General features: G+C 33.7%; 2 protein-coding genes and 1 pseudogene across 2 annotated transcripts; 2 read left to right on the top strand and 1 right to left on the bottom strand.

Moving 5' to 3' along the window:
• The first annotated feature begins 13,634 nt into the window (after positions 1-13,634).
• LOC142639841 (uncharacterized) lies at positions 13,635-14,420 on the top strand (annotated as a pseudogene).
• A 9,608-nt stretch (positions 14,421-24,028) lies between these two features.
• Positions 24,029-24,421, top strand: LOC142639840 (uncharacterized). Its single transcript, XM_075813978.1, has one exon. The coding sequence runs from the start codon at positions 24,029-24,031 to the stop codon at positions 24,419-24,421; it is 393 nt and encodes a 130-aa protein (XP_075670093.1).
• Positions 24,422-40,508: 16,087 nt separating this feature from the next.
• Positions 40,509-43,399, bottom strand: LOC142641528 (G-type lectin S-receptor-like serine/threonine-protein kinase At2g19130). The gene has a single exon (XM_075815964.1). It carries the CDS (start codon positions 43,206-43,208, stop codon positions 40,725-40,727), a length of 2,484 nt encoding a protein of 827 aa, XP_075672079.1. The 5' UTR covers positions 43,209-43,399; the 3' UTR covers positions 40,509-40,724.
• Positions 43,400-72,089: the final 28,690 nt, after the last annotated feature.

Below are 72,089 nucleotides of genomic sequence, written 5' to 3'. Positions count from 1 at the left end.
TCATCCGGATTACCCTAGTCATCGTCATCTCCCTTCCATCTATAAAGACGAGTTTGCTTTACTCTTCTGTAAGATGGCCATGTTGTGGCAAGGTACCCTTAATTTCTCCATAACCGAGTTTGCTAAGGGTCCACAAATCCTTAATATGGTGATGACCTTAGTACTCACTCCACAGTCTCACTATAACACTATCCCCGAGTCGTGTGCTCGTTTCCTTCTTTCTCTTATGAAGGGTCTTTCTATAGACTTTCCATCACACATGATAGAATTTATCATAGATTGCTATCAAGACACGGTTACACGTGATAAGCTCATCTTTCCTTTGGCTATCACGCGCATCCTCACACACATGCATGTCACTATTCTTCCTTCTCCTCACTTCTATATCATGGGTGCCATAAGTAAGGAGTCTATTTAGAGGATTGCAGTACAGCTTGCTGCAAAGCGACCTCGTGTGGAGCCTACAGATGCAACCCACAGATGCAGCCCCTGCAACCCCCTCGTCTCAACCCTCTTCCTCCTCTACCTCCTCTTCCTTATCTAGGGCAGTTGTCTCCCTTACTCACATCATGGAGCAGCTTCAGCACATGGGTGCTAATTTTGGTAGCCGTCTTGACCATCTATCCAATGAGATGTGTTAGATGAACATTAGAATTGGTCACATCGCTCGCTTCTAGTCTCGCCTTGGTGGTTTTGCACCCTCACCTTCACCTAAGCATGTTGAGGAGTCCTCTTCTTCGGATGGTGGAGATGATGATGATGATGATAATGCTTCTAGCTCTGAGTCGGATGACGAGATGACGACCTCTCAGTGATACACCATTTATCACTCGTGACAAAAAAATGGGAGTAGTTTTGTAGATAAGAGTAGTTTTATTGTTAGGGGGAGAGCTAGTATAAGATACACTAGATAGGGGGAGAGTGTTTTGAGTATTTTGAGGGATGTAGTGAGGTTTTGATGTAGTTTCTCATTACATGTACCATGATCTTGTGACTACTTTTTTACATACATTGTATTCTTTGATATATATATATATATATATATATATATATATATGAGATGATTTTTTTTTCACCTTTGTCTCGCATGTGTTGTTTCTTTTCTATCTTTATACACGTGTTTCTTATTGTATGCAACTTGTCTATATTTTACACTTGATGCATTGATTAATCTTGTTTAAGTGTTTCAGATAAAATAGGTTGCAAGTCTATCATGCCATGATCTCTCTTTTTTGCAAAGTTTTCAAGAGTTCATTGTAGGGTTAGACTTATGTACTTTTGTAAATTATGGGATAGTTATGTTAGAATTCACTCATAATTGCTTTTTGTGGTTTTGTCACAGATTGCCAAAAGATGAGATTGTTAGGGTCATATTTTATTGTAATTAGCTAATCCTTTGATAAAATACACTTTATTTGTAATTGGGTAGATTTAAGATGGGTTTAGTCCTTCAAGAAACATGCGGTCCAAGGCAAGTATTGAAGACAAAAATATTGGTTCAAGAAACAAGTGAAGTAAAACTTTTCATTAAGTCTCGACAGATGCCTGCTATCGAGATTTAATGTGAAACTCGATAGATAGCTCGACAGTAGCACAATCTATCAATATTTACAAGTTTCAGTTTTCCAAATCTGAAATCCGGCCCAGGCTTGAGTATTTGTTTAGGGTTTCTTTTTTTACAACCCTAGATATATATAAAGCTTATTTTAAAAGTCATCACACACGAATACAAAGACGAAGGGACTTATTTTCTCTATATGAAGCTACTACGTTTGTACACTGTAGGGTTTTGTAACCAAGTACTTCCTGATCTTTATTGTTGATGAAGTGAAAAACTTTGTAGCCAACATCTGTTCAAGTTGTTGGAGTTAGACACATACTAGGATCCATGCAAAGGGTTAGTCACAAATTGGAGGTTTGTGCATTAAATGAAAGAAGGCTACTACAAAATCAAGTCCAATTGGGTATTGGCGCAAAGGTTCAACTGTAAGTTTGTATTTCGGGATATGCCAAGGTAGTTGGTAAGATTTCTCATACTTGTAACCGTTTAATTGTTGTTTAGTGGATTTTGAGAATGGTGACCTTAAAATCATCCGGTGGGGTTTTTGCAATTTATTTTCCGCTGCACTTATTATTTTGGTGATTTGTTGGTGCCTTCACATTTTGCATGAAAATTGAATTTAGTTAATCAATTTGGGTAATTGAATAATTATCTGGATTCAAGTTATCTTAACCCAACAGAAAATATTTTAACACACACACGGGGAGAGGGAGAGGGAGAGGGAGAAAAGGTCTAAAGAAACTGATACTGGTGTATATCCAAAATGGTCCGACTCTTGAATATGCAACACAAATTTTAAACCTCTTTAACGCTCATTTTTCAATGTGAGATTTATCCATTGTTTTTCCTTTTGAGAAGATACTAAGTATTTTAACACACACACACACGGGGAGAGAGAGAGGGAGAGGGAGCAAGGTCAAAAGAAACTGATAGTAGTGTATATCCAAAAAGGTCTAATTCTTGAATACACAGCATAAACTTTAAACCTCTTTAACTCACACTCCTTTTTCAATGTGGGATTTATCCACTATTTTTCCTTTTGAGAAGATACTGAGTATTTTAACACACACACACGGAGAGATGGAGAGAAGGTTTTAAAGAAACTGACAGTAGTGTATATTCAAAAAGGCTTAGTTATTTTATTTATTTACTTATTTTATAACTTTAATGAACGGTCTATTTATACACATTTTTTTTAAGTATAACATGTTAAGTTTTGTTTTATTTGATAGGAACATGATAGTAAATTTACACAAACTTTATTTTCAACCAAAAAAAAAAAAAAAAAAATTCATCCCTTCTACCCTCCTAAGTCCTAACTAAACACAAAAGAGGGAAAACTAAAATTTTTTATATTCTCTCATTTTCCATCATTCCAATCAAACAAACCCTTAATCTTTTGGATTAATTGAAATTCTCATACTACTTTTTTTTTTTTAAAATTAGTGTATTCCAATATATTATATCAAAATATACCTAGCTAGGAGTCTTTTTATAGTAAGGATTTTGTTAATGTGTGCCTTAAGGGCACACAATAATTTTCATTTTTGAAAATTTTTTTTTTCAGGAATTGAAAAAGTATTGAAAATCTTTTCAATTTTTGTGAAAATATTTTCAAAAATAGATGATTTAATGTGTGCCCTGACGGCATACATTACCCAGACCCTTATAGTAAAAACGATTAAAATCTCCCCAACCGACCATGCCATTACGTACTCCCATAATAATCGTTCGACTATGTGGGACAGCCGGCTGTACTAGAAATTAATCAGCTGCTTTAAAAACCCTGGATATTGATGTCACCGGAGGAAGATTCCTCGAGTCACAAGAAAAAAATTACTACTTACTGACAGTGTGAAACCAGTGTTCATCTTGTTTGACTAAAGCATTGAAAGTTTAACTGATTTCTACTACAATTGGCCAACTAGCCAAAAAATAAAATAATTAAGTTTCTGAAGTGATACCTAACTTATGATAATAAAATGGCAGTAAACCTCCCCAGCTTAATTTCCCCGGATGATACCACCAAATTATAGTAAAAATATTGAACTAATATGGCCAATTTCAATTGGAAATTGTGAACTGGATATGTTATGCATGTGACTTAAAGCTCGCAAGGTCAACCCAATAAAACCTTGTTTGCATTCATTATTCAATCACAAGTGGAATTTTGTAAATATTTGAATTTTGAAATAACTCATATTATATTTGAGCTTGTAATATATTTTCCCAAGTGGGAAACTGACGTGAAATTTCACCCCCGAAGTCCAGATAATTAATCTCTCATTATTCGCATGAGCCCATTAATCAAAGTCTTTTCCTCTCCCATTTTTTTTTTTTTTTTGCAACCCTAGTTCAATAGGATTATCTTATAATAACAAGTACATGTTACATCACCCTCACCATCACCATCACCTGTCTGTGAAGTGTGAGTCTATATACACTATAAGATATCTTTTGTTGTTGAACGCAACAAATTTGTGATTCTAGTGGAAAGCAAAAAACAAAAACAAAAACAAAACAAAAAAAAACTCAACAAAATTTTGAGAAAGGGGGGAAGTATATTAGCCCTAGGTCAAAACCGAGTACGTAATTGACTCTAATTCTTTAAATGCAAAGACTTAATGATTTTAGACTTGTGGTCTACATTCATACTCTTAGTTTGCAGAGTGGGAATAGCAGATGTTGAAACTTGACTAATTAATCATTGATCTTATTTCCTATTACGTTTTCAGCAACGTGAAACACACTTTTCTACACAACAAATTGAACTCACACTCTAATGTGTTATAAACTTATAATGAAGTAAATGAATTACGCTTGCGCGTTTCTGGAGTAGTTTAAATGACGCACCATTAGTAATCACCATCACGATGAGTTTTAAGTCAACCAGTCACAAATTCGAACGCTGTACCGAGTTTTATGGAAAACGACTGTACAAACATCTATTATCACACATAGTCCACATTTTTCAACACAAAAGACGGACCATTTTGGCAACATAACAGAAAATGAGGCAAGAGTTGAAAAAATGCTCAAAGAAAATTATTCGCAGATTATGTAGAGAAGGAGAAAGATTGGTTTCTTGCCTATATTTCTTGAGATGACTGTTATACTAGGAGGGTATGGAAGTGTTAAAGAAATGATTATGGGTCAGATTGGGAATTGGCTCTAGATCTCAACTCAAAAACAGTTTTAATTGCTTTTTTTTTTTTTTTTTTTTTTTTTTTTTTTTTTTTTTTTTTTTTTGAGGGGGATTCTTAGTTTGCTTAATTGACTACTAGTTCAGAATCGTTTCCTTTGGATTTCTGATATAAATTTAGGTTGGTATGCACATTTTGTAGTGGCTGCAATTTGCAATGTTTTAAAAACTAGATGAAGGACAGGAAAATTAAAATATAGATAAATAAAATAAAAAAATTTATACTATAGAAAAATTTGACTTAAAATATCTTAAAGATTTAACAATTTCCAACCATATTTTTACAACTAGTATAAGAAAGTTAGAAAAATATTAAATATTAAATATATACAAATAGATTACTATTAAAATTATGATTAAAGTACACTTTTAACTTTTAAAATTCAGGAATACTTTCATTCTGGTCCTTTTGGAGTATCTGTAGTGGATTCATTTATTTTTTTCTGTTTATGTTTCAAAATTTTCATTAAGATATTTATTTTTTATTATATTTTTATATTGGCTATGTTGTCGGATTTGCTAGTAATTTGATCGTCCATAACATACAACAATGAAATTCTTGCATTACATAACATTTTAGAGCTATTATTTAATGAGATAATTAAATATAAAGGTTACTTAATGATCAGGTTATTAAAGGAAATTCGTTCTCAAAAAAAAAAAAAAAAAAAGGTTATTAAAGGAAATTGACCATAAAGTAACAGATCAGAGAGGCAATTGAGACAAAGCACATCAAGCGTTGGGAGATTCTCCCAAGAATTGGTAGTAGGCATTGGGGTGATCAGGAGGAACGAAAGGGTAATGCCAATTGTTGTTTTGGTAGGAAAGTGGGATTTTTTTTTTTTGGGGGAGTTGTAAGAGGGACTTGATTCTATGTATTTATGTATGTATGTGTAGAAAAGAGGACCGTTTGTAGTGGATCATAGGAAGAAAAAAAAAAAAAGGTAGTAAATAGTAACTAGTAACTAACGTAGGAGCTAATGCGGTATCTAGAGCGCAAAGTTTATACGTGTTAAAGGTCCGTTTTTTCAAGGCATAATTAGGAAGCCCAAGCCTAAAAAATAAGCCCAAATGACACCAGGCCTATTATTTTATTTTCTCTTTATGACCATGTGGTCCAAGTCGACAGGAGGAAAGGTGTGGTTTGAGCCGCAGAGAAAGGTAGCAAAGTGGGCCTGGATGAGCCCAGGAGTGCCACAGTTGCAAGCCGAACACGTTTACAAAGCCTAATTCAAAATATTTGTTCAAGTACCATACAATAGAGTTGTTCTGTTAACGCAATAAATTGCCACAAAATTCTCATAATAACTGAAGGGTCAAAATTAAATTAAGTTAAATATTGAAATATTATACCGAAATCCACCGCAACTGAAAACAATGATATTCTTTAAAGAGAAATGATATGTCCATAATATTTTTATAACAAATTTTAAATGGTAGGTTATTACTAGTTGTTATTGTTGGGAGGCAAAAAAGTAATATTAGTGTTAGGTTCAAATTTGAACCAATAACAACTAACCACCTATGATTTGTTGTGAAATTGTTGTAAAAATGTTGTGAACATAGCATCTCTCTTTTTTAAAAGACAAGTGTTACGTCTACAACATTTTCACAACAAATTATAAATGGTAAGCTGTTATTGGTTATAATTTAAACTCACTACTAAAATTACTTTTTAACCCACCAATAACTGTCAATAACAACCTGCCACTTAAGATTTATTATAAAAGTGTTGTGAAAATATTGTAACATAGTATTTCTCTTTTGAAAATATTGTGACATTTTCTTGTGTCCCTAAACTTTCAATGCCATAAATTTTGCCAAATTACAACTCACCGTTATTGATCGTCTGTCACCATTTAATACCAGCTAACATAATTCCTCAAATTTATTATTATTAAATAGGCAAAAATATAATTTAAACCAGCTAACTTTTTCCAAAAATTATTTTAGTCTTTTAACTATGATGTTAGTCATTTTAATCCAATAACTTTACCCAAAAATCGTTTTAGTAATTTAAGTTTGAAGTTGATCATTTTAGTGTGGTAACTTTGCTCAAAAGTCATTTTAGCCTTTTATTGACTCACTTAGAGCATTAGCATCCGGGGATGCAACCAAAAACAAAAAAAGAAAAAAAAAAAAAAAAAACCTCTTTTGCATCCTCAAACACCACTTTATCTATTTTATCAACCCATTTTACAACTCACCTTACATTCCAGTTTTTATTTTTACATATTACCCAATAAAATAATATAAATTACCTAATAAAATAATAAAAAGTACTCTCCTCCCACTCTCTTTTTCTCTTTACACACAACCATAAGATTAAATTTTTTTTTCTTTACAACCTATGAATAGTAAGGTTGCATATATGCAACCTTTCTATTCATAGGTTGCAATTTTTTTTTTTTTTTTTTAAATTTTACAAACCTGGATGGAGTGGATTTATGACATCTTGGGTTGTAAAATAGCAACTAGAGTGCTAGTGCTCTTAGTCTGGTAACTTTGTCCAATAATCACTCAAAAATATTAATTTGAAGGAATAAAATGATTTTTGGGTAAAGTTACTAGATTAAAATGAACATTTTTAAACTTAAAGGCCTTAAATGATTTTGAGATAAAGTTACTGGATTAAAAAGACTAACTTCTAGAACCAAAATGATTTTTGGTCAAAGTCAAGTTTATATTGGTTTTAAGGGACTTTTTAGTCACCTATAATTTATTAATAAGCAATTCTTGCAATGACTTAGTTGGACCAACAAAAAACTACTATGTCAAATAAAAAGTAAACTCAACTCCAAATTAGCAGATACAACTAACGGAACTCCAAACTCTCTCTCTCTCTCTCTCTCTCTCTCTCTCTTAACCTTTTCTCTCCCTTGATCGTGACCACACCATTTCCATCACCACCACCATGAAAGATCGACATGGTTGACTCTGTGGCCTAACTTCAATGACCACAACTCAAGATTGTATTGGTTATATATAGTTTTCTATATTAAAAATGCTAATTGTGGGTGGACAAAATTCGGCCTGGGTTGGAACTAGCCCAAGACCCACAAACCCATAACTCAACACACAAGTATAGGGGCCAAGCTAGATTATCACATAAGTGACCAAGCTAGGACCCTTGTCGGCCTCTATTACTAACCGAGGAGGGAAAATAGTACCGACAAGGATAATGCGCTAGGGGAGCCCAACATTTGAGCATGATACTTAATGACAAGTTCAAGTTACTAGAGAATCATTGTAGTGGTGGAGTCATGAGGCCCACCTCCTGAAGATTGGACATGATGGAACAATAGCTTAGACCTAAGGGGCCACCTAGATACTGCGAATGGTGAGGCCTACGTATTGTTGAAATATTCTCTCATCATTGTGAACCCATTAACGAAAGAGTATAAAAGAAAAGAGACATGGAAGAAGAAGGGGCTGGAACATTTTTAGGGGAAAGAAACATGAGAGAAAAGACAGAAACTTGTTAGATTCTAAAAGTTTAGAACAATTGGCAAACTGTGAGCACAAACTTGTTTAGGTATAGATCATAGAATCTATAGGATATATTAGACAATGCTCAAGGTGCTGCAAGTCAAAATACAAGAACAAGAAAGATGCAGGTTCAGGAAATTCAAAACATGCCAAGTTCGATTGATTGAGACTATAGTTCGACCAATCGAGACTATGGTTCAACCGATTGAGATGTGTTTCTACATATTTTAATTTCGGCCCAACAACTCATTAAGCCCATTAAGTGATCAAGGTTTCAGATCTAATTTACATAGTATTTAAAGTAAAACCTAAGGCACGTTTTAAATATAAAGAGAAGAGTGTGTCTTGTGCCTCATATTGTAGATTTAGGGTTTTTGTACCCAAAACTCTCTCAAATATTCTACTGGGAGTATTCTTTGAAGAAATTCAAGATTTAGTGTTGTAGAAGTTGTTGCCGTTACTAATCAACCATAGTTGATGATCTAAAGTTTTGAGTGGATCTCTCAAAGTCACGAACATAAGTGTTTGAATGCAACAGATTCATAATAGCAGAGTCTGTGGATTCGTAATTACATGTGGTCACGTGAGTAAGTACTACAAGAGGTAGCAGTAGATTTAGGTTCAGTCTATTGTAAAACTTTCATTCTATTAGCGAATTGTTGCCTTATGGATTGTTTAGGTTAAATCATCCTAGGTTTTTAACCTTGCAACTTGACTATTTCATTGGTTTTTCTAGGTCATCATATCGCTTGTGTTCTTTACAACTTGGCTATTAAGTTAGGTTAAACAAACTATGTTTTCCAAGGGTCTTAAACTTAACAAAACTATCAACTAGTATTTAGGAAAAGTGATTCAGCTCGGGACACTTAAGGTTTACTTCGGCTATCTAAGGTCGTACTTGAGTAGCTAGAATAGCTTTCAAAACCACCTCATAACCGCTGTCAACCACCATTTACCAACCAAATCCTCTTAGGACCTCCCATTGTGAGCTATACCCAAAGCATTACACAAATTAATTTGGGGTTCAGGCCCAACGATCCCTACGTCATTTTGGGTTGTACCACCGCACTGATTAATATAATATTTTTATTATCATTTAAAAAATTAAATATATTATATTAATTAGAAATTTTTTTAATTCCATTAATTAGGAATGATTGTGCTAGCCTTATTCATTTCCGCCTATGTATCTAAAATTAGTTGGAATAATGAAAGGCAAATCTTTTCAAATATATTAGTTCTCTCATTAAGTAAGTGGGAAGATTCATACTTGGGTATTTATGTCCTTGTGATATTGTGAAATATGCAATTTTCCCACATAAGAATTTACAGGTTTCTTCAGAAGATGGATACAAGATGACTCTATATTGTTCAATTTTCTTTGATGACATTTGGAGAATTAGGAATCAAATAATTTTTGAAAACTACAGTTCTAATCCTAAAAAATGTTGATGTAATTAATAGAGCTTATTCAAAACATATTGCAATGTGGACATCTCACCTAGCATGTCCAGCCTTGAAATGGTTTCCTCCCTAACCTGGTTGGATTAAAATAAATTTTGATGTTGCAATTATACCCCATGCCACCCTCTTAGTTGTTGTTGGGAGAAGTGAATTTGGAGATATTTTATTTGCTCATTCAAATCTTTTCCTTCCCTCCAATCTCACCCTTGGAGAAACACAAGCTACATTTAAAGCCCTCAAACTAGTAGTATTCTACAAGTATTCTTATGTTCTCTTTGAAGGAGATTGCAAAGGGGTTATTGATGCTTTGTAGAACATTCACTTGTCTCCTCCTTGGTTTCTTGCCTTTTATTTCCCAGATGTCAAAGCTACTATAAGTTCTCTCTTTTGTTGGAAATTTTATTTTATTTGTAGGGATTAATTTTCTTTGTCACAAGACTCACAATTTGGCATGAAGGACTGCTTTCTGTAATTGTGATGGATCAATTTCCATCTCTTCTTTTCTTCCTTGGGTCCTTTCTTTATTCTCTTTATAATACTATCTGTATCAAGGAATAGGATATTGTACCGTACCGACCAGTACGGTCAGTATGTACTGTACTGGTATGTGCACCGAAACTGAAACTCCAACGTTTCATACCGGTTTAAACATAAGCTAATTTCGGGTGTTTTGGCTGGTACTGAGCTTACTAGCTAGTACAGAAAAAGACCATTTTTTTTTTTTAGTTTTGTAATTTTTGAATTTTTGTAAGGGTAGAATGGTAATATATTTGTATTATTTTTTTTTTAGTATGCAATGAACAATTAAGCATTCTGTTTTTTATATTGTGTTTTTTTTTTTCATTTTTTTTCCTTTTAGTTGATGTTAAAGTCTAAAACCATAATAATTTGATCTGAATTGAGGTAATATTTTATGGTAAACTTTTATTTTTATTTTATTTCTTACCAAAAAAAAACTTTTATTTTTATTATATATATATATATATATATATATATAATATAATATAAAAAATAGCGGTAAACCCAAAACGGTACACCAGCATTGACTGGTACTGAAATATATCGTTCCACTGGTCAAACCGATACAGCATTCGGTACGAGATTAACTCCCTTAGTCTATATTCATAAATAAATAAATTTTTAAAAGAAGAAGAAGAAGAAGAAGAAGAAGAAGAAGAAGAAGATTCATAGTTGGGTTTGGAATTGCAAAATAAAGCTCCTTTTAATAAGATTTTCCAAGAAATAAGTTGGCCCTAGCCGATGAATGGGCCTTAAGAAAAACAAAAGTCCACATCTTCACGGTCCAATCCAACAGTTCTCATTGTTTGGTAAGATCTTACATTCTTTCTCTTTTTTTAAAGGAAGAATTTACATTCTTTTGTTTTTTCCCTTAGAGCATTCTCATCAGCTCTTCTATAAAAAATGTCATTTTGACACATCAAAAGCCTACTTTATTTACCACATCATTTTACAATACACTATATATCAGACCTTCTATTTTAACATTACATTACATTAAAATAATTATAAAAAAACCTAGCTATATTAAAAAATTAAATAAAAGCAAAAACCAAATCTACCCCATCCCACCACCACCGGCCATCACCCCCACAGCCCACCACCACCACTGCCATTGTCACTGCCCATAGCCCACAGCCTACCACCACCCAGATCAACTGAACCACCACGTGCCGCCTACAATTTAAAACCCAAACACAAAACCCATACCACCCCCACAGCCCACCATCACCCACAGCTCACCCATCATATTAGAACCCACCACCACCACCATTACAACCCACCTCTATTGCAAACCAACCACCACAATTAACCCACAACCACCACAATTACTCACCAATATCAGATCAACCCAAATTGCAGCCGAAAAAAAAAAAAAAAAAAAAAAAAAAAAAAAAAAAAACCCCACAACCAGAGAGAGGCAAAGTGAAAGGCGGACAGAAAGGAGAGGGAAGAGGGTGAGATCGACGGTGGCCTCGAGGTGAGATCGGCCGTGACTGGAGAAGGTGAGACTGTGAGTGAGATCGACGAGATCGAGCGTGGCTGAGCAATATTGATGGCGGCTGATGTTATTGACAGCGGCTGGGCGAGATCGGCGGCGGCAGCTTCAGAGGGTGAGAGAGATTGAGAGGAATCGGTGAGAGGAACAGAGGTAAGAGAGAGGGAACTGGTGAAAGAGAATAGACGTGAGAGAGAAGAGAAAAGAAAAAGTGAAGAGAGAGGAGAGAGAAAAGAGAATAAAAAACTATTAAAATTTATACAATTTTTGTCCGTACCGTCTCATATTTGAGACAGTACTGTAGCAATGTGCCAAAAATTTTGGCATTTGAAATACTTGATGAGCATTGGTTTTTGGTGTTTGATGTATCAAATGCAAAATATTTAGCACACCTGATAATAATGCTCTTAGTACTTTACATTATTTTGATTGAATTTGACTAAAATTGCTTATTCATTAAAAAAAATTATCTGTATTTCCAAAAAGTAGAAAGATTATTATATTTCAATTTGATCTATAGATAGCATGATTGAATAAGGGATTCTAGCATTTTACCCTCATTTTTTAAAAAATTTGGCAATATGCTTTTGTTTTGAAACTATTTATGTTCGTACCCCTGTTTTAAAACTCAATTGGCTTAAAATCGAGTTATGCCAAATGAAACTTAAAAAAAAAAAAAAAAAAACTTGCATGGAACTAGAGTTCATCGAGCTCGAGTTCCATACCTATAGTGGCGTTTTTTTAGTGCTATAGCGGCGTTTTTTATGGAACTTGAGTTCCTTTAACTTGAGTTCCTTGAACTCGAGTTCCATGCAAGTAGTGTAATTTTTTTTTTTTTTTTTTTTTTTGTTTTAAGTTTGATCGCCCCATACATATAGTTGCGTTTAGGGAGTCTATAGCGGCATTTTTTTATGGAACTCGAGCTACTTGAACTCGAGTTCCATACAATTATATATATATATATATATATATATATATCTATATATATATATATATTTCTTATAAGTATACATATAGCTGCGTTCAGGGAGTCTATAGCAGTGTTTTTTATGGAACTCGAGCTCCTTGAACTCGAGTTCCATGCAAGTGTTTTTTTTTTTTTTTTTTTTTTTTTTAAGTTTCATTTGGCATAACTCGAGTTCCATGCAATCGAGTTTTTTGATTGAAACTCAATTTTGTTAAAATCGAGTTTCAAAACAGTGGCACGAACATATATAGTTTTGAAACAGAGGCATAATACCAAATATTTTGCTCAATAGGGGCAAAAGGCCAGAATCTCTTGATTGAATCTTATCAAAGTGGTTCTCTCACTTTTGTTCTATTTCCTTTCTTTCTTTTCGTGCTTTCTTTTCTCAAGTGTGAGTAAAAGATAGGCACAAATACTTCGGTGGAGAGTTTCCAAAAATTTATTGGATGGCCATCCAAAGATTCCAAACCCTTCTCAAATCACAATTTACAACTCCACCAACTAATCATTAATAATACCAATCTCTTCCTTTTCACCAACAAAATAAAAATGGAGTTATATCCTCCTGCCTGTCCCTCACGGGCAGCCCCAAAACTTGCCCATCCACTCTCAACCCCACATTCCAAACTCAATAAAAGCAACTCCCAAAACCAATGGCTCACTTTGGTCAGGAAAGAGAAAAGCCACATATATATAAATACAATCCAACTACATATATACATGTCCACTAAACTAAACACTATGTTTTGAGGTGTCTAGCAATCGAAACAAACACAAATATGCTGGCCTTTTCACACACCCAAAACAACAAAACGTACTAACGTGTTCTAGTTTCCATTCTTGCACTTGCCTAGTTAAAACTGAAATATACCATTTGCTGTAACTCTTTAAAACCAAAATTAAAATCCTTAACCCCTTTATGTTACAAAAAGCAATGAAGAGCGTTTCAAGAAACAAATTCTTGCTTTGTTTTCGACCCCTTGTTGATATGGAAGGCGTTCTTCAGGCTAAAAGTCTATCTCGTTGATAGCTCGGCCAGTCAAGGTTTACCGTTTAGCAGTGTGTAAAACAAAGAGGAAACGACGGTTTCAATGTCTCCGAAGCGAACCTTTTCTCGGGTGGTTAAAGCTGTGATGTTTGGAACAATATTGGTTAGTCCTCTAAGCTTCTAACAATATTGATAGTAACATTTTGGTAGTCTTTTGAGTCCATTTTTATTGATGAATGATGTGCATCAATATCATCCTTTTGTTTTCAGAATAAGAGAGTTCGTGATAGAAAAGGTTGTCATCAAGATTCATATCAATCAAAGCGTGGTCTTTCTATGACCTATGAAAGGAATCGGGCATCAGGGGATAATACTAATTCTGGGTTGTCACATTCATCTTCCTACGCTTCATCAGATTCTTCGTCTTGTTCAGGTTCAATATCAGATTCGAAGAATTCTTCCATCATAACAAAAGATACATGCAGCAAAAATCAGGAGCTCGAAGAGAAGCCAGAGAAGGTTGACATGTTGGGTTGCTCTAGTTTCAATTCTGGCATATACTTGCTTGTTATTAGCCTTATTATAACAATACTGTTGGGGAAGCTTTGTGCTATTATTTTCACGTCAATTTTAGTATACTTTGTGCCTCGCCAGCGTTATGACCGACAAGAAGACGTGATCAGATTGGCAAAACCAAAGTCCAGAGACTACAGGAAAGGAGTCATACCCTGAAGAGTTATGGCTACTTGCAAGGAAACACTCAAAAGGCATTAAATTCTTGATGTGAAAATTCTTTGTTTCGTGCTAGATGCATCTTTGTCAAGGGCTCTTTTGGTTTGCAAATGAAATCATTCTCAGAGCACAAGAGACAAACACTTCTGTTTCTCGTGTCCGGCTTTTTTACACTTTTGGGGTGGAGAAGAACAGAACATTCTGTTCTTCATTTACTTCATCTGCTTTAGTTTTTCTTTTTCTTTTTATTGCTTGTATTTTTTTTTTTTCTTGGGGTTATAATATTTGTAAAGGTATAGAAACAATTGTGCCGAGATTTTATTCTTCAATGATTTCATTGTGGTTCATTGTTCTTAATTTGTCTCTACAATTTACAATAGTACTATAATTTTGATCGTTTCGGATGTTTAATTCTCAATTGTGGTGATCATTTTGTATATGTCTTTTATTTTAGCGAGTGATGTTGTGATTTCAGGAGTTATTGATTGATACGTTCTGACTTTGATTGGCATTGACTATTATGAGAAACAAACTCAACTATCACTCCAAAAAAATATGCTAAGATAGAAATGATCTAAAAATTCTTGTGGCAGATTGCGGTTCCCCTATCATATTATTATGCTTGCAACTGAAAATTAAGGGCGGCATTATTTTATATAACCCACACATTTCAAGTTGTTTTGACGTGATTAATGATAAAATTTAGCTATAAAATTTGTTGTAGTATAAGGTAGCATAAGGCTACAACTTTACTCAATATAATAAACATTACTATATATTTTTAAAATCTAACAGTTGAATTACATGCTCTTTATGCTCTTAATACACATGTAAAATTTTGTGTAAATTGAATATTATTTACTATATGATCTATAAGATTTTATGCATAATTTTGAACTACTAAAACTTGCAATTTAAATAATTTATTAATGATGTTAGGTTCTAAGACCTTTAGGTTTAAATGTATTAGAACTCTAATTTGTAATGTTGGCAAACCATGATCAAAACATTTTAGTCTAGGTTTAGACTTACTCAAAGTTTGGTTTAATGTAAGTTTGGAATCGAGTAGTTGCAGGAAATTACTGTTCTATTTCTGTACGGCTCGATCGATCAAAGAGTAGACTTGATCGACCGAGAATCGTACATCAGGAATTTTCTGTAGAATTTTAAGTCGGCCCAAACAACAGTTCAAGCCCATTTAGGATTAGGGTTTCAGATATACTTTTCCCACTATATAAATGAAACCCTAGGCACGTTTTTAAGGGCTTCTGAGAGAGAGAAGAGTGTGCCTCTTTTTATATCTAGGGTTTGTACCCAAAATCTCTCTAGAGTCTTTGTTGCTCATATTGCTGTTTGTGTGAATCTCTTGTGAGATCGGAGAGGTGCTTGCCTTCACACAAGCTTAGGATTATTAAGAAGGAGATTACTTCAAGAGCTTGATGATCATTCAATTGCTGCCATAAGAGCTTAAAGATACACAAGCGGGAGTGCTTGTACTTGTTGGAGAATCCAAGAAAGAAAGAGTCCATGGTCTCGGAGCTTGCACGTGGTCGTGTCAGTAAGTTCTACTGGTGGGTAGCAATAGGATGTTAGTGGTCTAAGTCGCTATTGTACAACTTTGATTCTTTCATAGTGGATTCAGGTTTACCTTGAAGATAGCTAGGTTAAATCCTCCCCAGGTTTTTTACCGGTTTGGTTTTCCTGGGTCATCATATCTTTGTGTTTTTGTATTCCGCACTTTGCATTGATATGATTATATAATTGTGTTAACCTAGATCTGGAATTTGGACTAAGTAATAACTTAGCTTGTTAACTAGGTTAATCTAATTGTGTGTTTAAGGGGTCTAAATAAACTATACAAATGACATAGCTACTAATTTTTAATTTTCTAGAAATTTTGCAAGTATAAAGGATATAAAAAAAAAAAAAAGATGTAATCCAACGGTGGATTTGTCAAAATTCATCTCCAATAAAAAGATATTGAGTAAGGTTGTAGACTAAGGTTACAACCACAACCAATTTTTACAAACCTTTGTTTTAGGTACAATTTAGGAAATGTAAATCGCTTTTATTCCTAGTTATATGCTAAAAAATGTAAAATTATATGAATAAGCACTAGTCTCGAACGATCTAAGTTTGAAGACTCATGTTACAAAAATGGGAAGAGATTAGGCATACACTCCACCCGATCGAAGTCAGTCTTCTATGAGTTAATGTCAACGGATTCATGTCATGCTTACATGAACTCATAGTATAGCTTTCCGACATGTCACAAACAAGAAATTAAACATGTGATCATCAAAAAACAAATTGAGCATGTTAAGCTTTTGCAAAATCATATTTTCATGTAAGTGTATTTGAGTGTCATGTTCGCAAGAGTGAACCCACCTTATAACTAAGCTTGATACTTGTGCTTATGGGGACCTAGCATGAATCTTTGTGTCCGTCCCAAATCTTTTAACTAGATTCCTTTTATACTTAGATTGATGAGACGTAAATATCATAGTTTTCAAACCCAAACTGTTCAAAAAACTGGAGAAGGAAGAGATTCGGATTTTTAAAATCAAACCAAGGTTCAACTAATGTTGAACTGTGATGATGTCAAAACTGATTTAATATTAGTTAAAATACAAATAAATGTATTAAATGTGTAAAAATATAGAAATTTACCTTTATAAAAATATAAAGTAATTAAAACAACTTTCAAAATAATTTTTGTTATTTTTATAAAGTAAGTAGAAAATAATAAATATAAACAAGCTTTAAAAATTTGTGTTTTTTAATCTTTCAAATAAAAACCATTTTAATTTAAAATAAAATCATTTTTAACATAAATTTACAAATTTTATATTCATATTTATTGATGAAAAAGCATAATTCTAGAACAAAAGTAAATTTAGAAAATACTATTAAGCAAATAGTGATAAAATTAAATGCATAACTATTAATCTTTTAAAATTAAAATAAATATAATATAAATTTCAAGTTTGACATAAGGAATCCAACTAGTTCAGTGGTTATTGCGTTGGATAGAGGGCTTAAATGCGTTGGAGGTTGTTAGATCTATGTGCTTTTTAAAAGGAACATATGCACAACAATTTTTATCGTGATTCAAATGTAACTCCATTTATTTTTAATGCTCAAAATTAGCCACGTTAAAATTATGCATAACAATACGGAACAAAATGGTCTCCACCAATTTTTCCCCCCCCGGAAAATATCATGTGCTATAGATAGGCTATAATAGCTTTGTTTTTTGGTTACAAAGAAGAGAAGAAGGATGTAGGGATGTGCTTGTGTGGGTCATCTCATCTACCTCTTCTGAGTGCTGACCTTAAGCTTTAATTTTTTCTGACAGTGGGTTGTGGCTGTCGTCTGCAATGTTAGGGTGACTGAATTTGGATGTATTTGATTGATATTATTTCTGATGGATAGAGAAATTACCCTCGTCTAGGAGAGACAACCTGGATGAGGATAAGACGTCATGAAAGCCACCATTCAATGCCCCGACGGTTATAGATCAACAAGAAGACCGTTGGGACCCTAATAAAGGCCAAGTTAAAGACTCGAGACATTACCTAAGTAGGCTTTAATCCACCATTTAAGAAGAGCAACGACTATTAGAAAAAGCTTATATATTAAAACCTACAAAATCCGTGAGGAGGTACATATACTCATCTTTCTACTCATTCTTGTTCTTAAAACTGAATTCTCTCTTCGAGTTCCTTTCACTAACTTTGTCATCAAAGATTCCGTGGCCAATACCACAATGGTGACCACTCAGAGAGGAGTCTGTTCTTAACCCTGCAGGAACAAGGACAAGCCCATGCTGACTCGTTTGGACGAACTTAATCAACTAACGATTTTAGCATCATCAGTTTGGCGTTGTTTGTGGGAATGACAATTTCATACTTCAATCTGAAAGTGCAGTTCCACTCAATCCTAAAGTCCAAATGGAGTCCAGCACGCCACACAATTCTACAGCACTAGTCCTACAAATGCAAACACTCACAGCCAACGTAGATGAGCTTACAAGACAGAACCAGGAGATGAGGTAGCAACTCCAGTAGGAGGAGAATCGTTTTGGGACTAACCAGAATGATGATGAAGATAGCCATAAATGGAATGATCATTGACGACTGAGTGCCCCTGAAGAAGCAAATTCAGACCTCTTCAGGGAAATGAGGAAAGAGATGGATGAGCTGAGAAGTGCGATAAGGGAGAAGACGGATCAAAACTTGGATGGAATGGTTAGAAGGTTGGACTCGCCCTTCACAGCGAAGGTCTTGGAATGCCCCATGCGCCTGAAGTTTCCTCTTCCGCAGCTTGAGTCGTTTAATGGTCTGAAGGATCCGCTGGATCACATCACCGCCTTTAAAACAACTTTGAGTTTGCAACAGCCCCTGAACGAGATACAATGCCGCTCCTTCCCTACCACTCTCAAGGAAGCAGCATGAGTGTGGTTTAGTAAGCTAGCAATATCGTCCATTGACAACTTCAAACAACTGGGAAACTCTTTTGTTCGCCATTTTGTCGGTGGACAGCGCCTAAAAAGGCCTGTAGACCATCTGCTCACCATCAGGCAAGGACAAAAGGAGACCCTACGGTCGTATGTGAAACGCTTCACCAGAGAAATCTTGGAATTAATGAAGCAAACGATAAGGTGCAATTAACCACCTTCAAAGTCGAATTGAAATCCAGAGAGTTCGTGGTTGCCGTCGCGAAAAGCCCCCTGAAGACGATGGAAGAAGTACTGTTGAAAGCTCAGAAATACATGAATGCCGAAGATGCTCTAGCAGCGATAGGTGACGAGGATAAGCCTACCGAGAGAGAGGGAAAAAGAGAAGACCAGAGAGGACGAAAGAGAGATAGAGGAGATCGTCAGGAGACTAACAGGAACAAACAGAGGGACAACAAAACACTTAGGACAGTAAAATTTAACCCTTTGGTTATGCCCATTGACAAAATTTTGATGCAGATTAAGGATGACCATCACCTCAAATGGCCATAGCCGTTGCACTCATCACCTAGCGTACGAGACAAGAGGAAGTACTGCCACTTCCACAAAGACCATGGCCATTACACTGAGGTCTGCAAAGATCTGAAGGAGCAGATCAAAGAACTTATCCAAAAAGGGAAGTTTCAGAAATTTGTAAAGAAGGGAAATCTAGCCAACCTAGAGAGGACAACAACGAAAGACATAAGGCTATTCCCAGAGACGAGTCTAAGACATTTAATCTTCCATAAAGTGTGATAGGAGAGATAAAAATGATCACAGGAGGACCATCCACAGGTGGGTCTTTCAAGTCCCTCAAGAAGTCACAATAGAGGTAGGTGAACAGAGTCCACTGGTTGCCACCCCTAAAGCAAAGGAGAAAAACATACAAACATCTGGTTTTCAGAAGAAGATGCCAGGGGCGTAAAGCAGCCACATGACAACCCTCTTGCCATCACGTTTATGATAGAAGGGTTCAACACTAGACGGATCCTCATAGATAATGACAGTTCTGCAGACATCATATATCTCTCAACTTTCCAGCAACTGAAAGTAGACCCCAAAAGACTACGACCCTTTGAATCCTCCCTCGTCAGTTTCAGCAGAGACTAGGTGTACCCCAAGGGTATAGTGGCACTAACAGTCATAATAGGGGCTCACCCCCAACAGGTAACTCGTCAGCTAGACTTCCTAGTAGTAAATTACCCTTCCTCGTATAATGTAATTATCGGGAGGCCCACACTCAACCGCTGGAAGGCAGCAACGTCCACATACTGTTTGAAGGTAAAGTTCCCAATAGAACATGGCGTGGGCTAGGTGAAAGGAGACCAAGTACTGGCCAGAGAATGCTACCAAGCAGTATTGGCAGCTAATGAAAACCATATATGGGTGATCAAGGAAAAGGAAGAGGAGAAAGTGGAAGCTTTAGAGACCGTGGAACTAGTGGACGGAGAACCATCAAAGAATACAAAGACAAGGACGAGCTTAAGCGTTCAGATGAAGAAGAAGTTGGTCCAGTTCCTTAAAAGCAACTTGGATGTCTTCACGTGGAGTCACGAGGACATGCCAGGCATAGCAACCGAAGTAATCCAACACCACTTGAATGTGGATCTTGAGAAAAACCTGTCCAACAGAGATAACGGGTATTTACGAAACGTGGCCGTCATGGACAAGGTATGCAAGTTACTATCTACAGGTTTCATCAGAGAAGTCTACTCCTCTAATTGGCTGGCTAATGTCGTACTAGTGAAGAAAGCAGACGGAAGGACAACTTCCCCCTGCCAAGAATAGATCAACTTGTGGACTCCACGGCATGACATAGGCTCCTAACATTCATGGATGCATTCTCAAGGTACAACCAAATCAAGATGTCAGAGGAAGATCAAGAAAAGACTGTCTTCATCACTAGCCAAGTGCTCTACTGTTACAAGATAATGCCCTTCGGACTGAAGAATGCAGCAGCAACATACTAGAGGTTGGTCAATAAGATGTTCAATGAACATATCGGGAGAAACATGGAGGTGTACGTAGATGATATGCTTGTCAAGAGCAAGGAGGAAGCCACACATCTGGATGACCTCGAGGAAACCTTTGTGACCCTTAAATGATAAAAGAATTTGAATCCTAGCAAGTGCACCTTCGGGGTTGCATCCGGAAAGTTCCTGGGATTCATGGTGTCCTAAAAGGGGATAGAACCTAACCCAGAAAAGATACGAGCCATACTAGAAATGGCGTTACCAAGTATAGTGAAGGAAGTTCAAAAGTTAAGTGGAAGGATCGCAACCCTCAACCGGTCCGTCTCTAAAGTGACGGATAAGTGCCTGCTTCTTTAAGACTCTGAAGCAAACATTTGCCTGGATAGAGGAATGTGAGAAAGCCTTCCAAGAACTGAAAGATTATTTGAGCAACCCACCACTCTTAAGCCCATCAAAAGAAGGGGAAAGATTGTTGTTGTATCTAGCAGTATCAGCCATCATCGTAAGTTCATCCTTGATTCAAGAAGAGAATAAATTGCAGCTCCCGGTCTACTATGTCAGCCAAGCCTTCCAAGAAGCTAAGGTGAAAAATCCACTGATTGAAAAGATTGCATTTGCTTTGATCGTAGCCTCCCCCGTAAGCTATGCCTCTACTTCCAAGCGAACCCTATTCTGGTGATGACAAATCAGCCAATAAGGAAGTCAATGAACAAGCCCAAAGCTGAGAGAAGAATGCTCATTGGGCAATCGAACTCAACTAGTTCAACATTGAATACCACCCCAAAACGGTGATTAAGGCAAAGGCGTTAGCAGAATTCGTCGCCGAATTCACAATTCCTAACGAAGAGGAAGCCCAGGACGAGTTGGAGAGATGGATTATCCAAACCGATGGGTTGTCAGCCCAAAAAAGATGGGGAGTAGGGGTTATTATCATCACTCACAAGGCAGATACCCTCAGGTACGAAGTACAACTTTAATTCCCCGCCACCAACAATGAAGCGGAATATGAGGCTATACTGATGAGGTTTAAGGTTAGAAACATTGGGCGTCAGAAACCTACTCCTCCAAAGTGATTCTAAATTGGTGATAGGGCAGATAAAGGAAGAATACGAAGCAAAGGAGGACAGGATGCAGAAATACCTTAGGCTAACGAAGCATCTGGCTCAAGAGTTTTGTTGGGAAATTTAGACTCTAGTTGATAGAATTAACAAGTTTTAAACCCAAGTTGTTAATTAGATTCATTATGTATAAAACTTGTTAAAACAAACAAACATCAATACCATGTCAAAAATAAGTGCAGCGGAAAAGTAAATAAGACAATATATGATGACGTAGGAAAACTAATGAAACAAACTAGTTTCACAGTAAAACACCTGAGGGGAAACCTTCCCGAAAAGTAATTTACTATAGTAAAGAGAAGTTTCAGATCTAGTACAAAACCTTTGTCCCTAGACTCTACAATCCCTGTAGATGAACTTACAGTAGAAGCCTTCTACCGCTTCAGAACCTCTGAGCTCTTTAATATATGAATGCCACCCTTTTAATACACGAATTCTAGTATGTGACTAACTCCTTTGCACGAATCCTAGTACGTGACTCACTCACTAACTTTAGGAAGAAGAATGTTAGGCTACAAAGTTCTTCACTTCATCAACAATGAAGATCAAGAAGCACTTAGTTATAAAACCCTAAGGTGCAAAGACGCAGTAGCTTCTTTCAAAGAGAGAATAAGGCATCGGTCACCTTATGCATGTGTTCTCCTTGTATTCTCTTATGTGACAACCTCTAAAATAAGCCTTATATATGTCTAAGGTTGTGAGAAAAGAAACCCTACACATATACATAAGCATGGGCCGAAAATCAGATCTGAAAAATTAATTTTCATAATTCTCGATAGATAACTCAATAGATAGCTATCTGTTGAGACCTATTGTGAGCTACTAAGAGCTATCGAAAGCTATCAAGCATCCAGAAGGTTTTTTGATCGATTGGAGTAGCTATCGAGAGCCATCGAGATTGCGATAAAGAAAAGTTGAAAAGTCTCGATAGATAGCCTAGCTGTCGAGAGCTATCGAGGAGCTATCGAGATTTAATGAATCAGCAGTTCTTCATTTGTTTATTGGATAGACTTGCATGGCTTTAACACTTGAATTTAAAATATTTTTTCTTGAAGTATTAAACACATCCTAAATCTACCTAAATACAAATAAAGTGCGTTTTGTCAAAGGATTAGTCAATCACATAAAATTGACATATGTTCCTCACATGATTCACATATGTCCTAACAAGTTTGATCAGGTAGAATTCAAGCAGGTCCCAGGAGCCAGAATTTAGAAGTAGACAAAATAGCGAGGCAAGCGTCGTCTAAAGAAGGGTCAATGCCCCCAGGCTTAAAGATGGAAGTCCAAGAGTATCCCAGCATTGAAGAATTCCACACTTTCGTGGTTCAAAGCAAAAACAGTTGGATGAATCCAATCTTGTCTTTCCTCTAAGAGGGATGACTTCTAGCGGACGTCAAGGAGGCCAGAAAAATCAAGAAAAGAGCAGTTAGGTTCACGATACTGAACGACGCCTTGTATAAAGGGGGGTTCTCTATGCCCTACTTAAAGTGCATCAAAGAAAATGAAGCTAAGTATATTTTGGAGGAAGTCCATGAAGGAATATGCAAAGACCACAAAGGCTCGAGGTCCCTCATAAGTAAGATCATCAAAACAGGTTATTTCTGGCCTACCATGCAGAAAGATGCGAGGGAGTTCATCAAACGATGCGACAAGTGTCAAAGGTTCGGGAATGTCCAGCGTATCCCAGGAGAGAAGTTGACGCTCATAACCTCCCCATGGCCATTCGCTCAATGGGGGATTGACATTGTGGGCCCATTACCCCAAGGTAAGAGATAGGTAAAGTTCGCGATTGACTATTTTACTAAATGGGTTGAAGCAGATGCACTATAGATTATCACGGAGGCCAAGATCCAGAGTTTTGTATGTAGAAACATAGTTTGCAGGTTCGGGATACCATGGACGATAATATTGGGCAACAGACGCCAATTTGATAGCCAAAAATTCAAAACTTTTGCTCAAGATTAGGAATCAAGAACCAATTTTCATCTCTTGGGACATTCACAAGCCAACAGACAGATGGAAGTGACAAATCGAAAAATGCTGAAGATCATCAAAGTTCGACTGGAGGAGGCGAAAGGCGCATGGCCAGAAGAATTGCCCAATGTCTTGTGGGCATATAGAACCACCGTGAGGACCCCGACGGGAGAGACACCATTCGGACTTACCTACGGCACCAAGGTAGTAATACCAATCGAAGTAGGAGTTACTAGCATGAGAAGAGAGGTCTTCCACAAAAATAGCAATGACGATCAGTTAAAAATCAACCTGGATTGCCTGGACGAAGTAAGAAAGGAAGCGTCCCAAAAGATGACGAAGTATCAACAGAAGATGGTCGAATACTACAACAAGAGAGTGAAGCGCAAAAGACTTGACATAGGAGATCTTGTCCTAACAAAGTCACACCAGTAACAAAGGATCCAACCCAAGGGAAGCTTAGACTAACCTGGGAGGGACCCTATAGAGTCATCCATTATTCAAGACAAGGTAGCTACCACTTAGACTCCATGGACGGTCGAACATAGAGCATTTGAAAAAGTATTATCAGTAGAAATAAAGCACCATTGTATTCACAAAAGTGACACCTTCATTTGAAATGAAGAAATAAAAGCACTATTCAGCAAATATTCCAACAAATTGTGTATAAAAAAGGTCAAGTGATAAAATTCCTTAAACGGATGTATATCAGTAACAATGCCAAGTGATAAAATCTCTTAAATGGATGTAAATCACTTTAAAAAGGCTAAGTGATAAAATTCCTTAAACAAATGTAAATCACTAACAAAGCCAAGTGATAAAATTCCTTAAATGGATGTAAATCACTTAAAAAAAGGCTAAGTGATAAAATTCCTTAAACGGACATAATTCATTGGCGAAACCAAGTGATAAAATTCCTTAAATGGATGTAAATCACTTAAGAAAAGGCTAAGTAATAAAATTTCTTAGACGGATGTAAATCACTGATGAAGCCAAGTGATAAAATTCCTTAAATGGATGTAAATCACCTAAAAAAAAGGGCTAAGTGATCAAATTCCCTAGAAGGATGTAAATCACTAACAAAGCCTAGTGATAAAATTCCTTGAATGGATGTAAATCACCTAAAAAATGTTAAGTGATAAAATTCTCTAAACAGATGTAAATCACTGACGAAGCCTAGTGATAAAATTCCTTGAATGGATGTAAATCATCTAAAAAATGCTAAGTGATAAATTTCCCTAGATGTAAATCACTAACGAAGCCAAAGGATACCATTTATTCAAATGGATCTCCTAAATAGAAGTTAAATGATAAAATCCCCTCGATAAAAGTGTATCACAGACGAAATTAAGCGGGAATCCTCACAAAAGCACAAATCAAACGCGGATCACCAAGAATGTCAAAATGACGACTATGGGAGAATAAAAGAGAAAAAAAGTAACCATCGAAGGTATGAAAAAAAAACCATACCATAACTATGTAAAGAGATTGGTCCATGATCAACATTTAAAGCCCAAAAACATATTGGCCAAAAGGATTGTCTTGAAAGTAGAAAGCCTAAAAAACATACTGGGCACCCAAAATAAAATAAAAACAAAGAAAAGTGAAAAGAGAAAAACACTAGACAGATTTATAAACAGCTAAGTAGTAGCTTTGTCACCACTGGCCACATTGGGAGGAGCACTCTCAGACTAGTGGCCAACCCCACTTGGCGCGTTATCCTCGAGAGCCACGGCAGTAACTCGGGAAGCCTCATCCATCTTCATCTCTCTATCAACTGCCTCGAAGTCTAGGTCTTCCAAGTCCACTCTTGAAGGATGTTTGACGAGGTACCGACGAAGAAGTTTGAAGCCTTTGTAATACCAACTAAAGAGCACAGTGTTGTACTTCTCAGGTTGTTGAAAGGCTTCGACAGCTTTAGTAGCCACGGTTTTGATGCTCTAGTTTCCTGCCTGGAGTTGCTTGTCCTTCTCCACAGTCAGCTACCTCTCGACCTTCAATTCGTCAGTCAAAACCTTGGCCTTATCCTTGGCGGTGTTGGCTTCATCCATAGCAGAGATTAGATCCCTCCTCAGCTTTGCATTCTCGGCCTCCTGAGCATCCACCTTGGATCCTGCCGATACCACCTTCGCCTCGTGGCACAAGCATTTGGATGTGATGTGAATTGTCTCCCCCAGCACCTAAAAAAGAATGAAACACAGAACCTCAAAAAAAAAAAAGAGAGACTAAAACTGAGGAGGGATACAAGTACAATACCTGGACCAATTTGTGGATGTGGCGGCTCTCGATCTTGTTGGAAGGACTGAATTAAAGCTAGACCAGCATTGTCCCAAACGCTGGATGACTAAGAGCCTGCCTTCTCCTTGCGTTTATCGACCACTCGTTTCCTCTTTGGACGAGGGGTGATCTCCTCCACCGAAGTAGCAAGAGAAGCAGCCCTCGTGGTCTCAAGGACATGAGTGGTAGGGGTGATTAGAGTTCCCTTCTCGACCACCCATACCACCTTCTTCCCGAGGATCGAGAGTGGCTCGTTCTTCTTGGCCTTTATCTTGGCATACATCTCCTGATTAAATTTGGTTGTCATCTCTGCAAAGAAAAAAAAAAGTCTTGTAAAAAAAAAAAAAAAAAGGAAAGGAAGGTCTCATGGAAGAGCCAAAAAGAACACTAACTTTTTTCTTCAATTTCAAAGGCGTGTAGAATGAAGGAGGAAGGCTCTGGACCAAGATAGTGATGAGCCAAGGTTCTCGGATCGACGAGGTTGTCAAAGTCGTCAATTGTTTTCACGTATTCAGTAGCAGCCTGGACATGCACCTTGTATCTACTTTTAAGCTTTAGATGCTTCTTAACTGCACAAACACAACAGATGAAGGGTTAGTAGCAAATCAAATGAAGGAAAGTGCTAGTAAAAGAATAATAAAAAAGACAGCGCACCAGGACTCGGGGTCCTCCAAGGACTTTGGGATGGGTTGATTTTGTTTGTTTTCCCAATTAACATGGACCACAAACATTGTTCTCAATCTTTCCAAACTTTGGCAAGCCAATCACCGCTTCAAGCTTTGAGATCTTTGCTACTTGCTTGTAATTTACATGCCCAAACCGTTGATGCCACAACTCCAAAAGATTTACTCGAGCACTTCGACATGATATGTTTGGCTTGGGAACAACACCATAGCAATTGTCCGTGGTTCTAAGTCCCTTCAAGACTTGAACACCTTCTTCATTGAGAATTAGACATCCCTTCTTTGAGAATTGAACTATGAAGTCTTCATCGCATATTTGGGTTATACTTAGCAAGTTCACTTTTAATCCTTTGATGTAAAGAACATCAGTCAACAAGGGAAGTCCCGGAATATCAACGGTTCCCTTTCTAAGAACTTGTGAATGGCTACGGTCTCCAAAAGTCACAAAGCTGTCTTCCTTCTCCTTAAGAGTTTTGAACAGTGTTTTATCTCCCGTCATGTGCCTTGAACATCCATTGTCAAGATACCACAAACACAAATTAAACACTTTCAATGCGGTATGAACGAAAAGACAAGCATGAGATAAACACTCTTGACCCTTAAAAATACACTCCTCTTCTTTTACTTCATTCATAGATGAGTAAAGCTTTCTTTTCAAACCATCAAGTTTATCACACAAATGTTTATTCCTTCTCTTGTATTCAGCAATTAAGGAATTCGACTCACATAAACTATTATGAATATCATGATTCCTTTATTCTAAGGATTTCAGCATGTGTACAAAAATTCTAGCATGTTTCTTAGATTTGAATAACTCTAAAAGCTCATTTCTAGGACAATATTTATAGAAGTTCATAGAGTCACTATCACAAACACATGAACTACGCTTCATGTTGGCTTTAGCCATAACACTATCCATAGCAAGGCAAGGGGTCTAGGATCACACTTAGGTAATGAAACCACAACAAGTGCACCCGCTCTGATACCAATTGAAAGCTCGGATTGGTATTAAAAACACAAGCGCTATTTAGACCCCAAATTAATAAATTACGGCTTGGTTGATTATACTCTAACTTAAACTAAGTGCAAAATAGAGTAAATGCAAGCGAACAAACAATACAACTACTCTAAGCCATATTCATTAAAACATAGCAGTAAAATGAAAGCTAAAAGAGTAGGGAAGAGAGATGCAAATACAAGATAACACACCAATGTGTTATCGAAGAGGAAACCGAAGAACTCGGTGAAAAACCTCACCACCGCCCACCAAGCGGTAAATCGATCCACTAGACAATAAGTTGGGATACACGAATAGCAAGAGACCCTCCAAGCCTAATTTACACAGTGCACCTAAGCCCTCCAAGCTCCTACTCCAACAAGGCTTCTCAGAACCGTGTCTTGTCTAGCTTTCCAGATCCCGCAATGCGCCTGATTGCATCCACCAAAGTTTGGCTTCTTCCAATACTTCCCAACAGCACCAAAACCTCACTTGACACTCAGTATGGGTGTGGTAAGTGTTTGGGCTATCAACCTCTCAAAGATTTGGAAATTGAGAGGTAGAAGTAGAGGAAAACCACAATGAATGGTGTAGAGCATTATGGGTATGATAATCTCTCACTCTCAAGAGTTTGTGGCTAGGATTTTTTTCTCTAAAAAACTCTCTACTCAATATGTGGGTAATGATGGTATATATAGTGTGTATGAAGATGTAGTGGAGCAGATATGACAAAATAGCAAAACAGACTATTTTATGGGTATCTCGTGGGAAGGCCTTACTCGCAAGACACTCGCGAAAACCAGTTGTCTCCATCCTGTCCTAACTCTTCGCATTCTAGTCATGTGCTGGGCACATGCATCACTTCGTAAGATGGCTAGTCGCGAGCTACTCGAGAAAACTCCTTTTGTCTTCAACAAATGCCTTGAGTCTTCACTCTCTCTCTCTCTCTCACACAACCCTTACAAACAGATCCCACATAAAATACAAGGTACAAAAGATTGAATAAATTACAATCAAATTTGGCACGAAATTAAAGCCAATTCATAATAGTTGCAAATTACAACTTTACACACATTCCTCACCAAGGGCATGGAAAGCTCTGACCTCCCTTCGACCAGAAGCAGCGGTATCAACCTTCATCTTAACAAGGACGTCGCTAGACGACAACCCAATTTCCAATTCACTAGATCTCACCTCAGACATAGCCCCTCGATCACCCACCAACTCCTCGAACCAATTAACTGACAGACGAAGTAAAGGGAGCAAATCGGCTAACACTAAACCTAAGTCGCTGCCCCTAGACACAAATCCTTCAATTGAAGGGCAATAGGTATGGGAAGAACCTAACAACATCCCTAAGCACGCAAAGAGAAATGAAATAGAAGGGAAAATTCGCCTAACTTCAGAGCTCTTAACCATGGAACCGAAAAAGGAAAAAGGGATGAAATTCCTATCCAAAAATGGAAAAGGAAAAACAAGCAGTTTTCGCTACAAAGAACAAAAAGCAAGGGAAAAGAAACAGTACCTCAAAAGAACACACCTAAAAAGGAAAAAGATGATGGAGACCCAAAAAGATCAAAGAAGGAAAACACAGTGCAACAATGAAAAAGTAAGGGAGAAAGAAAAAAAACAAAGTGGTTAAAAAAGCTAGGCTCAGAAAACTGAAAAACGGTGAGAAACCCAAAGGTCCCTTGAGTAAAGCATTAATACCCACCAAACAGAATGTGCCACGTGGCTATGACACATACGACGCCGCCACTCCCCCTTCAATGCAAAAACAACGAAAATACCAAGAGTCACATCCAAGCAGAAAGACCTTTCATATACTCAAGGTCGTTATTACACGTAAGGACGACCTTAGAATAGAGGGGCAGCTGATGGACAAAGAAATTACCCTCGTCCAGGAGAGACAACCTGGACGAGGATAAGATGCCATGAAAGCCACCATTCAATGCCCTGACGGTTACAAATCAGCGAGAAGACTGTTGGGACCCTAATAAAAGCCAAGTTAAAGACCCGAGACGTTGCCTAAGTAGGCTTTAATCCACCATTTAAGAAGAGCAATGGCTATTAGAAAAAGCTTATATATAAAAACCTACAAAATCCGTGAGGAGGTACATATACTCATCTTTTTACTCATTTTTGCTCTTACAACTGAATTCTCTCTTCGAGTTCCTTGCACTGACTTTGTCATTAGAGACTCCATGGCCGACACCACACCGGTGACCACTAAGAGAGGACTCTATTCTTAACCCTGCAGGAAAGAGGACGAGCCCGTGCTGACTCATTTGGACGAACTTAATCGACTGATGATTTTAGCATCATCAATTTTTGTTTATATTTTTCTTTTCTTTTTTTATTATTTTTTTGTACAATTTTTTTTTAAGTTTTAAATAAACCTTTTCTCAAAAAAAAAAATGTTTCAAATAAATTATTTAAATACTTTATTCTCTTAAAAGAGACTGTCATGATAATCAAACCTCATAGAAAACTTTTTTTTGTATACGATAGAAATTTTACTATAATCTAATCTAAGTGTAAATGTGTATGAAACTCCTTTCTAGAGACTTGAATCCTGACCCTTTCCCCCCCAACCCACAAGAACTTTGTATTTGTAGATTGACCATCACACCAAATGTGTAATATGAATAATTTATTTTCTAAATTTTATTTCAAATAATTTTTTCTTCCTAAGAATTAAAAATATTCCAAAAGTAATTTCCATCACTCTATTTTTAAATATATATATATATAATTTTTTTAATGAAATTATTATTCTTTTTTGAAATGGTCCATATTCTTCTAACTATTGTTGTTATGCATTATATTTTCCTAATTTTTTTGGTACAACTAAAATTTTTAAGTTTTAAAGTTCCTATTCAAACTTTTAGGGAAATTATTATGATAACCAAAACGTATCCTATAATTATAATTGATATTACACAAACAATTGATAGTACTTTTAACCGAAGCCTATCTTTTACCATTCTTAAGTATACACCGAATTGGACCAAATGGACTGAAGTGAACTAAAATAGACTGAATTAGACCAAATGAACAGTATTGAATTAGGCACATTCAAATACATATCCAAGATTGTGTTTTGATATATATTCAAATTCTCACTTCTAAAATGACTAAGTATTAACACAAACAAAAATTAAACTACAGCTATAAGAGGGAAAGAGTGGAATTGTGATAGGGAACTCAAAAACACAACTCTAAAAAGTATTAACCCAAAATAAAGTTATAAGAAACGCAACGATTTGTCAACCTAAAGTAGGGTTGCAAGAAACAATGAAAAACAAAACAATACTAATCAAGAACTTAAAAGGTGAAGCATGGAAATATAATTTCCCATATAATATTTATTGACAGAATTTTGTACATAAGCTATGTTAGAAATTTGATGAATTTTCTCTGTATCCAATCTCCCTAATATCAAAAGCATAGAAAACATATATAAAAAAGTATAAGCCAAAAAAAAATGAAACAAATACTTTCAGGACCGAAAATACAACAAAGCCATGTTTCTGGAGAAAAAAAAAAGTTTAACTTTAATACATTAAACAATTTCTAAAATTATTTCATCTTTCTATCTCTACCAATATATCATGCTATTATTTTGGGAGTGTTTGATAGGTATTATTCCTTTATATGGTGGTACATATTCTTCAAATTTATGTTATACTTTTTAAGTTTCAAATAAATTATTCAAATTCCTCATCTGCTTAAAGGAGATTATCATGATAATAAAAAATCATAAAAAAATTCACTTAATATTACACAAATATAGGCACACTCAAATGCATAATCAATATAGTGTTTTGATATAAATTCAATTATCACTTCCAAAATAACTAAGCATTAACTCAAACAAAAATCAAACCAAAGTTATAAGAGGGAGAGATACTACTTGTGATGGGGAACTCAAAAATACAACACCTATATGTATTAACCCAAAATAAAGTTTTAAAAAACACAATGATTTATCAACCTAAAGTAGAGTTGCAAGGAAGAATATAAAATCAAGAGAGAGAATAATCAAATTTTCAAGATAAAATAATAGAGAGTAATAAATTTATAGAAAATAAGATGAGATGAAAAAGAGTACAAATAAAAGATATAATAATAAACACTATATTGTCTAAATCATGTTATATAATAAAATAATATTGTATTTCTTATATACTATCTTTCTAATTCAATAAGATAACATATATGACTATTGTTGACCAAGGTCCCCATCCATACTTAACAATATTGACGCTTTAGTTTATATTCATCTCTAACTTAGTTACCATAATTTGTAGGAAATTTAGTAGTCATTAAGGTTAAAGGGGATTTGCAAAAGAGTTTGGTACAACCATGGTGAAAAATTAGATATAAATTTTCTGCTCAATAAACTATAGTATATTCCTTCTCAAAAAAAAAAAAAAAAACTATAGTATATTCTTGAGAACCTGGGACTAAATTCCATTATAGAGAAGTGTAGGGTGAAATGTGGAGATGAGATTTTTTGCATAACGTACATTTCTCTCTGTCGGTTGTCCATAAGTTGGATCAAGTCATCAAACAACAAAAATAATAAAAACCTGAACAAAAAAAAAAAATCAACCTAAAGTAAAGATGCAAGGGAAATAATTAAATCCACCAAAAAATGAAAAAAAAAAAAAAAAAAAAAAAAAAGAGTGAGAGGGAGAAAGAAATAACATTTTGTGTATAAGAAAATGAAAACTATGCATAAAATGAGAGAGTGAATTGTAAATTTATAGTGAGTGGATAAGAATAAGAAAAGCCAAAAATAAAAGGAAGATAAAAGGATAGATAAAGAGTGATATTAATAAAGTAGATAGTAGTGGAGATATAAAAAGGCAAAAGAGAGGGACAATGTTGAAAAATGTGTAAAAATAAGTTGAGAAATCAATGATGGGAATATGAGGGGCTGAGAAAGAAAAAAGATGATTTTTTTTTTTTTTTTTTTTTTTGAGATTGAGAGAAAAGATGATTGATTATAAAGAATGTGTGAAGTGGAAAACCAAAAAAAAAAAAAAAAAAAAAATTTGTGACACAACGATGATATGGCCCAACTGGTGTATAACAATAATAAATGCTACACTTCAGCTTTTAAATATACTAGTCACGACCCCGTGCGTTACGCATGATAATTTTTTTTAGGTTGGTCTTCTTATTATTAATATTTGTAATGTTACTATGACTCAAGCTGTATTATATACGTATAACTAATATATAGTCAAATTCATGCTGACATGAGGTTGTGCTCATGGAATTGTATTTTTTTTTTTAATTAGAGATTACTATTTGGAACAAAATGAGGATAATTTAATTAGAATTGATTTTTTTTTAAAATATTAATTCTACCATACTTGATTAACTAATTTATACATTTTAAAGTCAATTGAACACATTTTGCATGTTACATGTAATTCATTGTTTTCATAAGAGTAAGGACATTCACAATCCCAACAATCCACTCCAATATTTTTGCATGCTTGGTTTTTTGGGATGCGAAATGTGTTTGTTCTGAAAATTGTATGTCAAAGGATTTGTCGATAGTTTTGGAGCAGTTTTTTCCATTTGGTTGATATAGAATTGATAATAGTAGTTGTATTCTCTCATCATTTGATTCACATAACAGTGCAATTGTTAGTCCATATCTTGCATTTTTGTCCCCTTCTATGTTGGCTTGAAGAAGGATTTCTTTTTCGCTTGTAGTTTGATCTTGTACAAAATATTTGCGATCATGTTGTATGCTCATTTTGTGAGTGTGAAGTTGTATGATGTTTTTAGTTTGTAATTTTCAAGTTGTTTAGGATTGTAATTTGTAGTGTTGTGTTTTATGGATAAGTGATTGCTCTAGTTATTAACAATAATTTTTCATTGTTTATTAAGTGAACAAAAGCTTTTCATATACCATCCACTATAAAGCCCAAGCTTTATAATATTTAATATATTTTTCAATTATAGCTAACGTTTAATGTTTTCCTCAATGAAGCTTAAGCCAAATAGTCTTTCACGCCACAATAACTGTTCAATTGCCACTTTCCTTAAAAAATCTAAAGACTATATATATATATATATATATGTATCTATGTATGTATGTGAACTATCAAAAGTCTCTTATAATTAAATTATTATAATATTGAAATAGTTGAAATAATCATTAATATCCAATTCTTCAGCTCTTCCTCTCTTTATTAAACTGAAGTATTTGTTTCTACCTATTCAATTTACACTTTACTTAAAAAAAAAATAAATAAATAACAAATCAAAAGACAGTATATCTGAATTATCAAAACTCCTATATAAATTAATTATTAATAATTTTGAAGTAAATGAAAAGTTATAAATATCCACATCATTTATTTTACCTTTACATAATTAAAGGTGAAATAAAATGTTGAAAATGGGATTTTTAAACTGGATAACTTTATTTTTTATGCAATTTATATTATTACTAGAGGACATATCCATGGTAGCTATATAATAGATTTGGAGGATATAGTTGAATTTAAATGTTGAATAAAATGAGCCGAGATTATATTTCGATTTTCAAATAATGAAGTTTTTATTTCTACTTAAATGAGTCATGAAATAGTAGTAGTCACAATTGCCGACTGGTTATTTTTCTATATTTTACTATTTATTTTTGTCAATGCTAGTGTTTAATTGGATATCCTTGATTCATGTACCTCGTGGGGTAAAAACTTTTGCTGCTTTATTTATTATTTTAATGATAATCAGAGTAGGTAGAAGTTAAGAATGTAGGTAGTATAACTTGCATAATTTTTTATTTCCAAAAAGGTTTTATTACTAATGGAGCAAAGACTTTTATTTGATTTTTTTGACACAATATGAATTCCTATATTTGAATTCCCTTCCTTCCTTCCAGTTATAGCCATTAATCTTTAGTTAAAACACAAATGTTTTTCCAATAAGCTTTTCTATTTTCATTCAATAGGTTGAAATTTGCATTTATCTGATAAAATATTGAATATGATTTACCATATCCTTGTCAAAGTAAATGAAAGATCATATATGCTAATTGTATGGTCTTACAATTGACCATTTGTTTGATAGTTCTTTTGCTGTTGTTTGAAGCAAGGTTGTTAAAATCGGAATCATACGTAGGATCGTGGGAGATAGGTGGGATCGTAGATGGTATAATCCTACATTATTTGAGGGAAAAAAAAAACAAAAAAAAAACACATGAGTTTGTTAAATAATCATATAAATCATACATTTATTCATAAAAAATCAAAACTTTGCATCCATTTGATATAATTACCATACATCACTACATCCATTTGTAAGCACCATTTAAAGAGGCCAAAAATCTCAAAATGTGATACTCTATTTGGATGTTATCTTTTATTTAACTCCAACTGACACTCTATCTTTCTACATTAGAATAGCAAAAATTGGGATGTTATTTTTCATTTGGGTTCAACTGGGACTTCTGTCAAGTTAAAGAAGATTACAAGAAACTCGGATCGTTTGGAATCGTTAGAACTATATGATCCAAAACAATCACAAAGACCGTTCAAAGATCTAGATTGTTTTGGGCAGGTAAGATTGTAAAATCTTAGGATCCAAATCGGGATTTTGACAACCATGGTTTGAAGTAATTTTTCAGCTTTCTTGTAAAAAAAAAAAAAAAAATACAACTCACTCTATTGCATCATCAACATTGAGTTGAATTTTATAGAGTTACTATTGCAATAGTTGCACCAAAAATCATTTTCAAATTTAACTTTTTTGATGCACTTTGCGCATCTGATATAGTACCATCCAAAGTTTGTTTCAATATTTTTTGTTGTTGCAAGGCATGTGAATACAGTTTCCTTCAATATAAAAGAAAAAAAAAATTACTTTTTTGTTAAGTTTATTGAAAACTAAATATATTATTGGTGTAATGTTATTGAAAAAAAAATTGTAGAGTACCTAATTATCTAACTCCCATTCCAAGGATATTATTTGCTTGATTTTCCTTCTATTTTTTGTGATCTTTTTTCAAGCAGTATTTGCTCCTTGAATTGTAGAGGAATTCCTTCAATTCGAGTATTTTCCACATTTCTTGTTAGAAGATTAAATAAAAATATAGTTAACAATTATTGAATACAGAGGTTGTTATTGTACAAAATTAACGTATTAGGATTATTTTTTAAAAATAATTCATTAGAGTAAATCAAAAATCAAAGAAAACAAAAAATAAACATCCTAAAATACAAAATTTAATTGCATCAACCAAAAGTAGAGTTCTAAAGAACAGAAAAATTTATCAACCTAAAGCAAAGATGCAAGAAAAAAAAAATCAACCAAAATATTGAGAGAGAGAGAGAGAGAGATAATCTTTTTTGTGAGGAAAAACTATGCAAATAATGGAAGAAAGAGACAAATTTATAATAAAATGTGTGAATAAGAAGATACAAGATGAAGGAAGATGAAGAGTGATATTAAAGTAGAGAGTAGTGGGGAGATAAAAAGATAAAGGATGGAGAAAGGTATAGTAAAATGGTATGAATAAGAGAGACAAAATAAGGGGAGATGAAGGGAAAAATGAAGAGTGATATTAAAGTAGTGGGGAGATGAAAAGATAAAGGAGGGAGAAAGGTTGGAGAAAGTGTAAATATTAAAAAAAAAATGTAAATGTTAAAAAAGATTATGGAAAAATTGGAAGAAATTGGATAATGACGTTGACGCTGATATGACTCAACTAGAGCATAGTAATAATAAATGCTACGCTTCGACTTTTAAATATATATATAAAACCGAAGCCTCTGCTGGCACCACAATTTTCCACATCAGCATAACATAATATTTAAAAAATAAAAAATAAAATTATAAACACTATTTTTCTCTCAGCGAAACTCTATATCTCTAACAAGTTCGACTTAAACTCAAACTCAAACTTTGATAATTTAACTCAAGGTTAATTAAGAACACTATAAAAGCAGTGCAAACCCCAATATATGTTTTTTAACCCAAATCTACAATCAACGCAAAATCACACACACAAAAAAAAAAAACAAAAAAAAAACCTATTCCTCCCCATCCTCTCTCTTCTCTAATTTTTCCTCCTTCATCCTTACAAAATTTCTGTGACTTACTTTGGACTGAACTGAAGAAGAGGACTATGTGCAGCAATCTTCAAAGTAATGTAACTTTTCTTTTTATCCTCAAAAAATTACAATATCACCGTCTGCAATCAGCTCTACCCATCTGTGACTCTATTCTCAGTTTCATCCTCTCCCTGCGTTCCAACTTCAAACTCACTCGCTATGTTAAAGTTAAGTTTGATTTACTATTCTTTTTCCCCTTTTCTTTACTCATTAGCCGTTTATGAAGCAAACAACTGCTCTGCATTGCTCCAATTTCCAAGAGAATGTGCACCACGTGTGGTTAAAATTTGATGTTTTCATCAATTGAAGTTGTGCCCAGCTATGACTCCTCTTTCTTCTTTAATTCTTTTTAAAATAACATATATTATACTACAGAACATTATAATATATATATATATATATATATATATATATATATATATATAAAAGAAATATAACAGGATTTTTAGGGCTAAGCAAAACAATTGATCATTATTTTTTTTTTTAGTAATTGATTATTTGATTAGATTTTTCATATATTGAGATTTGTCTACTTTCTAGCAAATCTTTAATTTATTATTATTTTTTTATGAATGAATAATTTGTTATCCCCTTCTTTGTCACTCTTATATTTTCTTCTCCTTTACTTTGATAAATATATATATATATATATATATATATATATATATATATTATGGTTTTTTATGTATTTTTTAAATAGTGATTTTCGTACGTAAACCACCAAACCTTACGTCTGTGACTCTATATGATTTCGTTTAAAGTTTAAACCCGTTAAAATTTAAACTTATTACTTTATGAGTTCGTGTACTTTTTTTTTTCTTATATTTCTCTTTTGAATAGTTAAATATTTTTTGAATTGTTTCAATAATTTATTCTTTAATTATATATCTTTTTTGACATTTTAGAAGTTTTAACATTTGAATTTGTGTTAGTTTTTGCAATATTTGAACATATTTAGCAGATTTCAATGACTATACCAAATATTATTCTTTTGAAGGTAATCAATTTTTCTTTTATATTTCTCTATTGTGTAATTATATACATTTTGTTTTGTTTTAAAATTTATAGGAAGTAAACCTTATGATTCTTTAATAATTTTTGGCATTTAAAAAGATTTAACATCTAAATTATTTTTTTGATGGTAACACACTTTCTCTTATATTTTACTGTTGTGTAGTCGCGCGCGCGCACACACACACACACACACATATTATCTATAATTTGTAGGCTCTAAATCTTATGATTTCTTTCAATAGTTATAGCCATGGATTATTCTTTTGAATGTAACCCATCTTTTTCTTATATTTCTTTATTGTTTAGGATCCGTTTGGATACAACTGTAAACTGAAAACTGAAACTAAAAATTGAAAAATACTATAGCAAAATAATTTTTTAATGTGTAAAAAACACTGTTCACTCTTAAAATCACTGTTCATTGGCCTAAAATCACTGTTTATGGCCAATGAACAATGAGAGTAGCGTGTCTAGCAAAAAAAAAAAAAAATTTGGGGCTGAAACGCAGACGCTGGGCGTTTCAGCCCCATCCAAACGCTCTCTTAGTCATATATATATTTTGTTTTGTTTCAATAATTTCTAAGCCATGAATCATCTGATTTTTTTAATATTTTTTGGTCTTTTAGAATTTTTTATATTTAAAATTTCATCATTCAAAATAGAAAAATCCATGCAAACATTAAAAATAAAAGTTAATGTTATATGAATATTATAAATTTATAAATTAGAATAGTATTCCTTAATACTGATTTACTTTACATGAGTAAAATATAGGATATTTTTTTCCTCTTAATGTTTAAATGTGCATTTTTATACAGATTCCTGAGTAATTAATGTAAATCCATATAATATATTAAAATCTCTATGTTATTTTACAAAATTTTTATAAGTCATTGCACATTCAAGTAATGACTTCTCCAACAAATTGTAACACAAATTAAAGTCATACAAGACCAAATCGTGCAATGATGTAGTTTTTTAATCAATTTAGAATTTTATAAAATCATTTTAGTCTACCTCACAAACAGGTAGGTTCTCGTGCATAGCACGGGTTCGCAACTAGTGTGTGTGTGTGTGTATATATATATATATATATATAGATAATGTTCTACCTATTATACGTCTATTGAACCCATCGTCTATGAGATATTCAATAAGGCATTCATACCAAACTCTAGAAGCTTGCTTTAATCCATTGAGGGCTTTCTTTGAACATTACACATGATGTGGATCAAGTGGATACACAAACCCTTTCAATTGCTTTACATAAACTTTTTAAAGTAATTTTTTTTTTTTTTTTTTGCTAAACACAAAAAAAAATAAATAAATAAATAAAATTCTAGAGTTCATAATAATGGAGTATTTATTATTTTCTACAGTGAAGCAACTAATTCACACTTACCACTCCAAAAAAAAGAAACTAACTAATCATGCACATTTAGGTGCATCCAATTGAAATTAAAGCTTAATTTCAACAAGCTCTTCGGTCAATGACTGGTTACCCTAGTGTAAACAAACATAATGTTGCTGAGAGTCTGCGACTTGATTTATTTAGATTATTCAACTAAGGTATAGCTCTGATAAATTACATAAATGAGAGGTAAAGTTGAGATAGGGATCGAACTCAAAACCATCTGCTCTAATACTATGATAAATTACCAAATGTTTTAAAAGTGTAAGCTATAAGAAATGATGAATTTAATCAATATTCTAACAGGCCTCTTGATTTAATTGGCATGCCTTAGGTTTTTACTTTTTATGGACAAGTTAAGTCACTGAATCTGACCTGGGTGAAAGAGTAATTAAATTAAATTTCTAGTAGCTTGGCAGAAACATTAAGGAATTACTACCATTAACATATATGTACTTCGCATTCAGGTTGGGTTTTATATCTAAAAGTATCTTGCTATTGTCAATTTTTCATGGGCACCAAACATTCTCTTTCAAGAAAAGACGCTTCCTAGCAGAAGCTTACATGTTCTTGTGACTTTCCTAACTCTGCTAATTTTAAGTCAGCTTAGTTACACCTCAAATTAGTTTGAGAGGAAACTTTTCCCTTCTTGAGAGGAATGCGATTATACCTGAAGTCTTGCAAGCAAGCACCCTAATTTAATCCAGTCCCCAAATTTATCCTCTTAGCTGCATATTTTTTTAGGCTTATGACTAGAAAAATATGCACTCAGCATTCTGGTTGGGCTTTATTCTAAGAGTCTTGCTATTGTCAATTTGTTATGGGCTTCAAACATTCTGTTTGTATCAAGGGAAGACGCTTCTTGGCAGACAGCTTATGTGTTTTTGTTACTAACGCTGCAAATTTTATGACGGATTAGTTGCTACTCAAATTTATCCTCTTAGCTGCATATAGTTATTGAGGCTTAGCTTGCTACCAATACCATGAACCATAACAATTAACAAAGTCATAGAGATGATAACTTGAACGATGCTAATAATTACAGTGGAAGCAATAGGTCCACAGCAATTACATTATTTGCGATTTTGAAGCAATGCTTCCATTGAATCTACACAAAGCTACTTTAGGCTAGAAAGTTGATAATAAAAAACAAAAATGCAGAACATATACTCATAACTAAACAAAAAAGAGCTCAATCTCAATTGATTTCTCTTCAAGACTTCGAACCTGTTGATGACACGCTAATTTTGGAATGAGACGAAGCATTTGAGTTGTTGCTCCGTGCCTGTGAACTTTGGCTGGAGGATGATTCAGTGAAGAAAATTATGTGCTCCTGGTCGTCAACAAACACCTGGAGAGATCTTGGAACTGGGGCTAGGTTCACATCTAAAACTCCCTCAAGGATTTGGACTACCTGACCCATTGGTGGCCTATGAGTTTCATCATCTTGGATGCACCAACAAGCAAGTCTACATATTCTTGTGACCTCTTCTTCATCAGCATTTCCCTCCAGCCTGGGGTCTAAAAGGCTAAGGACATCTCCACCTTGCGTTATAAGGCTTGCAGCCCAAGTTGGGAAGAATCTAATTTTCCCATCTGCAGATGGCTCAGAGTTTCTCCTCCCGGAAACAAATTCAAAAAGCATCATTCCATAGCTGTAAACATCGGCTTTGGCTGTAATGGCCACCCCTGAAATCCACTCTGGAGCAAGATAACCTCTTGTACCTCTCATGGTAGTCAGGACTCGGCTGAACTCACGCCCAACAAGCTTTGCCAGACCAAAATCTGCCACTTTCGGACACAACTCGGCATCTAGAAGAATGTTTTCTGGTTTTATGTCACAGTGTATGATGCAGTCTCTGCACTTCTCATGGAGATAAACCAACCCTCTAGCTGTTCCCAGAGCAATCTGATATCTTGTTTTCCATTCCAAAACCCCAGAATTCTTTTCACGGAAAAGCTGAGAATCTAAAGACCCATTCGGCATGTAATCATAGACCAGCAACTTCTTAGTTCCTTCAGAGCAGAAGCCACGAAGCCTAACAAGATTTACATGTTGGATTGTCCCAATTGTGCTGACTTCAGTGCGGAATTGCTTCTCTCCTTGGCTGATGCTTTCAAGTTTCTTGACCGCAATGACCGTTGAATCAGGTAAAATCCCTTTGAAAACAGAACCAAAACCCCCTCCCCCCAATTTCTCCGAGAAATTCTTGGTCACATTTTGCAAGTCTCTGTATCCAAATGCCACCAATGATCCCTCTACTGCCTTTGCTGTTCCAATTGCTCCCCTCCTTCGCCTAAAGATTACAAATGCAATAAGGCCTACAAGAATTGCTATCCCCGCAACTGAACCCAGGACTACACCTATAATAATTGCCTTATTGTTTCTGGAACTGGGTAACTCGGATGCTGCAAGTTTGAGATATAGAGTTCCTCCATTAGTGTCAGAGCTTGTGAGTTGTTGCAGATTTAAGAGATCTCCAATCCAAATTGAACAATGGTCGCCATAAGCATAAGCAGTGCAAGAGCAGTTATTCAAGCAGGCTGATTCACATTCTGATGAACTTCCAACTGCCACAGTTTGTGGATGATCAGGCAATTTCATGTTGGGCATTTCCCAAAACTTGTCCCTCTTACCATTAGCAAGACTATCATTCCCACACTGCAAACTGGTTTTTCTTGCACACCCAGCTGAAAAATCTGACAAATTCCAATTGTTGCTGGAGGTAGCCTGAAAACCCTTCAAACAACTACAAAAAGGCAAGGATTGCTGGTTGCATATACCAAAAGGTCCACAAAAAGCATAAACCTCACATTGTGTCCTTGGTTGAGACCAAAACAAATTCCACTGCTTGGTACTTTCCAACCATGAAAGCTGCTGAATCTGCCCCGATATATCCATCACAAATCGAGATATAATAGAAGGATCATAAAGCGAATAGGTGAAATAGCTCTCATTTTCATTTGAAACATAACTGAAGTTGTAAATATAATTGGCTCTCATCTCAGGAACCCAACTGAAAATTTTTCCATCCCAAGGTCCACTGTTCCAGTATGGTACAGACTTATTCCATCGAATAATATAGGAACTGGTATTTTGCTGTAGCTCAAGAGCGAAGAGTCCTGGTGCAGGATCCTCAGAATTCTTCCATGAAATAAGATGCATGTTTTGTTTGGTTTTATTGTTGTATGCTATCTTAGCACCAGGAAGCCATGTATGGGTTGGATTATCAAAACTCTGCCACAAAAGTTTTGATGAATTAGCAGACCCATCTCTCAGCACAAAATTTCCATTATCTTGAAGCACAGCTTCTAGAGGACCAGAGCTCGAAAAGCTCAAATTTGTTGACCAAATTGGAATTTGAGACTCATTGAACAGAACTAAATTACCATCTGAGATTCTCAATACAGAAGAACTTCTATCAGAGACTGGCGTCTCTCTGTTTGCCACCCAAACTATGGTTCTGAGAGAGACTTTCTTGTACCACATGCCTATATAGTAGTTAGAACGAGAAGAGTTACCTTGTGTGAAGAAACCGAGCTCAAAGTTCCCACCGTTAGAGCTGATAGTTTGGTCACCAGAGAGAGGTTGGTTTGCAGAGATGGTGTCAGCTCCAAGGGAAGGATGATTGTTGAGAGATAGGCAGATGAAGAGAAAAGAAAGCATCATAGGCCATGGATTCCTCTTGTAATCCATGACTGCACAGAATTTTAGCAGACAAGCTATACTAAATATTTCGAGGGACACAATTTTTACTTTGAAAGAGAGAACAAATGAATGGATCTAGAATTCGTTTCTAGATAACTGATGGTCGCCAAGCCATGTTAGTGGAAGTTAAAAGCAGCTGTTATCTGTGACGAAGTCAACCAACCATTCTGAACTGACCACCATGCCCTTCATTCTTAGATTTTTTGTTGTCTTATGTTATATGGTTGCGCCGACTGTTACGTTTTTGATGTTAAACAAAAAGAAAGAAAAGACTATTACCTTTTTCCCCTTTTGGTGAGTTTCATGAGGCACTCTCTTTAACACCATGGATATGGAGGGTTGCACAATTTTTTTTTTCTTTTTTCTTTTATTTTTATTTTAAGAACCATGGAGGGTTGTACAATTAATTTAAAAGTAAGCAGCCGATATAGGAGACTTTTTTTTTTTTTTTTCTTTTTTTTATGAAGAGAAAATGAAACTACCAAAAGAAATAGGAAATGTTTTTAATATAATTAATATAATTAATATATAATGTACAATTGCAAAGCAGCAGGGTAAAAAGGTTTTCACGTGTTATAGCATTTTTTATAGTTTTTCCAAATTTTTATACTATTTTGAGAGTGGACATGGTATTTATTTTTTATCTACCTACTTTTTTAAATATATTTTCTAACAGTTTTTCTATGTTTTTTTCATCTTATTTAAATATTATTTCTTTATTATTTCTTCAATCTTTCTTTATTCTTTTTTAATCTTTTTTTATTTATTTCCAATAACTATATTTTTTGTATTCCTAATAGCTATATTTTTAAATTTTCCAATGGTAACATTTTCAAATGGTAATATTTCTCAATAGTAATATTTTTCAAAAAGACTTAATAATTTTTTTTTTTAACTAAGACGATAGAAACTTTATTCATCTAAGGAAACCAAATATACAAGTAAAGTCAATTTGAGAAGACAAATTGAAGAGAAATTTCAAATTACAATAAATACTAAAGACATAAAAATTAATGCAATCCTATGGACTCACTCTATCTCATAGTCAACAAAGAAGGATATGGAGCATGCATTTGGAGTGCTTCAAGCATGATTTGCAATTGTTTGTGGGCCTGCACATCTTTGGAGAATAGAGGCACTTAATTACATTATGAAGGCATGCATAATATTGCATAACATGATAATTGAAGATGAACGTGATGCCAATAGAGCAGAAGACTTTGATTATGAACAAGTGCCTGAAAGCATCCCTATAACAATGTCTCACGAGCCTATAGAAGAATTTAGTCAATTTACCGCGTTCATTGTAGCCCATGAAAAAATTAGAAATAGAGAAACTCATTATGAACTCCAATCAAATCTCGTTGAGCACTAGTAGCACCAATATAGTGAGTCATAAGATTGCATTAATTTTTATGTCTTTAGTATTTATTGTAATTTGAAATTTCAATATATTGCTTTTGCAAATCGTGTATAATCATATAATATATTACATTTGGAGTGCTCAAGGTGTAATATATATTTCTGATGGTATATATTCTTTTTCTACCTTATGGAGTTGGGATTTTCTTTGCAAAAGTGGACCATGGAGAATATATACCATCAGCAAGATAGTATTTCATTGTATAATCATGATCATTGATTGAGTAATTCGCTAAACGTGCACGACCTTGAGCGAGCTTGGTCCAAAAACGATGTCATTTACGATGTCATTTACCTTTAATCTTTCAACAACACCTACCTGGCTCCAACACTATTGTCTCATTCAATCCTAACCCATCTGAGTTAACTACAACCAAGGAAGGAGGCTTGCATTTTATATTGAGTGAAAATGACAATTAAATTTTGATGTTAAGGTTGGAAGTTATGGACTTGTGGATTTTGTAAATGTTGTGATTGACTGTGAGTATTTGATTGTGTATTTTGTTTTAGAATTAAGAAGAAAGAGATAGACACACTCTATATCAAATTTTATTCTACAATATTCCTCCAAAGTTTTTTTTTTTCTCATTCCTTAAATTGAATAATTATAATGGATATGTGTGTGTATTTTATAATTGTTTCCTCTTATGATAAACTCATTTCTAACAATGTTTTATAACAATTATGCTATAATATATGTACGTTCAACATTCTCCAAAAGCATTTTAAATAAAACACTACAACATTATCCGTGTATCACACGGCCAACTTACTAATTTATTAAAAACCACACATTATAAAACAAAAATCACTAATACCAATCTCTCATTTCTCGTCCCTTTAGTCAAAAACTCATTACTCATAAAATAATGGCCATTAAAAAAAAAGTTACAAGAAATATCAAGACTAACTTTTTTTATATCATTCTATTAGTATATAATGAATATGAGTCATGTTAACGAGTGCCCTTAAGGCAATGGTTAACAATCTATTTTAGGAAAGTTTTAACATCACTTTTATGAGAAATAGAAAAAGCTGTCAAAACATTAATTGTTTTATTTTATTTTCCCATAAAAGTTTTCTTTAAATGGATTATTAATCATTGCCTAAAAGCATCCATTAGCATTTCCCAACAAATATATAAGTTGACTATAAAATTTAGAATTTATAATCCAATTCATCATTGTTAGGGGTGTTCCCTAAACCGCATAACTGCACTTAAACCAATCAAAATTGCTAGTAATATGGAGTAACTATACCATCACATATATATATATATATATATATAATATATTAATAATTTAATATTATATGAAGTAAGTGGCTAGCTCAGCATTAGCGCATTTCAGTTTTACGTTAAAAACAATTTCATTTTGGTTAATTACAAAAGTCTCACTCTTCTCTTTCAATACACATTCACTCTCAGCCTCTCTCAAGTATAACATTGGATAGATGGATCTTTTTTTTGCGTTCATATTTATTTAAATAATTTCTTGTTAGGTTTGTAATTTATTTCATTCTTGCTTTAGACTTGTTTCCATTATGGTTGTGATAATTGAAACTTGAAACTAGTAGGCATGACTAGCAATGTATATGGTACTCTGTTATGGACTCTATGGTTGTTGCCTATTAAGCATTTTTGTGTTACAGATTATATTTGTTTAAATGGTTTACTATCATGGATTTTTTTTTTTTTTTGGTATATATTTATGGTACTTTTTGTTTACATCAGCCTATCATTGATTTTTTTTTTCTTGTATATATTTGTGCTACTTTTTTTGTTACAAGGTTATATATATATATATATATATATATATATATATATATATTGAAACTTATTGTCACATTGTCATGGTTATTAATAGTAAACTATTAATTGGTCATGACATCTTTGAAAAATATACCAAATCAAAAACAACCATACCGCACCTTACACACCACACCACACCGTACCGCACCACACCGCACATATGACTACTAAATTAAAGTGCAGTGCAGTGAAAATTTTGGCCAAACCGCATGGCAAAGTGCTATGTTAAAAATGACTCAAAACCACGCCGAAGCGCATGGCAATGCGCATTGTGAACGCTCCTAATCATCATTAAGCACGATGAACAAGTAATGGGTCCTTGGAACTCGAATTAAACATATGACGTTGAGCATGGTGAAAAACAATTCATCAGCTGTGGCATCCCTCCAAGTTCAATCTCTTACAACAAATTATTCATTCTCTATTTTCAGCTTCTAAAAAAATAAGGTATCTAAAATTGGAAGGCATGGTATCCGTACTAGGCAGCCCTTTTAAAAACTTTAGTCTGTCAAAATAACACTAAAAAAATGTAAAATATACTAAGGGAGAAAGTTTAGCTCCCTATTTTTCTATAACGCACCGTGTGGCTGTTGAAAAGACAATTCACATATAGTTTTAGTCAAATAATTTTTTTAATGAGTCATGTTACTTTTATATATATATATATATATATATATATATATATATATATATATATATGTAAAACTTAAAGAAAATCCAATTAGATTCTATAATTGAAGTCCTATTTTACGTCATATGTCCTAAAATATTTATTTTTAAAGAGAGTTTTATTCTTAATTTTAGAATCAAATGTGAGACCACATCATAAATATCCATCCAAGTGAGTTATTGCAAAGTCTAAAATTAATGAATATAAAAAAAATTAAAAATGGACAATTTTCATTTTCTACATTCTTGTAAAACTTTTTAAAAAGTAAAAAAAAAAATAACTATCAATAATATTTATATTATATATGTAAAATTTATATTATATATCTTAATGTATATCTTTTAAGTATATTTATGTATAGGCATGCGGTTATAAGCTAGTATTTATTAATAGGTAAAACATGAGAAAGTCCAATTAGAATTTCAAATTAGAGTCTAATTTTGCGCCATGTGTCCTAAATTATTTATTTTTAGAGGGATTTTTGTTTCCTAATTTTAGAATCAAATGTAGGACCACATCATAAATATTCATTCAAGTGAGTTATTGAGTACAAAAATCAAAAAGTCTAGAATAAATAAATTGTAAAAAAAAAAGCGCTTCATAAATAACAAAATCAAGAAGTAATAAAAATAAACATAGACAGTTTACATTTCATACCTAATGATATTCTTACAAGACTTTTTAAAGAGTTAACAAAATATAATAATTACTATCAATAATATTTAAATTATATATATAGAAATTATACTATACATCTTTTGTATATCTTTAAGTATATTCATGTATATACATAGTGTTACAAACTAATTTAAATAACACTTTGATAGTTTTATAAATTATCAAGAAGAAGATTAAAAGAGATTCTTTCAACTTGGTACATAGCCATATAAAAAAAAAACTTGGTACATAGCTAAACTTTTTCTAGTAAACTACTAATTACCTCTTAAAAGGAAAAAAAGAAAACTCGATCCCATCAACCTACTCTCTTCGTAATATACTCATCTAAAAGTTGGGGAAAATTGATATTGTTATCAAGCAAGTAGAAAAAAAATAAAAAAAAATAAACTATCATATCCTCAATATTTCCCATTAAAAAAATAAAATAAAAAAATCCTTTGGCATTTTGGTCATTTGGAGAAGATTGGGTCCCTCGTGGTGGCCCTAAGTCAAACTTCGTGTTCACCGTAGCGCATAAAGTCAAAATATTGCTTTCAAATCCCACTGTAAAGGCAACTTTCGAACAAAAAGATTAATATGGCTCGGTCAAACATAGAAATATAAAACCATATAATCCTTCCCCACTGCCTACAAACATATGAACTATTTTCTTCTGTTTTTCTTCTGAGAAGGATTTACATGTGAACAATCAATTTGTTAATGATTACTTGTGGTGCTAAAAATATGTATGACTTTGTCAGCCACGAGTTACAAATTTCATTTTCCATTTTCAGAATTGTCCTATCTTTGGGTCCATATCATATAATATGGAGCTTCATTTGGGTACAAAAACAATAAAAACATACCATATATTCACTTTGACTGAATCAAACAGAGCCAAAACTACACAAATTTCGTTGGGACCCATTAGTTTATGGGTTAGGTTAGCTAGTACGTTTATGATAATGGTTAATAAACTATAATATAAAAATTTTGACATCATTTTTATAAAAGATATAAAAAATTGTTAACAAAATAAATTACTTTATTATTTTCTTATAAAAATATTTTAAAAATAATTTCTAAATTAATATGCCGAGGACATCCATTAACAGATCATTAGCTTATTATGATAGCGGACAAAGCAATATGAGCATGGTGCGCGTCTAGAAAAACACGAACATATCATTTTCACACAGAAATATCAATGAGCTTGTTGGCTGGTTGCTGGGATAAATTAAATTTGGTCCGGTCTATTTTTAGAAATATTGTTTTGGAAAAAAAAAAAAATTGTCAATACATTTTCAATTTAAAAAAAAATATTTTTAAAAATAATTAATTATTGTGTATCCTTATAGTAGACATTATCAAAATTCAATTAAATATATAATTCATATTTAGAAACATTTTTTCAAAAATTGAAAAAATTGTTAATATATTTTTTTGAAAAAATATTTTAATAAATAATTAATTATTGTGTGTCTTAGACACACATTAGCAAAATCTAATTAAATATGTAATCGTGGCAAGTGGCATTGCGTGCCTTTGTACTGTTCAAATCTAAACCAAACTTTTTTATTACTTCAAAGATATTTAAGTCTGAAACTGTAAGGTTTACCCATCACTCATCAATCAGCTCTGCTTATGTTTGAAGGTTATATCTTGACCGTTGACCGAAGTCAATTTTAGGTACTAGCTTTACCAATAACACTGACAAGTCGCATTGATTTTTATTTACAGCCATAGATTTTTGTATTCTATGTAAGACTTGAACTTTCTGTTTTTTTTTTTTTTTTTTTTCAAAGGCTTCAAAGTTTGAAAACTCAACCCAAGATCTGATGTTATTCTTGTTCAGAAAAGTCGATGAGAGAAAATATTTGTGTTTTCTAGCGTGTATGTTTGACAGAGAATATGGAAAAGTGAAATAATAAATAATAAATAATTATTATATTCTTATTATTAAAAATAGAAGATAAAAATGTAAAGACAATTTTGTATTTTCCTTTTTATTAACATTTTATTTCTTCTTTTTCTCAATTTGAGAGGTAAAAGAATGGTGTGCTTAAATGGAAAACTCTATTTACTCTATTTTCCTTCCTCTTCTTTTTTACTCTAAATAGACAATATAAATTTGCATTTTCTCTCTCTTTTCCTTAGATGAGTTTTTTTACATTCAATTATTTTATTTATTGTGTGAAAGTACAATTATACCTTTAAAATATTATAATTCAAAAGCATATTTTCAATTATGACGAAAATATATTGAAAATTACTCTTTAAAACACTTTAGAAACATTACCACCCGTTTAGAAATTTTGTTGAAGAGTTTTAAGGACCCCTTTTTAAAATTGAAAAATGACTTTACGCTGAAGTTGTAATTTCGAGTTTTAACGCCAAAACTAATAGAAACAATGAATTTGCATAGATGTTTATGCTTACTTTTTAAAATGACACTCATGACTAAACTCTACTTTCTATAGTTATACTAAATGAATTATAAATGTTTTTAGTTTCTACTCAAATTATTAAAGGAAAAATTCTGGTTTTGTATCTCATACAAAACACATAGCGGAAGCAACGAACAAGGATCTATTTTATTCATGATTGATAACATGCGCTATGTAAATTTCAGAATTTAAGAACAAGATAGCGTACCTTGGTGTGGAAAAATTCAAAACAAAGATTAGAAGCACTTGGGAACACTTTTAATCTTCACTCCAATTCCACTTTACGCCCAAGATGTGTGGTCTCTCAATCAGTTTTCAAAGGGAGAATGAAAGTGTGTCTCACACTCTCTTATACACCGTTTCTTATTTCTCTTTTTCACTAATAAAAATTATGTATGTTTCTCCCTTTATAACTAACTGATTATCTAATTGGGCTAGCCTATTGGGTCTTTCCAATTGGGTTTTAGTGTGTGGCTTAGAGTGGGACTAAAAGGGACCAATAAGACACTAGCTCCAATGGGTCTTGGACTTTTTCGTCAACTCTTGACAAGTCCAAAGTTACCATTAATTATATTTAATACCACTATATAAATATAACTGCACTTTAGGCCTTATTAATAAATTATATCTCAAGATTTTATTATACATGCAACCCCTTCATAAAATATTTGTAGTAACACAAAGTCATAAATGTAGACTGCCACTTTGTAAATTACTACATCTTATTTTTGAGTACCCGGTTTAATCCTTTAAAGTTATTTATTATATATTTATGAAATCCAATTTCATAAATATATACTTTAGTAATTTCTTACTAAATTGGTTAGGCCTAACTCTCTGAATAACTGAACCTATTAAACTTATCTCAAGGGAATATTTTATATCTCTATCAAGAGACTATGAATTCCATCTTGAGAATATATGTTCCATCAACACTAAAAGTGGCTGCCCAACATACTGAGGTTTTGATCGTCATTTAAGATCTCACTCCTGATATATCAAAGCAAACTACACCTCATAATCAGGTCTATTATTCTCTCAAGATTAAGAGTTCATGCAAATAGAAGTCGTAATATTTATTATTCATTTGACAGTCATTAGGAGAATAATAAATCTCACAGTGGTCCTGTTCAATATGTTTTAACTCTTAAAACATATCAACATATCAACTAGAAGTCTCCACTTCCATAATCAAGACAAATCATCTAAGTTGACACGTTATAGTCTTCGCAGATGAAATGTCCAATTTCATCACCGACTACGAACTATAAATTCTGAGTTTACAAAGAACTTGTGATTTACATCTTCTGTGACTTTTCACATGAATCACATACAATGCATCTCATGGACTATATGATAATGCCCCATATTCATGTTACCATTATTTTAGATAATAATAAAATAACTTTATCAATCACAATATTAAGTCATACATCATGTCATACATAATATCATACATAGCATCATACAATAGGATTTAAGGGCACTAATCCTAACAATTACCACATTCATATCGATCTCACACAAGGAAGGTGATCACAATAATCTTCCATTTTCATTGTTTTTATTGACATGACGGTGGATTATATACTCCTTGCTCAAAAAAAAGAAGACAAGGAGTAGTTATTTTAATCCTCTTATAAATTAGTGGTGGTTTTAAATTAAACCATTAAATTTTGAGAAGTTTCAATTAAAACCATAAATTTTCTTCTTCTTTTTTTGCTGGACCATAAATTTTCTAAATCATTTCTATTTGCCCCCTAAATGATGTATTAATAGCAAAATGTATCGAAAGTTTATATAAACATATCCTATCTATACGTCGCAAATGAATTTATGTTCTTCTCAAAACAAAAGCAAGAAAAACAAATGAATTTATGTGGATCGCTAAAATAATTTTGGTGTTAAAAACAATACTAGGAAACTTAAAAAATCATAATGATAGATTAATTCAATTCAATGAAGATGTGTTCATTTTTGTGAGTTTGTTTTGTAATTAAAAACCACATGATTATCTTGTAACAAATCTTTTGGTGTCCTCCACACAAAAGAAAGAAAAAAATCTTTTGGTGCCTAAATAAATCCCTTGTGCTGATGTATATTTTACTTGATTTTTTGTTACATTGACAATGAAGATGTGAATAGGCGAATTTAAATAATTTAAGATTTTAAAAATTAAGGGTCCGTTTGATAATATTATTTTAGTAATATTATTTGTATTTTTTTAAAATATATATAAAAAAAAATATATAAATACATATAATATTATTTAAAAATTAACAAATATATATTTAAACACATATTTAAAATACAGGTGTTAAACTTAATTTTCCCAAATTTTAAAATTTCGCAGTTAAATGATAAGGAAATAAAATTATAAAATAAGCCAACGTCACAGAGCAAGTTCAACAGTCACATCTGCTTGCCATAGCCCATAAGGCATATTATTTCTGACACGACCCTGAGACATTGCGTGTTTTTGTGTGTCGGCCAGGTCCATGAGATCAGTCTAGGTAACCGTGGAGCACGTAACCTGGATTCCGAAGTATAATGATCTTTAAGAACCAAAAAAAAGAAAAAATCAAGATCAAAAAGTTATTTAAGTTGTGATGTAATCAAGAAAATTTTTTTTTTTTCCCTCTTTTCTTTTTCGTCAAGTCATCATATCAGAATATCTCATCCAAGCCACGTTTGCCATCCAAGAATTTCCACTTTGATTTTTCTCAAGCCTAGGTCAGATTTTGATTGCTTTACATCTAATGGTATTCACATTATTTTATATAATGTGTAAAATGCGTATACATGGACATGGTGTAAACGTAAGGATATTATATGGAACATTTCACATTTTAAAGTGTGAAAAAATAATAATTAGCCATAGCATTTATTAATTGCTGCTCATTTTTCATTCTTAATTTTATCCTTGAAATTTTGGGTTATTTTAATTGTGTCAGCTAATATTTAAAATTTTTGGATTTAAATAATTAATGTTATATAATGACATGCTTTAAAATAAGTGGAGTCCAAATCTTCTGTCCTACTTTTCTTGTTGCACTCTATACACCACCAATAAAAATTTGCCACGTGTCTTCCTAATTAATTAAATACTACTATTAATTAATAACGGTAGCATTAAGAAGTCAATAATGATAGTATTTAATTAATTAGGTGAACACGTGACAAGTTTTTATTGATGAAGTATAGAGTGGAACAGGAAAAGTGAGATAGAAGATTTGGACCCAAATAAGTGTCTGATGTTAAAGTGGCTGTTAAGTACCACATGTGACATAACTGTGTCACAAACTCACATATGCTATGTCGAGTTCTACCTGTAACTCAATTTTTTTTTAAATCATGTTTCAAAACAGGGACATTATGCTAGATATTTTAAAAAATAAAGGCAAAAGCCCATTTTTCCCTAGTTGGCCCAATTAAATAATGTCATGTCAACAATTGTCCCATTATAGTACATACAAAGAAATCAAGGGGGTGTCAATAAAGGCATAAGCTCATTTTTCACTCACATGTATTTCCACAACACTTAAATAACATTACTTGAACAACATTACCAAATGGCCCTCAATCTGCTAAAATTGTTCCAAAGATTTGGAACCTTAAAATAGGAAATGAAATATCATACGTAAGGACTAAATTAAGAATTAAAAGAGGTCAAAATGTTTTTATATAAAAATTATTAAACCCAACAGAAGCCTCTACCAATCAATCCCCCTCTCAAATCATTTTCTAAATCAATCTTTGTACAAAGGTTTCAAAGAATTTCTTAACAATGTGCCCAAAAAAAAAAACATAACAAATAACCAATGTCAAAGACGACTAGGGGCGACTCTACAGCCAATCTAGGGGGTTCAAATGAACCCCCTGAACTAGCCCAAAAATTTGATAATCTTGACCCTAAATTTTGTTTAAACCTATTTGAAATTAACTTAAAATGTGATCATCTTAGTACTATTTTCACAATATTATCACAATAATTTTACAATAAAGGTTAAGTGACAAGTTGTAATTGACTTTTTATCTAAACTCATAACTAACATCACTTTTTTACATACTTTAATGACTTGTCATCTAGATTTTATTGCGAAAATGTTGTGTCAAAAGCACTGCTCTTAAAATTGCTCATTCGTTAATAAATAAACATTCTCTTTGGACTCTGGCTTACTTTACCGTTGATGGTAGAATGAAATTGTTTTTTCCTGCACTTTTCTTCTTTATCAAACAAAAATTACACCATTTTAAACAAAAAATAACACCACCTATACAACCAACTAATTTGTATCTACATTTATGATTCTTTTCTCATTCTCTCTTTCTCCCTTCTATGTTTTCTTTTTGTCTAAACAAGTAGTTTGATGAGTGTTTAACAGTTTTTTTGAGTCCAAGAAGTCTTTTAGTGCTTGCTCCAATTTCAAGGGAATAACCACGTGTGTGGTTAAAAAGCCATACACTTTAAAAGCAAAATCTTATATCAGTTACTATTTTTTCTTAGTTTCACATTTACTCTCAGACCTACTCCTAGGTGTGTTACTATTCTTCTTTATAATATATTTTTATTTAATTGATATTACATATGATTATAATAAATTATTATTAATTTGAAAAAAAAATTATGATTAGCTATTTAATTATATTTATTTATGCTGGTTGTTGTCTTACCAATCTTTAAACTATTAATAATTTTTTTAGACTATTGAACAATATAGTTGTATTGTATACTATTTAGAATACTATGTTAGATTATTGTATATGATATGACAATTGTATATAGAAAAAAATAATTAATCATTTTATTTTTTAATCCCTCACAACAAAATCCTAGCTCAAGACACTATTGACCCCTCTAGAAAAAAATCATGAAGCCACCACTAAAGACGACATCATAAAGGAGAAAGAAGTACCAAAACTCCTATTTCCTCTCGGTCAAAATTCTAGCTTGTAACAACTGTTTGTTTGTTTAGACCCCTTAAAACCAATTGTTTAAACCTAGTGAACTTGTCAATTAGTTACTCAGGTTAATTATGAGATTTAGGTTAAACAGCAAAAATATCATATCATGCACAGCAGAAAAGAAAATAACACATAAATATGATCACCTAGGAAAACCAATGAAATGAACCGTCTCAAGGTAAAAACCTGGAGAGGAATTTACTTAGCTATTCTCAAGGTAAACAAATCCACTAGAAAGAAATGAAGTTTACAAAAGATTTAACTCTAAATCTATTGCTACCTCTAGTAGAATTTACTGACACGACCACGTGCAAGCTCCGACTCCACGTACTCTTCTCTCTTAGATTTTCTAGAACACAAGCTCCCATGCTTATGATTTTGAGATTCCACTCAAAGGTTTAGATCACTAGTTATTGATCTTGTAGCATCAACTAGACTCCACTAGCCCTTGATTGTAGATCTTGTTCCGGTAGACACTTATAGAGTTAGAAGGTTATAGAACCTCTCAGATCTTATAGGAGTAACTCACAAGTATTCCAAGAGTCATCAAAACGTAGTTAGGGTTTTCCTTTTATACTTAGAAGTGTTGGGCAATCCTGGGCTTGATTCAAAATCTACATAATTTGATTTTTTACGATTTTTGATCAGTCGGATCTAATTTTCGATCGGTCAAGCTTCATAGAATTTGAATTCTCTTTTTTGCAGCTTGAATGTTCTTGAAACTTGATTTGTACAATCTTGAGCAATGTCTAACACCTAATCCAAACATGTTTTTGTTCTCGGTTTGCCAACATAAACAAAATAGGAATTTAAACATTTAATCCTAAATCTTTAGAACCTAACAATCTCCCTCTTTGGAAATTCGTGACAAAACACACATACACATGAATTGCTCAACTCAAGAACTAACCCAAATTTATAAAATGTTGCGCTATTACAATTTTATCACAATCTACTAACTATTAGTTGCTAGAATAGACAACAGTTGATGAAAGAATTAACTTATAATTTCCTGAAACATTGAAAATAAACCATAAACACATGTGTGGAAAATATAGTAAAAATCAAACTTAAAAAAAAAATAAAATAAAAACTTAACTTGAATTCACAACACATCAAGGTAGAAAAATATCAAATTAATAACATCATCAATAAACCATCATAGTCAATAACATCATGTTTGTGAAACAAGAACAAAAGATAAATAAGTACAAGAAATAAAAAAAAATACAAATATACTCTCCCCCTAGATACAAAACTCTCCTCATAAGTACAAGAGCTCACAAACTCACTCCCCCTTTTTGTTACAAATTGCCAAAGGCAATCATCAAGGATCAGAAGGTGGAGGAGGTGGAGAAGCACTCATATACTCAGAAAAATCAGCCCTCAAAGCAGCAACCTCTAAAAGAAGCTCTTCAATAAGCCATCCATGAGCTGCCTGAGTAGTCATAAATGTATCCATCATGGTACGAAGTGAGAGAGGAGGAGGAACAATAGGCTTAGCATTAGCAATAGGATCCACAATAGCCATAGGATCAATAGGAATCTCCTCAACAAGCATATCTCCAGTAGCAGGAGCAATAGCATCCACACGAGGTCGCTTTGATGTACCAACACTTGGTTCAACAAGCTTCCTTTATGTAGATCTCTGTCTACAAAAATGGCTCCTATAGGGACAGCGATACGAACTAACTCTAAAGGAGGAAAGTTTTCTAACTTTTGATATTTCAATACCCTATAGATAAAAACTAGAAAGAATAACCTATGTATCCTAGCTGTACTCCTAAAAACCTCAACAATGGTCTGAATGAAAAGAAAAGGAAAACAAATGGGACCATCAATAATGAGAGCATACATAAAGACACATCTCGCTAAAGGAATAGTGTGGATATGAGAGATAGGGAAGATGTTGTGACAAGCAATCCTAAAGAAGATGTAGTTAAGCTCAGTAAACTTACTTTAGTTAATTCGTGGTTTAGATCCAAAGTGACTGATCTTCCACAAAGAAGGGATATCACATCATTTATAGGAGGAGACTCAGTGCGTGGAAAGGTAGGTCTGTGTACTAGAGGTACCTGAAGAGCATCAGATATTACTCTCTTAGTAATATGACTTCACCTCTAATCCAAGTAGTCAAGTAATGACCACATGGATCATCAAGATAAATAGAGAGATTTGAATAGAATTCTCTAATCAAAGCAGTAGGGGGAGAATCAGAAACAATACACAAAGACAACCAATTCCTAGACTCTAGATTCCTATGAATTGAAGGATCTAACTCATCTAGATTTATTTGTCTTTCTCCCCAAATAGACCTATATTTGGTTAAGTTTTCAAAAATTTCTTCATATTTGGCTTCAGGAAACCCAACCCTATCAAATTTAACCAGACTAGAGGAGGATGCAGAGGTTTTCTTAGCTTTGGTTTTATACTTCCTACCAACCTTAGAAGTTATATCTAAGATCTAAAGAAAGATGAACAACAAAATAGATCATAAAAGCAAGGGCAGACTATAGTAGAGAGAAAATCAACACAATATATAAAGAATTTTCAAAAACTATATGATGCATGATGCATAGACACAAGTGATGCATGAACTAAATGCATTAAAAAGTTCAATTGTCTCACAATTTGAAAAATTGACCCATAATTTCAGGTTTTATGAAAATTTTTGAAACCCTAACTCTTCAAAAATACAAAAATTGATTAATTGGACATCACAACAAGTATAAAACAAGTTATAGACAATCAATTAAACAATAGCAAAGGTCAATTTCGGCCAATTTTACCCAATTGAACAAAATCCCCAAATTCCTCAAGAACACATAAACCCTAATTTTGAAATGTTGCACAAATCATGAAAATTTTGAAATTAAAGTAGAGGAAACATGTTTCTATCATGCATGAACAAAAACCCATTAAAAAAATTTGACCAAACACCTAGAATTATCAAAAACCCTAAAAATCCTAAGTTCAAAAATTTTGAAAAATTTGATGATTATGCATGTGTAAATTGAAATAATCAGTAAGAATGGGAAAAAGAGTCTTACTAGATGACAAAGAAGAAAACCTTGAAGCTTGGACTCAAAAAGAGACAAAAAAAAAAAAAAAAAAAATCTAAGAATGAGAGGAATCAATAGGAATTGGAGAGAAAGAATTAGAATAAGGAAAACTAATCTATCAAAAGCCTTAAGAATTCAAAAAATTCGAATTTTGATCAATCGAGAGCAATCGAGCAGCGATCAAAGATTTAGAGAAATAGAGTTCGACTGTTCGAGCAACAATTGAACAGTAATCAAATTTGATAGTGAGTTTTGGCCTAAAAATTCACCTTTTTTTGATCGGTTGAGAAACAAGTTCGATCAATTGAAAACATGAAAACCCATAATTTGTTTTTTTGAAAAATTGAAATTTTCTGTAGAAACACAATTCAAAACTAGTTGTCATGATATGAAATGTATATGAATGATTCAAAAGTCTTCAAAAACACGTTTTCTTCAACCAATTAAATTTTTCATCAGGATTCAACTTTTCTCTTCAAAACTTTCAACTCAAACCCTAAAATGAGTTTTAAACATTATACAATGTATAATTTTGGATGGCCACATTAGTTAACACACAATCATATGTACAAAGTTTAACAAAGATTTGCGTATAGTGTGTGCAACTAGTAAGTGTATAAGATACATAAAAGGTGATATGTAGATAGTAATTAAACAAATTTCTACTTTATTAATCACATTGGTTTGGAAGTAACTATCATCTAAAGAGTTACATCATATAACTCTCACATCTCCTAGAAAACACACTTGCAGTCATGTAAAAGCATTTCATATTCTTTTTGATTTCCTTTTTCTTTTGATTTTCTTTTATTTCTTTTGAAATCAACACCTCATTTAATCTTGTTGTACAAGTGCTACACCTTACCTAGCATAGCTTTTATGATTTGCACACAGGTGTTCATGATTGACGAGTAACAGTGGTGAGATGATTATTTATGCCTTTCTCTTAGAATTTTCTAGTCCTTACAATCAAAAGAATGTGACATAAAAATCAAGATCATATGTTTACTCGCACAATTAAGCACTACATAGCACAAACTAGCAAAGTGCAGAAAATAGCTCATCAAAGCTAAACAAGGTACATGGTCATGAAATGCAAATTTCGTAGGCCAACCTCAATTACACACTTAGTGATGTGTAATACAAAGATTTTTTTAAACCTTTTTTTTAATTAAAAAAAAAAAAACTTAAAAACATCCTAATCAACCTAGAATGGAATGCCTGAATGTAATTCCAAAATCCTAATAAAAAACATTTTGGTCAAAAGGATTGAGAGTTAAAGCACGAGGACCATGTCATATAGACTCACTGGGATTGAGTCTTTTGCATCCACACTCTCTTAGATGCAAACTTAGTATTGGAGTTTCTAGACACATTAGATTGTTGATCTACTCTAGCATTGGCATAAAGGTTAAGAGCTTTTACCAATTCATGAATAAGTGTCATAGGATCTTGTGCTTTTGGCATAAACACTTTTTGTTTGATTGCTTGTTTTGTGGCTTGCAACTTAAAAAAATTTGGGCAAATATGCCTAACACCACCACAAAAGTGACGAAACCACTAAGGTTTGTATTGTTTATTACTTCCAGGATGATTGGGTTTCTTGGGTTTTGACTCCCTAAGATCTACCCTAATCTTCCTAGTAGCTAGAACCTCTTCATTTGGAACCCTAACTTCTAATTTAGGATTAGATGAAGAAGGTACAAACTCAATAGGATGAACAACAAAAGCAGAAACACTCTTAACAAACCCAAACCCTGTCTTATCATATGCAGATTTTTGAACACTTAGCATGTTATCAAGTTTAGAAGAAGAAGTCCTATCAAGTTGTTCTCTAGCAACAGATAATTCAGATTCTAAACTTTTAACTTTCTTAATCAAAGACATGTTCTCAATCTTAACAATCGTTATAAGTTCATTAACATCAAACAATTTTACCAACAAATTTTTCTTTTCTTGCTCAAGAGTGTTTATCTTTTTCAAACCTAAGTCAACATTCATGACATCCTTTGTTGCAATCTTGCAAAGCTTGTTATAAGCCTCTTTTAAGTCACAGCATTCTCTAAAAGTTCCCCATCAGAAGGGTTCTCATCAACAATTTCAGACTTACTTACTATAGCAGTGGCGGTGAAAGCCATGAAATTTCCTTCTTGGTCACTTTCAGACTCATGATTAGAAACTTCATCATCACTAAGGGTAACAACCATAGTTTTTCCCTTAGATCTCAAATATATAGGACATTCTGACCTAAGGTGACCGTACCCCTGACAACTAAAACTCTGTTGGCCTAAAGAATTGTTAGAGGATTGAAAAACTTTGCCTTTTGATTTTTCAAAAGTATTATTCTTAGTTGTTTCATTCTTCTTCACATTCTTAGTGTCAGCATTGTTTGAATTCTTGCCCCTCTATTATTGTTTCTTAGAAAGTTTCTAAAGTTCTTGGCAAGATAAACAATCTTTGTAGAAGAGATTTTATCATCAAATCCACAATCATCTACATTATCAACAGATTTTATAGCCATAGATTTGGATTTGCTAGTTTTGGGTAAGTCTGACTCATAAGATTGAAGAGATCCTACAAGTTCATCTACAAGAATAGTATCAACATCATTACTTTTAGTTATGGCAATGACTTCGGGTCTAAAGTCTTCTGCTAAGGATCTAAGAATCTTTCTAATAGTCTTAGGTTGATCATATACTTCACCTAAATTAAAGGCTAAGTTCACCATGTCAAGTAGATTGTTTAAACCTAGTGAATTAGCCAAGTAGTTACTCAGGTTAATTATGAGATCTAGGTTAAACAAAAAAATATCATATCACGCATAGTGGAAAAGAAGATTACTCATAGATATGATCACCTAGGAAAACCAATGAAACGAACTATCTCAAGGTAAAAACTTGGGGAGAATTTGACCTAGCTATCCTCAAGGTAAACAAATCCACTCAATAGAATTGAAGTTTACAAAAGATTTCACCCTAAATCTATTGCTATCTCTAATAGAACTTACCGACACGACCACGTTCAAACTCTGACTCCACGAGCTCTTCTCTCTTGGATTTGCTGAACACAAGCTCCCACGCTTATGACTTTGAGATCCCATTCAAAGGTTTAGGTCACCGGTTGTTGATCTTGTAGCAGCAACTAGATCCATCAGCACTTGATTGTAGATCTTGTTCCAGTAGACACTTGTAGAGTAAGAAGGTTATAGAACCTCTCAGATCTCATACGAGTAATTCACAAGTCTTCTAAGAGATCAAAACATAATTAGTGCTTTCCTTTTATACTTAGAAGTGTTGGATTGAAACCCTAAGAGTTTCTGCGGGCTTGAGCTTGATTTAAAATCTATAGAATCTAATTTTCTGCGATTTTCGATTAGTCAGTTCTAATTTTCAATCGATAAAGCTTCACAGAATTCGAACTCTCCTTTCTACAGCTTGAATGTTCTCGAAACTTGATTTGTACAATCTTGAGCAATGTCTAACACCTAATCTAGACATGTTTTGGTTCTTGGTTTTCCAACATAAACAAAATAGGAATCTAAACATTTAATCCTAAATCTTTAGAACACAATAGTTGCAAAGAAATGGAAGGTAGATGAGAAGAAATTTTATTCTACACTTTATAAAGGATTCTAGTTTCATAATCAGATCAAGTTACTAAAGCATTCAAAGTATTTGTTTATTTGGAGCAAAAGATTTCAAATTTCAACTATCAACTCGAGGACAAGTTTTTTTCAAGTGAAGGTCTGATGTAGGACACAATTTAATATTTAATTTTTGTAATTATTTAATTTTAGTATTTTTATGTGATTTTTGTAATTTTAGGTGATTTATTTCCTTGTTTTAGGTGCTTTTAATGTTATTTAGTCAAATTAAGGTTTTATATGCTTTCATAGCCACCTTAGGGTTTCTAGCCATCCTAGGTTTTCTTTTTACTATTTAAATGCATTGTAACCTCCAAAGGCAAGACACTTTTTAGATTAATAAAAATTCAGACTTTGTCTATTGTTTATTCTCTAGTGGATTCCAGACTTATCACCTTGTGGATTTAAGGAACCCCTCCTAAATTCAAGGTTTACTACTCAGAAGCTAACAGTTTAGTTTCTGTCTATCAAAGAGAGCATCGCGTGTGCTTTCTTCAGACTTTTGCTAAATCATTAATGATTGTTCATGTTTGATTAAATTATGCTTTATTTTCACATTTCAATTGGTATTCACTTGATCGCTTTTTACTTGGTCTATATTTATGTCTTGATTTCTACTTGTCTCAATCTTAATGAAGTTATTTGTTATGTATAAGTCTTACAGGTTATAGGTATATATGTTACAAGTTCTTCATAGGTTTTAGATTTGGGTGCGAGTGAGTTTTTCCTCTTTCCTTTGTTCCCAAACTCACGTTTTAAGTCTAGAATCTATTTAGGGGTTTTGTCACAGAATAGCCAGAGGGGGGGATTGTAAAGTTGTGATTTTCAATTATGTTTTGTTGGCTTTAATTCCATGTCAAATTTGATTGTATTTATTCAATCATTTCCCTATATGTTTGTGGGATTTAATGTAAGGGTTGAGTGTGAGAGTTTAGTGAAGAACTATGAAGAAAAGACGATTCGCGACTTGCTCACGACTAGCTTGCGAGTGGACAACCCACGAAAGGCCACGTGAGAAAAACATGCTGGAGAGTTAAGTGCCTAGAGACATCTCATAACTCATTTCACGACTAGGCCAACTCGCGAGATGACTAGTGAAATGCATTGCCAGCCTAGTTTAATGTGCTTTCCTAATTTCTTTACCCATACTATAAAAGCCCACCTTACCCACGAAATTGTAAGGAGCCCTAGAAATACATTTAAGAGTTAGAGATTGTAAACCCACAATCATGTACACAATTTCTCTTAGTTTTCCTCTATTCCTATCTCTCCAATTACAAATCCTTGAGAGGTTCTTAGCCCAAACACTTACCTCACCCAATCTAAGTGTTGAGAGTGGTTTTGGTGCTTGTGGGAAGTATTGGAGGAAGCCATCAATTGGTAGATGCAATTTGGAGCTAATTGTGGGATTTAGATAATTAGTGAAGAAATGATTTGGTGAAGTCTGTTTAGAGCTGGAATCTGAGTACAATGGGTAGATTACACTTGGAGGGTCTTTTTGATATCCTTGTACTCCAACTTTATTCACTAGTGGATCATTTCAGCTTGGAGGGCCACAAAAAGGTTTTTTGGTGAGTACTTCAGTTTCCTCTTCAATAACACGTCTCAGTGTTATCTTGTGTTTGCATCTCTCTTCCCTTACTCTTTGTGCTTTACATTTATTTTTTATTATATATGCTCATGCACTAAAGAGTAGTTCCAGTTTATTGCGATTTATTTACTCTTATTCCACACTTAGTTAAGTTTAGTAAAAGCAATTTAGTCATAAGTTTAAAATTAGAGGTCTAAACAAGCTATAATGTTTTGCACTATTAAGCTTTCAATTAACATAACATAATTAGGTACAAACTCTTAAACTTAAGTTTTTTGGTGTTAGGACATATGTGATTGAATGTTAGGAACATATGTCACTATTTATGTAATTGGCTAATCCTTTGACAAAACGCACTTTACTTGTAATTGGGTAGATCTAGGATGTGTTTAATACTTCAAGGAACCTTGTTTCCAGACCAAGTGTTAAAGCCATGCAAGTCTATCCAAGATTCAAGTGTGAAAAATGTTGTTCATTAAAGCTCGACAGCTAGCATCTATCGAGCCTTGGAGAGCTGTTCAGCCCATGGCTCAACAGCAACCCGACAGATAGGGTATCTATTGAGGTTTATGAAATTCAAATTTTTGAGTCTGTTTTTCCTCCAATCCGTGATTATCTGTTTGGGCTTTCTTTTCTAACAACCCTAGACATATAAAAGGATTATTTTAAGGGTCATCTCAGGTTACACAGCCAAGAGTACAATTGCACAAGAGCATAATTCATCAAGTGTGACCAGAAACCTAGTTTGCCCTAGTTCTTGAGAAGCTGCTGTGTTTTGTACACCATAGGGTTTTGTGACCAAGCAACTTCGAGATCTTCATGTGTTAAAGAACAGAAGAACTTTGCAGCCAACCTTTTTCTTTAGTTGGTGATTGAAGTCGCGTACTGGGATCCGCACAACTGTTTAGTCACGTACTGGGCACCATGCATTGAAAATGAGAGATTGTTACTACAGAACAAGTCCAATTGGGTATTGGGGTAAGGGTTCTGCTGTAGGTTGGTATAAAGTACTGAGATTCCTTTACTTGTAACCGCTTGTTGTGATAATGGTGAATTCTCGGGAGTGGTGACCTTAAAATCACCCGGTGGAGTTTTTACCTTGGAGGGTTTCCCTATTCGTAAACAAATCACTGTGTCAATTTATTTTCCGTTGCATTCTTTATTTAATTGGTGATTTGTTTGTGCTACCATGCGTTTGCATGTTAATTTGATTAATTAATAAACTTGGCTAACTAATCAATTAATTCATCACATGGGGTCAATACATTTTTGGCCTATCATTTGAATTAAGTTGTGTCCATTGCCTGACACAGAACTAGCCATGAACTTTGAGTCAATTTGAGGAACCTTTTAGTTCACCAAAGTTTTCCCCATGTAATGAAAGTGATACTGAGCATGATAAGTATGACAAGTATACTGATTGATATGTATAAGTTGAGGATTTTTTATGCTCTTGTGGTGAATACTGCAGCCTAGGGTTATTTTTGGTTAATTTCTTAATTATTGCAGAATTATAGAGCTCATTGATTTTGGAACTTCTAATCATCCAAGCTAGAAGTTATGAATATGAATGAATTACATCCTGCAACTTGGCGAGAACCAAAAACATTGTAGTCATTGTAGATACATTTATTTTTCGTTTTGAGTACTGATCTTACATATTTGCAAATCTTGGATGAATGGTTCAGGTTTTCAGTGGCCTGGTATCCAATATATCGAATTCCAAAAGGAAACCTTTGCGCGTCTTTTTTGACTTACTATTCACTAGGACATTTGGTCCATAGACGTGTATTAACTGATTCTCTTGATAAGAAAGTATTCTGAATTGTCTCCCCAACGTTGGAATTGCAATGCTACATAAATAGTGGTAAAGAATTGACACTTGTCATGCATGTTGGAATCTTTAAACCAAGATTGCTTTCTTGGTATCAAGGACTTAACAATGATAAAAAGGGTTGGAAATTTGGTATGAGCAGTTAAAGTCTGCCAATGCTAATTTTTCCATTTCCTTGGTGAAAGCTAACTTAGTGTAGAAACACTAATGCTTGTTTAGATGATTCAAATTTAAATTACGGTTTAGTTATTTTTACTCTAACTTAACTAAGTGCAGAATAAGAGTAAAAGATGCGCAATAAACTGAAACACTACTCTAAGACATAAAAAAGTACAATAAGCGATAAATGTAAAGTTTAAAGAGTAGGGATGAGAGATGAAAATACAAGATAACACCAAGACATGTTATCAAAGAGAAAACCGAAATACTCGACAAAAAATCTCTCCGCGGCCCTCCAAGCCGAAATCAATCCAGTAGTGAATAAATTGGAGTACACGAATATAAAAAAAAAACCCTCCAAGCCTAATCTACCCAATGTACTTGAGCCCTCAAAACTCTAGCTACCAATGGACTCCTCAGAGTCTTGTCTTCACTAGTTATCTGGATCCCACAATTCCGCCTAATTGCATCCACTATTCAATGGTTTCTTCCAATGCTTCCCATGAGCACCAAAACTTCTCTCAACACTTAGAATGTGTGAGGTAAGTGTTTGGGCTAAGAACCTCTCAAGGATGTGTAAATGGAGAGGTAGGAGTAAATGGAAACTCTAGTGAAATGATGTAGAGGATTCTAGGTAAACAATCTCTAACTCTCAAGTGTTTGGCTAGGGTTTTCTCTCTCAAAAGTTTCTTGTAAAGACTCTTTGTTCTTTTTACAAATTTGTGGATAATGAGAGTTTATATAGTGTTGGTAAAGGTATGAGAAAAGGCACACTCAAAATAATCAGGCAAAGAGTTTCGCGAGTCACTCACGACTTGGCTTGAGTCGTGAATGACTCACGAAATCCAGCTTGTCAAAAATTCTTCAAATCCCAGCATGTACTTTTCGCATGGCCTATTTCACAGGTTGGCACTCGCAAGCCTGTCATGAGCTAGTCGTGAAATCCTCATCTTCACAAAATCTTCACCAAACTTTCACACACAACCCTTACATTAAATCCCACAAAAATATAGGGAAATGATTGAACAAAATTACAATCAAATTTGACACAAAATTAAAGCCAACATAAAACATAGTTATAAAACACAACTTTACAATCTCTCCATTTGCCTATTTCGTGACAAAACCCCTAAACAAACTCTAGACTTAAAATGTGAGTATGGGAATAGAGGCAAAACTCACTCACACCTAAATATAGAAACTGTGAAGCGCATGAACCATATACGCCTGTATCCTGGAACACTTGCACATAACAAATAGATTCATTAAATTCGAGATAAGTAGAATAGAAGGCGTGTATATAAAGCAAGTAAAATGCGATCAAGTAAAAACAAAAGAGATATGAACTTATAGCATAACTTGATCAAACATGAACAGTTATTAAGAAATGACCACAATGAACATTTAACGAGTAAATGATCATCTGGACATGCAAGCAAATATGAGCAGTGCAAAAATTAATTGCATGTCCAACAAGCACATGATGCATTAAATAAACTAAAGCAAGATGTACGTTTTTAGATCCCTTAAAATACAAGTTGTTCAACTTAGTTATTTAGCCAAATGATTACTTAGATAAATTATTTAGATGTAGGTTAACACAAGAAAATTATTGTTAGGATTAGTGCCCTTAAATCTTATTGTATGATGCTATATATTTTATTATGTATGACATTACGTATGACTTAATGTTGCGATTAATAAAGTTATTTTAATATTATCTAAAATAATGGTAACATGAATATTGGGACATTATCATATAGTTCATGAGATGCATAGTATGTGATTTATGTGAAAGTCACAGAAGATATAAATCACAAGTTCTTTGTAAACTCATAATTTTAGTTCGTAGTCGGTGATGAAATTGGGCATTTCATCTGCGAAAATTATAACATATCAACTGAGATGATTTGTCTTGATTATGGAAATGGAGATTTCTAGTTGGTATGTTGATATGTTTTAAAAGTTAAGACATATTGAACTGGACCGCTGTGAGATTTATTATTCTCCTAATGATTGTCAAATTAATAATAAACTCACGACTTATATTTGCATGAACTCTTAATCTTGAGAGAATAATGGACTTGATCATAAGGTGTAGGTTGCTTTGATATATCAAGAGTGAGATCTAGAGTTTCGGTCAAAACCTCAGTATGTTGAGCAACCACATTTAATGTTGATGGAACATATATTCTTAAGATGAAATTCATAATCTCTTAACGGAGATACAAAATATTCCCTTGAGATAAGTGTAATGAGTTTGTTATTCAGAATGTTAGGCTTAACTACTTTAGTAAATAGTTACTAGAGTATATATTTATGAAATTGGATTTCATAAATATATGATGAATAACTTAAAAGTATTAAATCGGGAACTCAAGCATTAAGATGTAGTAATCTACAAAGTGGTAGTCTACTTTCATGACTTTGTATTACTACGAATATTTTATAAGGGGGTTGCATATACAATAAAGTCTTGTGATATAATTTATAAATAAGGCCTAGAATGCAACTATATTTATATAGTGGTATTAAATATAGTTAATAGTAACTTTAGACTTGTCAAGAGTTGACAGAAAAGCCCAAGGCCCATTGGAATTAGTATCTTATTGGTTCCTTTTAGTCCCACTCCAAGCCACACACTTAAGCCCAACTGGAAAGGCCTAAAAGGCCAGCCCAATTAGATAATCAGTTAAACACAAAGGGAAAAACATACAGAATTTTCTGTAGAGAATTGTAAGAACACTATTGTGAAGTGGTGTATGTGAGTGTTAGACTCTTTGACATTCTCCTTTTGTAAACTGATTGAGAGACCACACATCTTGGGCGTTAGTAGAATTGGAGTGAAAATTAAAAGTGTTCTCAAGTGCTTCTAATCTTCAGTTTTGAAATTCATGGCTCCAAGGTATACTCTTTTGTTTTCAAATTTTGAAACTTATATAGTACATGTTAACTTTTATGAATAAAGTAGATCCGTTATTTTTCCGCTGCTTATGTTTTGTATGTGATGCAAACATGTCATATTTCCATCAATCATATCATCTAAATAATGCGAAAATATAAAGAACATATGATATGATAACCCTAGAAAACCAAACCGGTAAAAAACCTAGGGAGGATTTAACCTAACTATCCTCAAGGTAAAAACTTTAGATCCACTATGAAAAAATTGAAGTTCTTACAATAAGACTTAGACCACTAATATCCTATTGCTACCTCGAGTAAAAAACTTACTACCACGACCATGTGACAGCTCTGAGTCCACGGACTACTTCTTTCTTTGATCTACTGCAACCACATGTTCTCCTACTTGTGACTTTAAAACTCCATTCAAAGGTTTCAGATCTTCTTTAAGTTCTTTATGCAGCAATTGAAGCGATCACCAAGTTCTTGACATGAATCTTGATCTTGATAACCCTAAGTGTGTATGAAGGTAAACACCTCTAAATCTCACAAGAGATTCAACACACAACACATCATAGACCTCTAAAATGTAGTTAAGGTTTTTTCTTTTATACTTGGAGTAAAACATAAAACCCTACATGTCATATGGGCTTGGGCTAAATTGGAAATTATGTAGAAACATAAATCTGCAAAAGATTTGATCGATCGAGTCTAATTTTTGATCGATCGAGCCTTGCAAATTTAGTCCAATAAATTCTGCAATCACTTGATTCCAATTTTACAAATAAACATGCTTTGAGCAAGCCTAAATCTAGACTCTATGTTTTGATCATGGTTTGCCAACATATTACAAATTAAAGTTCTAATACATTTAGTTCCTAAAGTCTTAGAACCTAACACAAGAGGCAATATGAAAGCTCAAATTAGTGTGAAAACACTAATGCTTGTTTAGACTCCAATTTTAAAAATACTGCTAGATTGCTTTTACTCTAATCTTAACAAAGTGCTGAACAAGAGTAAATATGCATAATAAACCGGTAACATTACTCCAAACCATATTCAACTACAATGAATGGTAAAATGAAAGCTTAAAGAGTAGGGAAGAGAAATATAAACACAAGATAACACTGAGATGTGTTATTGAAGAGGAAACCAAAGAATTCAGCAAAAAACCTTTCCGCGACCCTCCAAATCGAAATTGATCCCCTAGTAAATAAAGTTGGAGTACACGAATAACAAAAACCCTCCAAGCCTAGTCTACCCCATGTACTTGAGCCCTCTAAGCTCCTACTACCAACGGACTTTTCGAAGTCTTGTCTTTACTAGTTTCTCTGATCCCGCTATTCAGCCCGATTGCATCCGCCACTAAATTGCTCATTCCAATGCTTCCAAAGGCACCAGAACTTGACTCAACACTCAGATTGGGTGTGGTAAGTGTTTGAGCTAAAAACCTCTCAAGGATGTAGAAATGGAGAGGTAGGAGTAGAGGAAAACCAAGAAAAAATGTGTAGATGATTATGAGTATAACAATCTCTAACTCTGAAGTGTTTTTGCTAGGGTTTTCTCTCTAAAAGCACTCATCACATTTTATGGGTAATGAAGGTATTTATAGTGTGGGTAAAGAATTTGGTAAAAAACTTTTCTTTTTGCCAAACAGAGAGTTTCACGAATACCTCGTGAGATGGCCTTTCTCGCGAAGTACTCGCGAATTTGACAGCTTGGCATGACTCTTCAGCTTCTAGTCATATGGTTCACCCGCGGCCTTTTGTGGGATACTTTCTCACGAGCTTCTCGTGAATTGGTTGCAAACTGCACTGATTCTTCTTTGAAGCTTGATTCTTCACCCATCTCTTGCACTCATCCCTTACAATTAAACCCATATAAATACAAGGAAATGATTGAATATATTATAATTAAATTTGGCATAGAATTAAAGCCAACAAAGGTTAGTTGGAAATCACAACTTTACAATCTCCCCATTTGGCTATTCCATGACAAAACTCCTAAACAAACTCTAGACTTAAATATGAGTTTGGGAATAGAGGCAAAACTCACTTACACCTAAATCTAAAAGCTGTGAAGCACTTGAACCATATACACCTATATCCTAAAACACTTACACATAACAAATAAACTTCATTAAGTATGAGACAAGTAGAACACAAGGCATGTATAGAGAACAAGTAAAATGCGATCAAGATAAACACAAGATATGAGAACATATAGCATAGCTTGATCATATAGAAACAGTCATTAAGAAATGACCTCAATGAACATTTAACAAGTAAATGATCATCCGAACAGGCAATGCAATTAAGAGCAATGCAAAAATTAATTGCATGTCTAACAACCCATATGATGCATTAAAGAAATTAAAGCGAGAAGCAATAGGTAACTAAAAGCATCAAGAAACGTCTTATAAAAACCAAGGTACGCATAGTACTAAAGAAAAACTAATTTTTAAACTAAAGTACTAAAAGCTTTGAATAAAAAACTATAAATAAAACATAAACTGTAAAACAAAATAAGCCACCAAAAATAAACTAATGAACCAATGGTTTTACTACTCCCTCTTAGGCTATACTCTCCCTCAAGCTAATCTACTCCCCATTTCTGACCAGATGTCCAAAGATCCTAGAAAGCATTGGACTCTGAGTATGATTTTTTCAAGTCTTGAATATGAGAAGATAGGGCAATGATCTGGCCTTAAAGGTATGTAAACTACCTCATGGAGTAGTCAATGTGTGCATTCAGCATGGCATGCATCTGTTCTACCCTTCCAAGTATCAAATCAAGGCGGTCGAGTGCTCTAGCTTATGCTTGAGAAGATGGTTGTGGAGTATCCTCCATTCCATGAGTGAACCGAGCAATCTCATCTTCGGTGTTTCCACCTTCATCTGCAGCTTCATCTCTTGGAATTTGTGCTGCACCGACTTCTAATCCAAGAATGTGAGCTTTACTCTGGTTTATAATGTGCTCACTTATTGCCTCTTCCCATGGCATGACCGGGAGTCCACTTGGAATCTTCACCCTTGCCTTTGATATTAGTGGCATGACAAGGCTTGGAAATGGTAGAGTCATCCTTTTCCTCCTTTTTCTGAATGCACTTGACAAAAAGGTGGTAGAAGTGACCACAAATACCAATCTCTTTATGAGTATAGAGATCATGGAGGAAAATGGTCTTTTGCCCCAACAAAGTTGTCAAATTCTTCACTGGATAAAGGTTGAAGATCATGATATAGGCCAAAGCCCTCATCTTAGGAGAGAAACTAATCGTGTGTAAGGCCATCTTCTTGAGCTGACCTCCAAGAACTTGCACAAGAGGCTTAAGCTTGTCTTTCCTCTCATCATATTGTAGAGAAGTATCTGGAGTCATTGGTCAAATCTCTAAAAGCTCTGGATTGACTCTCTAGAGATAGTGAACTCTTTCCCCTTGACCCAGCAATTGATGTGGTCATCTTCCACAAATGCATTTACAATAAATTCCTTAATGATGCACTCATACACATCACTTGAGGGATTCAGCAATTTGGTCCTTGTCCTCTCCTTGAACACTTCCGGAATGAATGTGTTCTCCAAGGATTCAATGTCCACGCTCCTTTCCATGATGATCATAGCATTCTTGTAGTGATCGATGTAGGCAATATTAGCATCTTGTTTTCTAAATGAATCAAGGGAGTAATGAGGACGCTTTACTGATTTCTT

The sequence above is a fragment of the Castanea sativa genome, chromosome 6, assembly GCF_040712315.1.
Source record: "Castanea sativa cultivar Marrone di Chiusa Pesio chromosome 6, ASM4071231v1".
Taxonomy (NCBI): Eukaryota; Viridiplantae; Streptophyta; class Magnoliopsida; order Fagales; family Fagaceae; genus Castanea; species Castanea sativa.
This window is presented reverse-complemented; position numbering and strand designations above follow the sequence as displayed.

Coding starts and splice junctions, on each gene's coding strand:
- LOC142639840 (XM_075813978.1), top strand. CDS start 24,029: ATGGAAGTGACAAATCGAAAAATGCTGAAGATCATCAAAGTTCGACTG.
- LOC142641528 (XM_075815964.1), bottom strand. CDS start 43,208: ATGGATTACAAGAGGAATCCATGGCCTATGATGCTTTCTTTTCTCTTC.